This window comes from Schistocerca serialis, chromosome 3 (genome assembly GCF_023864345.2).
Source record: "Schistocerca serialis cubense isolate TAMUIC-IGC-003099 chromosome 3, iqSchSeri2.2, whole genome shotgun sequence".
In the NCBI taxonomy this organism is placed as follows: Eukaryota; Metazoa; Arthropoda; class Insecta; order Orthoptera; family Acrididae; genus Schistocerca; species Schistocerca serialis.
In genome coordinates, this window is record NC_064640.1 from 506,008,898 (window position 1) to 506,080,986 (window position 72,089).

The 72,089-nt window shown below is 44.9% G+C and overlaps 1 protein-coding gene across 1 annotated transcript; it reads right to left on the reverse strand.

Annotated features, from left to right (window-relative positions):
• Positions 1 to 4,564: 4,564 nt before the first annotated feature.
• LOC126470950 (aquaporin AQPAe.a-like) lies at positions 4,565 to 59,783 on the reverse strand. The gene is made up of 6 exons (XM_050099000.1): positions 59,753 to 59,783; positions 58,545 to 58,744; positions 35,650 to 35,793; positions 31,998 to 32,207; positions 13,213 to 13,293; positions 4,565 to 4,699 (listed from the first exon to the last, which is right to left on the reverse strand). Exons 1-6 carry the CDS (start codon positions 59,781 to 59,783, stop codon positions 4,565 to 4,567), a joined length of 801 nt encoding a protein of 266 aa, XP_049954957.1.
• Between the last annotated feature and the right edge of the window lie 12,306 nt (positions 59,784 to 72,089).

Genomic DNA, 72,089 nt, shown 5'->3' on the forward strand with positions numbered 1-72,089 from the left:
TCTGTGGCAAGGAAGGAACGGAAGAATCAACCTTCCTAATGCAAAACGTTATTTGATGATTAATGGGGAACGTATAGTCTTATATAACAAAAACTAAGATGCGAGTTGATAAATTTTGCCAAGGGGTGTAGATTATAATGTTGAGAACTAAGAGGCTATATACCAACTGTAACCTTATTGGTTCAAATGGCTCTGAGCACTATCGGACTCAACTTCTGAGGTCATCAGTCCCCTAGAACTCGAACTACTTAAACCTAACTAACCTTAGGACATTACACACATCCATGCCCGAGGCAGGATTCGAACCTGCGACCGTAGCGGTCGCGCGGTTCCAGACTGTAGCGCCTAGAACCGCTCGGGTACACTGGCCGGCTGTAACCTTATTCCTCGGAAGTAAACATGTTACACCAATCTGCTGATGCAGTTGGGACTCCACCATGATTCACAAGAAAGCTTAAGAATCCTGGTGCTTAAATTAATTACAGTGTGCTGGACTAGCCAACTTATTATGGAAGCCGATACAAGTTTTCCGATAAGCCCACTCCTCTCGACAACATTCCACTCGTTTTGTTAACGCATCCGAGTCTTTTAGGTTCCCAATATTTGTGCATTGGTGTATTCTCCAGCAAGCAGAAATTCGACCAAAAGGACTTTTTCGCTCCCAAAATACCGAGGCCATGATTTTCAGCCCGAACATGTAGTTTTGAATTTTTTGCTAAATGAACTGGTGTTACGCCACTGACAGCTGTCATTTTGTACCTGGCGTGTAATGAGTTACCTACGCTTAGTATCCTGTCACAAGAGAGCTTTCCAATTCACGTCGCACAAAGAACACTCGGACGCTACTTACCCGAGTGTACTTGTGCTGCTCTGCAACTGTTTTTAGGACCTATCTTGCGCGCATTTTGTGGTGTCCGAACGTCTGTCTTAAGAGCCCTGGATGCTTGTGAGTACGTCGCAAATAAATTCGTCCACTATCTATCTGTGGTCGTGACTAACCGTTTCCTTTTTTATACCAATTCGTCTGTCAAAATGGCAAGTCTTCCACTCCTGTTCATCATGAACATTTGGCTGGAACCGTTTAGAAACCTGTTCCTTAAAATTATGCTGGAATTACAATTTCCTGCTCATGTTTTCGTGAAAAAAAAATAGAGAAGAATGCCGATGCACCACAGACAATGACACGTTTTCTTGACGTTACCTTAGAATTTGGTAATCATATGAACCTTCTCAATATTTTGTAGTAAATAAGCGTAACTCATTACTAACCTCATACGTTAATGCTATTATGGACAAAAACAAACCGAACTGTGTTTTCCATTCTCTTTGGTTTATTCTTTGTCAGAATTAGCCGACATGCTTCAGTGTAGAAGTTCTGGATGGTTTCTTTTGGTAGGATGTAGAAATCGCCTTAGGTCGAGCATTTTCTTGTAATTTACATGCACATTGATTGCTTACTCAATACAGTGCTGGAAAGAAAATTTTGTTACAGCCCATATATTTTGTAGATGGGAGTTTATCTTTTAGTTAACTAACTCAATAGCTGCATAACAAAAAAAATGCCACAGTATATGGGGTTTCTGTGTATCATGAGCGGACTGTGCGTTTAGAGTACAAAAAGCTGTAACCCAATTGTCAAAAATGGACATGTGCGGTTTCTCAGTAATCCCATTCATTTGTTCTGCCTACACTAAACTACGCCACTTAAACACACTTCGTTTGTTGGTAACAGCTACGCCATAAACAGACTATTCGCGAAAGAAAGTTCGCTGTTGACCTTTACCATGCAGGGAGCAAATAACAGCACATAGCTCTCTCAGCGGGATTTCTTACCGTCATCTTTCACACAACTGGACGCTACCTTGCTTTTACACACTGTGTTCCTGCAATGTGTACTATGGTCATGGGATCCCTCTACTACGAAGTGTTGCAAGTCCTAGAAACCATAGCCCATAAGCAGGCTTACCAACCGACCGTATGTAATAAATTAAAAATAGTCTAACCTCAACTATGTTTTCGTAAAGCATTATAATTTGACTTATACTATATCAGGGCAGCGTAAGAACTCTGTTGCTTAACTTACCGAACCTGACGCCACGCATTCGCAGACGAATAACAAAATGTTAGTACTCCAGAAGTAATTACTGAAATTTCAGAACTCTATGCACGGAAGACTACTCCCATATTCTGTCAACATAATCAACACAGCATATTACTAAAGGAAGAGAAGTCCACATTTTCATCTATATTCCGCTGAGGGCACTATTGTTCATCGTATCTGAGTCAACTCCTATATAGTTTTGATGAATATAAGGATGGAATTTAAAGGCCTCGCTATCCTTTTTCTAACAAGGTTTGTTTTCCGTGACTGATCGCGCATATGAGGCAAAAAAAAAAAAATGTTAGTCCTAGCACAGTTCATTCGATATCCTATCACGTGCGGAAGTATTTATGTCTCTTCATCTAAGATTTCATCACGTGCTTGATGCTGATTGCAGTAACTTAGCATTAAGGCGGAGGGCTAAAGTTTTTTTAAAAACAGGCTAAAGTTACATACATTTTTCATCTGTAACGGAAAAATTTAAAAGTTTAAATAATAGTTTGAAAGTGACAAGCGCGAGAGGCTAGATGGATTCACATTGCCTTGTTTGGTTAAAAATTGTTTTGCACATGCGTCTTTACAGAAGCCACATTTAAGTCCGTTTGTATACTTGCAGGACGCAACATAACTGTTTAAGCGGATTTATGCTTCTTAAAATCTCATCACATGCGCTATTTGATATGATTTATAAAACCGTTTTTATGAATCACATACTGATAGGTCACTTCCAAAGGTGGCCAGTCTGTTTCTTAAATGAGTAAACTATCTGTATCAGACTGCTATCTGCTCACGGAAAATGACCGTTCCAGATCACTGGGTCTTCCGATACACTAAATCTATTGGTATGTGTTTATCTCAGCACCTGGGAAGACAAATCGTGAGAGCTCGTATACTCTCTTGCACTTTCAGAACTGACTTACTTTACGTTTTCATTAACTTGATGCATTGTTACGTATCTACGAACACTACAGCATTGATAATTTCCAGTTAAAGTTCTTGACTGATTCCTCAAGTTTCGAAGTCGAATTATCCACGTGTGAGGGATTTTTACATTTCGTCTGCGTGAATTAGAACAGGAGTGATTTTCTGAAGGCCATTATAAAGGAATTCTGTGCAGGCACGTTTCGTGCAACAGATTTTTAAGTGCCAAATTTTAACCCGAAGAAAATGGTCTTTACGGAGAAGTCACCAAGGTTCTATACGCGTAGCTCTTCCAAGGATTTCAGGTGATAGATCCTGTTTAATTTTTGTTTTCAAAATTAAGGTAGTAATGAAAGACCTGACTGCAGTATTTTTCTGGAACAGTGAAACAGTTCCAAGCACATTATTTCCCCTTCGCATCCAAACATGCCGTAAGTAGGTAGTTTAGTAGAGCTCCTCTGCTCACGCCAAGTACATCCGAAATGAAATTACCGAATTCCAGGAGTTAAGGCACTAATGTGTCGATTATCTCGGCATCAGTTTTTTTAGATGTAAATTAGGGAGTGTGCCAGTCCATGACAGCATTTATCGCTTATCGATAGCGTTCGTAATAACCACTTTTGTTATCCATGCACGCACCATTCTCTTTTACATCGATGACGTAATGCCCTCAGCTTTAGGCTGTATTCCCCACAAAAGGGAACAAGATACTGTGATACCTAAGTTAAAATGAAGGAGCACGTGTATCGATAGCTGGATGATTGATGCTATCATTCACCTTAATCAAGAAATCGGGATTCGAGTACCGGTCTAAAAGATTTTCGTTTGTCACTATATCCCACACCAATGCCATGGTAAGGTACTTGTGCGCTAATTTATTTAGAGAGTAACTTCAAATGGCCGTTAGTTGTTACTGTATGTTTCTGTAAACGGGGCATCAAAAGAACTTGTCGCAAATTGTTTAGCTTGTCATCTACTTGGGACAATTGTTAGTGTTTTTTTCTAGAATACGCCACTAGTATACTGCGCGAATACCCGATTCCTCCTTCCATTTTCCGAGAACAGAAGAACGTTTTTACGCAAGTGAAAATTTGTCAGTTCATTTCAATGTGTGTTCCGTATCTTGCAGTGATATGACTATTTCGTGTGTCGTGTCCTGTACGAAGATCAATCTTAAACTGTTCAATACGGGCCCAAAGCTTAAGTATCATGTATTGTTAACATGAACTTATTTTAATGATAAGAATAGAGGAACTTCAGAGGCTTGCCAAGTTTATAGGGACTAATCCATTACAACCACTTTGATTATTTACCTTTAATTCTTCAGTAACTTAAGCTATTTGTGTTATACGGGTACTTCTGATTAAAATTCACGTTTAATCTTTTATTGTAAGATTTTTTGAAATAGGTACACAGAGCAGCATAGGCTTTGATTACAATACATTTTACAGAATATGTAAGTTGTAATTTGCAGTAATTTGAGAAAATTACTCTCCCTGTCCGTAGACAGTCTTATTTCAGTACCAGTAGTTACACAGGTATCTATGGTAATAAAGGTTCACGTTCAGTGTTAGCTGTGGTCTCAGCAGGTGCTGCTTCTGTAGTGTTCTTTGTGAACAAGCACCTGGACGTGACGCCAGCTGCAATGCCTCCGACAAGTGGTCCCACCCAGTAGATCTAGAAAAAGTAAAAATCTACAGCAATATTTTAACGAGACTGATGTGGAAACTGTTGCTCAGATGTTTACATTTTGTCAGACACTAATGCTTAGATATTACGAATAAAATTGAAATTTTTAGAATATGCTACATTTGTGCTAATTAATGTAAAACAGCATTTTTCTTTTACAGAGAACGGACAAACTAAACAGACAGCAAATGCACAGCTGGAAGTAAGTCCTCCGTTAGGAGCACGGAGTCCTCTCACCGCCACGTTTGTGGTTTAAATGCTGTGCTTCTTTCACTTTTCGAACGTAGAGAAATGTTTGGGAGACCACTGCAGGTGACTTATTGCATGATACTGATTTAACGACGATACATTCCTTATGGGAATAAGTTCTGTTTCTCCCAAGATATTTCTTGTTTCTGCCTAGGGAACTTCAGCTGTTTACATCTCTATTAGGCATTTTAGATGACGCTGTATTTGAAATTGGTGACTCACTGTAGCGTTCGGGACGTATTTATTCGAAATAAGCTGATATTTATCCGGAGTTCAGTTGTCATTCGACCCTAGGAAACAAACACTTGTCACTAATGTATGGCAAACATTTGAGTGTGAAAAAATGGTATTGTGCCGCTCTTAAGCTACTTTGTGTTTCTGGGTTTAGTAACCACGCCTAGCTACAAGCTTTTTCTGAAAGCAGTGGAGACTTCAGCGTTGTTCGATACAGTTCCCCACAGTCGTTTAATGAACAAAGTAAGAGCATATGGACTATCAGACCAATTGTGTGATTGGATTGAGGAGTTCCTAGATATCAGGACGCAGCATGTCATTCTCAATGGAGAGAAGACTTCCGAAGTAAGAGTGATTTGAGGTGTGCCGCAGGGGAGTGTCATAGGACCGTTGCTATTCACAATATACATAAATGACCTTGTGGATGACATCGGAAGTTCACTGAGGCTTTTTGCGGATGATGCTGTGGTGTATCTAGAGGTTGTAACAATGGAAAATTGTACTGAAATGCAGGAGGATCTGCAGCGAATTGATGCATGGTGCAGGGAATGGCAATTGAATCTCAATGTAGACAAGTGTAATGTGCTGCGAATACACAGAAAGATAGATCCTTTATCATTTAGCTACAAAATAGCAGGTCAGCAACTGGAAGCAGTTAATACCATAAATTATCTGGGAGTACACATTAGGAGTGATTTAAAATGGAATGATCATATAATGTTGATCGTCGGTAAAGCAGATGCCAGACAGATTCATTGGAAGAATCTTAAGGAAATGCAATCCGAAAACAAAGGAAGTAGGTTACAGTACGCTTGTTCGCCCACTGCTTGAATACTGCTCAGCAGTGTGGGATCCGTACCAGATAGGGTTGATAGAAGATATAGAGGAGATCCAACGGAGAGCAGCGCGCTTCGTTACAGGATCATTTAGTAATCGCGAAAGCGTTACGGAGATGATAGATAAACTCCAGTGGAAGACTCAACAAGGAGAGACGCTCAGTAGCTCGGTACGGGCTTTTGTCAAAGTTTCGAGAACATACCTTCACCGAAGAGTCAAGCAGTATATTGCTCCCTCCTACGTATATCTTGCGAAGAGACCATGAGGATAAAATCAGAGAGATTAGAGCCCACACAGAGGCATACCGACAATCCTTCTTTCCACGAACAATACGAGAATGGAATAGAAGGGAGAACCGATAGAGGTACTCAAGGTACCATCCGCCACACACCGTCAGGTGGCTTGCGGAGTATGGATGTAGATGTAGATACAATAAATCTTAACCAGTAGCAAATGGTGCTTTTCTGGCAGCGAGGACAATTTTACTCCATCAGTGTCACTGGATGACACGTTCAGAGACTGCGCTTATGTAACTTAAAATTTTGGAAGACCCTCCAAACAGGAAGCTATTACCTACTTGTTTCGGAGGTCTGAATCACATTCTTAACTGAAAGCAGAAGCAGGAGCTCCGCCTAGGTTCCTAATATTATGATGATGATGATAATTATTATTATTATTAGTGTTTTAGGGCGCACAACAACGAGGTTATCAGCGCCCGTTCCCAAAAGTTCAATTCAGAGCCGAATTGTGAGAGAATTGGTATTGTTCAAATTGCAAGACTGGACACAGCACATCAAAACAGGGAGATAAAACTAAAAATAAAATAGCAGTACAAACAGGTAAAAATAATTAACAGTGGCTGAGTGACCACTTACAAATAATGGGTGACCAAACCACTGGACAGCACGTTAAGACTTCAATCCCAATATTTTGGGAAGAAGGCCAGACATCACACAAAAACGTAAAACTCTAGCTACATTCGCCTCATTATTGGTTGAAAGAGAGGGTAGGTCTGGTGGGAAACAAATCTTCCCTCAAACCCGCATATAAAACACTCAGTTAAAATATGTCGTACCGACAGCTGTGTCCCACATTTCTGACACGTTGATGGCTCCTCACGACATAACAAAACCATGTGGCAAAGGACAATGTCCTATTCAAAGCCGTGTAAGGGCTACTTCCTCAGCGCGTCGTTGTCGGAAGGAGGTGAGCCACAGTCGGACAGAATCCTTCACCGCTCGCAACTTATTATCCCTCACGTCCAGCCACTGAGCCTCCCACCAACGCATGACTTTCCGAGTCACGAAAGACTTAATGGCCTGCAGGGGGACGGAACAGCGAGCAGGAGGTGGGATGGAGCAAGCCTCCTTGGCAGCCGCATCTGCAAGTTCATTTCCAGGAATCCCTATGTGCCCTGGAACCCAGCAGAAAATCACATCCTTACCCTGCCGTTGCAGGAGCAGGAGTGCGTCCTGCACCTCTTGCACCATCCGATCTGCTGGGTACATCTGTTCAAGAGCGTGTAGAGCACTTTGGGAATCGGAGCAGATGATTAATTTCGTGCCACGATGTCGGCGCATATGCTCTAATGCTTGCAGAATGGCAAACAGTTCTGCATAGTAAACTGAGAACTGCTCTGGGAGCCCTATCCGATGGACAGCAGAGCAGCCCATAAAATCCCCCTGTTTAGACCCATCCGTGTAAACAGTAATAAAATCGGAATGGCGTTCTAAAATCTCAGTAAGTTAATTTTAAAAAGGTGGTCCGGGGTACAATACTTCCTGTAAGCAGCCAGATCAAGAAGTAATCTTGGCCTTTGTAGTCGCCAGGGAGATCCCCTACTCCATCCCTGGTGGGGGACCTTAATGCCCTCCAGGTGTACTGACTCGAGACTCTCCTTTGCACGGATGCCAAACGGCTTTGTTGCCGCCGGACGGTGGCGGAAGAGACGTGCCAGTGCCGGCCGGGAAGAAGTGTCTGACGCCAATGAAAGAGGAGTGGACTTGACCCTGTACGCGTGCCGTACCACGAGGAGAAGACGCCGAATGGACAGCGGAGGCTCACCCGCCTCTACACACAGACTAGCAACTGGACTCTTGCGATAAGCCCCCGTTGAAAGCCTAATACCCTCAGGGTGAATCACATCCAACATTTTGAGGTAGGAAGGTCTTGCAGAGCCATAAGCTTGACATCCGTATTCCAGTCGAGGTCGCGCAAAGGCCTTATAAAGTTGGAGCAGACGTGCCCTGTCAGCGCCCCAGGATCTATGACTGACGCATTTAAGGACGTTTAAAACCTTGAAACAGCGGGCTTTTAGATCCTTTAAGTGTGGCAACCATGTGAGCTTCTCGTCAAAAATAAGACCGAGATATTTCACTTTTTCCATAAAGGGGAGAACAGTGTCTCCTAGTTTTAAAACGGAGATTAAAAAGAGAACGGGAACGGTTAAAATCTACACAAACGGTCTTCTCCAAAGAGAATTTAAAGCCCGTGGTCTTAGACCATTCCTCCAATCGCACAAGTGTCAGCTGTAATTGGCGTGTAGCAGCTATGAGGGAGGAAGACGCACAGAAAATGGAGAAATCGTCCACAAACAAGGAGCACTGCACGGGCCGTCGTACTGTGGACGCAATACTATTGATGGCAATTGCGAAAGCTGTCACACTGAGGACACTTCCTTGAGGGACACCGTTCTCCTGCTTAAAACAGTCAGACAGGACATTCCCAACCTTATACTTAAAATACCTGTCCGACAGAAAGGATCTGATGAGTGTGGGTAAACGCCCACGGAAACCCCACTCATAAAGCTGCCGCAAAATGGTATGCCTTCAGGTAGTATCGTACGCCTTCTCCAGGTCGAAGAAAACCCCGATAAGGTGTTTCTTACGTAGGAAAGCATCCTGTATCACTGTTTCGAGTAGGATCAGTTTATCTAGGGTGGAATGATACCTCCTGAACCCACACTGGCAGCGGGTAAGTAAGGATCTGGATCCGAGAACCCACACCAGGCGCCTATTGACCATAGGCTCAAATGTCTTTCCGACGCAGCTCGTGAGTAATGCTACGGTAGCTACTGGGTTCGGTCCGATCCTTCCCTGGTTTTAAAAGGGGAATTAAAATCGATTCTTTCCATGAACTAGGAAAGTCGCCTGTCTTCCAAATTTCATTAAAAAGTTGAAGGAGGACTTCCTTTGACCGCAGATCCAACTGCTGCAGCATGCTATACGATATCAGGTCTGGACCAGGTGCGGTATCCCGAGATACGAACAGTGCAGAGTCCAACTCCCACAAAGAGAAAGACTAGTTGTATTCCTCAGCGTTCTTTGAACGGAAATCAAAACCAGCCCTCTCCTGTGTACCCAGATAGCGCAGAAATTCTGGGTCCTTTGCTAGAATCGGCCGTAATAGTTTGAAAAGATTCTGCCAACGCCCGGGCGATGTCTCTTAGAGATGTTAGGAGACACCCCCGCACACGTATAGCTGCTATTGGCGGTTGAGAGTATCGCCTTGAGATCCTCCTAATGGTTTCCCATACTTTGCTTGAAGATGTGGACCTATTGATGGAGTTCAGGAACTCACGCCAAGACCTCCGTTTACTCTCCCTAACGATTTTTCTCGCCCGCGCCCGTGCTATTCGGAAAGTTGTCAGATGCGCAGCAGTGGGGCACCGACGGAATCTTCTCAAAGCCGCCCGTCTGTCTCTGATGGCGGTACGACAGTCGTCATTCCACCAAGGGACAGGCTGCCTCACAGGTGTTCCCTTTGACTTTGGTATGGATACATCAGCGGCATGGTGCATCACCGCCGTAATGTGATCCACCCAATCCTGGACGCCTTCACACCGTTCAAAAACAGCCAACTGCCGGTAGAGCGTCCAGTTTCCCTTCCGGAACAACCATTTCGGCGGCTGTGCGACACGACCCATTTCAACTGGCAGATGGAGCCAGATAGGATAATGGTCGCTGCCATGAAGGTCGTCGTCGACGACCCACTGAGCAATGTCCGCAAGCACAGGCGAACAAATAGAGAGGTCTATGGCAGAAGACGAACCTGAAGCGGTGCTAAAATGCGTGGCCTGACCTGTGTTCAGCAATATGATGTCGGAAGTCCTGAGCAACTGCTCAATCATCTGGCCTCTGGGGCAGGTTTTGTTGGAACCCCATAATGCATTATGAGCATTAAAGTCTCCTAAAATGAGAAAGGGACGGGGTAGCTGATCAATGAGCCGTGCGAGGGCTTCACTGTCAATGAGCTCAGCGGGTGGTAAATACAAGGAGCACACTGTGACATTAACCTGGGCCAGGATCCGAGCTGCAACTGCTTGTAGCGTTGTGGTTAAGGTCACAGGTGAGAAGTGGAATGTGTCCTTAATGAACACTGCCACCCTACCCTGAGCCCTTTTACCAGTCAGATCGTCTTTCCTGTACATGTGATATCCCGTAAGTACAGGCGTGTCAGTCTCTTTAAAATGTGTCTCTTGCAAAGAGATGCAAAAGGGGTTTTCCTGTACTAACAGCCGCAATTCTGCAAAGCGAGGTCTGACTCCATTGAGATTCCACTGAATTATGGGAGCCATATCAGCGTTTCGGTTTAGATTTCCCCTTGTCTCTGCGCCGCGCTGGTGAGGCACTTGGAGAGCGAGTGGCAGCAGAGAGGCTGTCAGGTTCTGGGGAAGAGGTATCAAAATCCATGACGATTTCCTCCTCATCAGTCAGTGATGCCATGACGACATCCGATGGTGCCTTTGGCAGGTTTGACGTCAAACGCCGTGCCCCTTTCCCTGGTCCCGTTTTCTTTGTGGAAGTCGGGGATGTGGGAAGTGGAGAGGCACTCTTGTTTCTGGAGGGCCTTCGAAGGCTTCACTGTAGCTTTCTCTGCAATAGCGGTTGGTGAAGGTGGAGAAGCCTGAATAGCTAGATCGTTATTGGGAGTGCGCTGGCAGGTACAAACGCAGGTACAGGTATTGGTGGAGGATACTGCTACGCTGGATATGGTCTGCGTCGAAGCGTCTACTTGCGACGCACGGTTGTGCACCAAGGAGGCACAGGATGTGGCAAAGACAGGGGGTTTTGTAGCCCTATAATCTTTTTTGGCTTCCATATAAGGTAGCCTCTGTCACCTTGATCTCCTGAATTTTTCGTTCTTCCGCAAAGACGGGGAAGTCTCTGCTCCAGACGGGATGGCTCCCAGAGCAGTTGATACACAGCACCGGAGATGTGCAGTTGGTCCCAGCTTCATGAGCTGCCTTGCCACATATACCGCAGGTTGGTTCACCCCCACAACGGATTGTCGTATGGCCACATCGCTGACATTTGAAACAGCGCATATGGTTAGGTATATAAGGCCGAACCCTAAGGCGGAGGAAACCAGCCAGAATGTATTCAGGTAAGACAGGCGAATTGAAAGTCACAATGAAGGTGGCAGATTTCTCAATAACTCCATTATTCCTACGTGTCCTTTGTTACAAGTCTACAATCCCCTGTGTTGCCCACTCTTGCTTCAGCTCGTCGACATCGATATCCATTAAATCACGGCAGGTGACAACGCCTTTACTGGAGTTGAGGGAATTGTGCAACTCGACAGTAATATCATACTCGCCTAACTCGGTTGACTTTCGAAGCAGCTCCACTTGCTTTACCCTAGTAGTCTCAACTAACAGGCGTTTGATAGATTTCAGTGTACCTGCGAGTCGTCCTAAACCTTTATGTATGTAGAAAGGAGACACTTTTTCAAATGAGCCCTCCGTCCTCTTTATCACGATGAAAACATTGTCATTTACGACTCCATGAGCCCTGTTACTCTTTTCCATCTGCATATCTGGAGGACTAGCCTCCCTCATGCGCTTGACTGATTGCGAAGTTGGTGAAGGGAAATACGTGGTTGCCATGTGCGTCCCACGAGCAGCTAGGGAACGAAACGTCAGCCCAGACAGAGCCCCGCATGCCTGGGTAAGCCTTATACAACTGAGGTGCGGCAGGTACCTCAGAGGTCGCCCGCTAGCGACTGTTCCACCTCAACAGCCATGCATCTTATCAGCGCGCAGCACACCTTAAGATTGAAGGTATTTTTATAGATGTATGTACCATCCTCGCGATCCAGGCAATCAAGCCAAGATCCCCGGTCCCTGCGACACACAACGTTCCACCGTTGCGCCACACGGTGGTCGCTGAAGCATGCCCAGAGCTTACGGTGTCAGAGGACTGGCGGCGCACACCAGTCTACAGCTCGGGGACCCCGGGTTCGTCCAGCCCGTACCCAGCAAATAAATGCTGAGTCCCCTGAGGGGTCCTAATCCGATCTGAATGGGCTCACAGGGGAGGGGGGAGACATTTCGTTCGGTTGCGCGCTCGCGGTGTGTGTGTGTGTGTGTGTGTGTGTGTGTGTGTGTGTGTGTGTGTGTGTGTGTGTGTGTGTGTGTGTGTGTGTGTTCCTACTAACAGAACCAATTATTAGCGTTTTGTCCACTTCGTGACACTGGACCGAATTGTGGATGTGTCGCGTGGCTCAAGTGGCATACACGAACATAGTTTGCAGTTAATCATGTCACTTTAAGACAGTGAAATGTAATCAATGGAGTCCCAAGATGAAGTTCGTATAAGTTGACGTGTAAAGTGTTAAAGCGCCTTTTTTTATCTGGCAGTCATTATGTATTAACTGGGAGTGGCATCTCTGAAGTTAAACTACGTTAACGTCAGTTCCTTACTGGCTTTATTGCTGCCTGATGACCACGGCTCTACGACTTCAGTGCTGCTGTCTGCGCAGAACCCATGTTTAGAATGTTATGTATTTCATTCATGGCGGTGTATTTGACTAGGTACCTCGAGTGTGTTACATTCGCGGAACAAATGGGATGTTTAACAAAGTATCTGTTTTGATAGATTTAAGGTTACGGTGATCAAAATCCTTGTTTTCACTCACATCACAAAAGCTGAACTAAAGGTATCGGTATTTCCAGCTGGGTAACTCCAAGGTTGAAAACAAGTTAAAGTTTCACTAATTATAAAACCAATACTGCACTAGGTACGGTCAGCAGCATACAACCGTTAATGAAACTTCATATAGCAAAATAAAGCATTGTTTACGATGTGGTTTTAGCACTATTCGCTCTGTCTGGTCAATGTTTTAGTCACTACTAAAAATTCTTATTTGCAAGTGGTAAAGTGGTAAGAGTGAATACGTACCCAGTGATTGTCCCACTGCCACTTCAGCATAGCAGGCGCAAGAGAACGCGCCGGGTTCATGCCTGCGCCAGTGTATTGCATCTGTGAACAGTATTCGTTTACTAAAATATATTGTTAGCATCTTAATACTTGACTGCGTAATACATTTGTTAAGTTTATTTAACTACAAGGTTCGTTCCTGGTGCTGCAGTTACAACAGTAGGAGCTTTGGTACAGCCAGATAAAGTGACAATGACAACTTTTTATTTTCTAGTATGAAGGAGAGAAGTGCTGTTAAAAAGCAGTCTGAATTTGTGTCTCCAGGAAACATTTCGACTGCGTTAACACCTAAAACGCATGCATTTTATGTCCGATGGCGTTTCTCATTTCTCTGGACATATCGAAACCTATATATGGAAGGAAAGCAAATTTTAAGCTAAAGAATAACTTTCAGATTCTTGAAAATAAGAATCGGACTGCATGTCAATTTTAGAGTTATTTCGAGAAATTCATCCATGCATCGCATTTGTTGAAATGCAAACTTTCTAATTTAAGTTTAGCCGATTTTTTAATATTTCTGTATGCCTCGATTACACAGGTTCTTTGTCAGATTTTGATAGATTTTTTTTTGGGGGGGGGGGGGGGGGAAGGAGAGAGAGAGAGAAGTACACGGTGAGGTCATCAGGCCCTTGATTCAAATGTTATACATTGAAGAGAGGTTCCACTAGAAGACAGGTGACACCATAAAACCAGGAAGTTTAAACACACAAGGTATGAAAGGATAGCGCAAATCTAAAAACAGAGAGGTAAAAGAGCTGTCTTTGCCAGGGGGAGTGGTTATGGTCCCAGACCAAGCGAACATAGAGAGCCCCAACCAGAACCACCCCGTCCCTACTCCAGAAGCGACGTAAAATCTCTATGGACGGCTCAAGACTGGACTCCATCCGAAAGGAGCGTAAGGAGGAGCGCCAAATTGCAATAGACTTCTTAATTGTGCGGAGATCATTACTGTGAGCAGTAGTAGAACAGATGTCATTCCACTTTTGGGCAAAGATTTGAAGTAGACCCGCATATTCGCAGCTGGAATCATGACATGGAGTGAGGTTTAAGTATTTTTCTAGCCAAACTGTCAGCCAGTTCATTCTCTGGGATATCCACCCGACTTGGGACTGAGACAACTGAGCATGCAGTACAGGTATCTATAAAGAAAGTCATAGATACACAATAGTGGAGGGCTCTGAATCGATATAGTTCTGTGAACACACGAACTGATCCGGAAAAAAATTGTGTTCTAAGTAAGTGGAAGACGCGAAATGCGCACGGCACATTCCAGTGAGTGGAAATTTAATGCGTCTCACTTCCCTTTCAGGACCTCCAACTAACAATCCCATCCATGGGCAAATAATCATCAGGTGGGAGACGTTCAATGTTTGCAAGGGCATGGTACATTGCATGGTCAGGGAATCGTCTAATGGCGATTGCTTAAGAAACAAGGAGTTGGCTCCATCATGTTTTTAGAAGGGGAATCCCCACTTATTGAAGGAGACAATGGGAGTAGTGCGAAAGGCACCAGTAGCCAGATGCACCCCACAATGGTGTACAGGAGTCTAGTATTTGCGGAGTGGAAGGAACAGATCAGCTGCAATCCTGACTACCACAATCTAGTCTAGGCAAGACCATACCACGGTAAAGATGGAGAAGAGTGACAGTCTGCACCGAGGATGTGTGGTCCAGGAAGCAAGAGCATTAAAAGCTCCTGGATGCTTCTGGTCTTCAGTTGGCGAATATGGGGCGGACTCGCCAGCTCTCAAAAGTAAGGTCCAAGAAATGGGACTGCTACAACATCGAGGAGGTGGTCGCCTCAATAAAGTTTTAGATCATGGAGTTCTGTAGGTAGCAACAAAAATGCGTAACCAACATTTTGGAGGGAGAAAATTAAGCCACGGGAGACGGCCCAGAGGCATGTTAGACGGCGCCTTGAGCCAGCACTCAGCAGATGCTACGAAGTGGAAGCTGCACCATATGCAACAATCATCTGTGTACAATGCTGGTGTAACCACAAGCCTAACAGAGGTTACAAGCCCGTTGATGTGTGACAACTAACAACCCTGGGGATACCGTTTTGAATCTGAGGGGTACTAAGTAAACTGCAAACTAACCTTGAAGAGCCAGTGGGATGAAACTTTGCGGGAGCCCCACTTATGGAGGGTAACTCAAATGTTACAGCACCAAGCCATGTCGTATGCCTTAAGTAGGTGAAAGACCGCAACAAGGTGCCAGCAGTTAGTGTACGCCTGTGATTGCCATTTACAAGCGGAGAATATGGTCAGTTGGAGATCGTCCTTCCTGGAAGGCAACCTGATAGGACAAAAGGCCCAAAGATTCAAGTAGCCAACATGATCTGAAACCAACCATCCTATACTCGTTTAAAGATTAGAGTCCTCAGGTAAATCGGGCGGTAACTTTAAAGATGTTCGGTACTTCCTGAGATTAAGGATAGGGATGACTACTGTCTCACCCCTGTGAAAGGAAACACCTGTGAGCCAAATGCAGTTTAAGACCCTGAGGAGATGTTGCCTCTGAGTAACATTTAAGTGTTTCCTCTGGATGTGTGTAGTATCTGTGCCTGTAGCCTTCTTATGAAGAGGAAGAGCCTGCAATCCCATTCAGTATGGTGCCGATTGAAAGAGGAGGTCTGTGCAACTCGGCGTTTCTGCACGAGAACTTATGGTATAGGAAGACGACGCCGATGCTATCGCAAATTATGTCTTTATTTTCTGAGAGGACCTTTAAGATAAAGGCTTAACAGCCTAAGTTGGCTGTTCAGAAGGCTATGGTGGTTGGACGAAACCTGCTACGAAGAGGCATAGGTCCTCACAGGAAACAGTGTTCCCAGCCTTCCGTTCTGCTCTGCATAAGGTAATTATTAGCCTTAGCATAGCATGGAGATGCTTAAAAAGGAAGGAGGTTGGTATGTGAAGGGTAACGTTTAATCGTTGCAGCACTCTCCGGCTGTCCTGGACAGCCACTGCTACATTATTGGTCCATAACGGTACCGGTCAACGACGAGGGGGACATATGGACAGGGGAACAGTTGTGCCTGCAACATGGATAGTGGCAGAGACTCTTTGCACGACCGCATCAATGCAGTTCGGGAGATGTGCAAGTGCAGAGGATATTTGTAAGTAACAACTGGCTCTACGGAATGCTCAACGTGGGGGGCCTGTCTGCCTGGCGGCAGCAGAGGAACTACCGTATTACCATAAAGTTGTCACTGTCACCGAGATCATGGGATGACCAATGTAGGGAAGCCACGAGAGCAAGGGAGGAGATCGTGAGATGTACCAGAAAGGTACTATGAGCAGCACTGAAATGGACAGGGGCGCCATGAGTTAGATTTCCCTCCTAAGTCTGTAGCAAGTAAGTCAATTGGAAGATCTCTACCCGTTTAAGTTGCGGATTGGGCGGTAGAAGCTTTGATTAGCAAGCAGCCCGACTGCGTCTTAGTGAGCGATACCACCAAATTGGTCCTCTATTCTCCACAGGAAACAATGGCTTTGTGGCGGTGAATATGTACACATCCGTGGTAGTACAGACGAGGTAGTGGGGAAAGTTTCACCTGAAGACAGTGAGCCTTGCTCACCTATGGTGTAGCCAAGGGAAGGGAAGGTTGCCAGATAAAAGGAAGCATTCAATCATCCTTCACTATTGGAAGATATGGCTGTTTGAGGATAGATTTTTGCAGTTTGATACGCTCCAAATCTCTAGTATCCGCTCTGATAACACCCACTCCGATCAGGGATTCTCCAATGGGCAACATCCAGCCACAGTTAGGTCCGGCACAGCAGCCATCGTCCCGAGTTCCAATGCAACAAAATGATAAGCAACCACTACCTGGCGTACATGGGGAAGGAAGAGCTCAGACATTGAAGTGTGATTCCTGCCAGGGGATTCAGCCAGATGGGTAAGTAACAGCCCCACCACACGTACTGGCTGTATGTGCAGTTGACTATCAGGGTCAAAGAAGGGCTATGGTGAGGAAGGGAATGGGGAGATAAATCCATGCAGTTGACCCTAGGGAGGGAGTTCTTCCCCAAATGGCTCACACTAAAATAACAAAATTTTGAAGTGGAGGTCAAACCTCAAGTGGGGACCTAAACGCCATGAAGGATGAAGAAACAGGCAGAACGAAATTTAAAGCAGTAAAGGGAACCAGCTGGATAGCCACGTAGCTATCTCAAAAAACTGGGAGGAGGAGGAGGGGGGGGGGGGAGGAGGGAACAACGGGGAAAGAGCGAGGATAGTTAAGGAGGGAAGGTGAACGAAGAGGAGTCAGGAGGAAGAATGGGCTGCAATAGCTTGGGGCCCTGTGAGCGCTACTCACGAACTCTCAAAAGAAGTGAACTTTCAAGGGGGGCCAGATTTTTATATCTGGAAATTATAAAAATCTTACGAATGATGGCTAAAACTTAACAGTAGGGAATGACCAGAAAGAACATGGGAACTTATCTCGCTCTCAACATAACTTACAGAACTCCGTCATCCATGCCCTGTTTTCCCTAGCGTTTTAGCTTAATGAAGTACACAGCTTTATTGTCGAGGATGCTAGATACCACGACGTAGTTTTAAGTATTATCAGCAAAATGTATTTTGGATGACTATCGTATTTCAGATACGCTTTGTTTTTATGTTGCGTACCTGCAGCATTTCGAAGTAATTAAGTGTGCATGACCTAATTGCAAATACTAATTTAAGTTTCTTTTAACGTTGAGGTAAATTTCTGCTTGAAGTTTATTGTGCTAGGCAATACGTGGCGATAACGTTTTGCCGAACTCCGCTTTTGTTTAATTGCTATGCCACATATGCATTTATGTGTAATCACAATGAGGTTAAACTATTTCCATTTACAGCTGTCACCAATGCGACAATTGAGACCTAGTTTTATCGACATCAACTTATCTTTCTGCTACGTACGATTAAGGTAGTCCGTAAATCGAAACTTAATGTGATATGAGTTAAGTTTACGTTAAGTTGGCTCTAAACAGATTGAAAGTGGATTAATAATAGTACTATGACTGCCCAATTGTTTACGCGACGGCAGGTGTCAGTCGTTTATGATGCTAGCACTATCCGACGTTTACTGAATGCTACGTATTGAGTACTAGGGAGCTAACTCATTGAAAAATTCGTGTTTCATTTCGTTCAGTTATGGGATCATCTATCACGGTATTTGACTAGCTTACTAGATTCTCACTGGAACAGCGCACTTCCAAACCAATTACTGAATGTTGAACGAAGATTTGTTCGCACAGCACAGCTTCGGCACTCTGCCGTTTTTAGTGATAACAGAAGTTATTGGGTACACTGGTTGTGTACACAATATCCAGGCTACGACTGGGCGGCCGGGTAGGCTGCGAATTTAGGGAAAATAGGAATGCGTAATTTACGCCAGAGTAACTTATTGCAAAGGCTACACATGTGCAGAGGAGCAATTTCGGAAAACCTTAGTCTCTACAACATCGATCCAGTGCATGTCGAGGCCTGTAAGAGCTGAGCGTCCTACCAGGTCAGCTGTCTGGTAAACTCGCTGATCTGATTTGATCGGTCGCCTGGAGATCGCCGCAACATTAGAGCCGACACTGCAGCAGCGACACTGGTCTTCTGGAGCGGGATCCCTCTCCGCTGGCCAATCTCTGAGAATGGATTCTAATTACTGAGACTGTTTAAGCACTTACACATCGTACAGCTGAATATTTCTGCTCCTCAATGAAAATTTTGCTGCAGGCATTAGCCATCTTATAGCGTATTGATGTATGTTGTTCGTCCAGCCAGACAGAACGTAACCACAGCTTGGTTTTTGAAATGGTTGAACTGTTCAGCGTATAGTAGCTTCCCTGTCACTCAAGATCGTTGCCTGAGAAATATGGACTGATATTTGTGTTCTAAGCAGTACACGCAGCCCATTTCCAATTTGTTACCACGTACGGGCGAACGCCCAAGAACATCGGTCCAAGCGTTACATTCAGCGACAGGGACCCAGTGAGCCGGAGCGTTGATGTTCTACCGTGACCACGTTGTAATGCAACGAGACTGCCTACATCTCAAAGAAAAAACCTTCATAGCCTTTTTGTCCTGACTAAGCACAATGCGCCTGCACAGTATCAATTCCGTTTAATATTTTGGGCCATTTAAACCGTTTAGAAGAGCATATCCGTAAACTGAAGAAAATTTTGAAGGAAATTTAGATATTCAGCTCAGCACTACATTAATGCTTGAGATACACTTTAAGTGAACGTATTTAGTGTGTGTTCTAATGTCTCAATGGGTAGAAATCTAAGTGTATGGAACTAGTCATTGCACACAACCTGTAGCACAGAACTATTTTTTTATTATTTAACTCCAGAAATGCACCATTTTAGTTCATAGCAAGGTTTCGAGAATGAGGCATCTGTTTTGACAGTACTCATATGAACATTAATTTTATGTAGCACCAAACACGTGACAGTGTCGGTGTTATACAACTCAGTTAACTTCATTTCAGCCATTTCAGTAATATAATCATACTTTGATCAAGTTTAGTGGAAGTGATGGAGAGTAAATGACGTACAATCATGATCAGTAAATTACGTTAATTGAGGTAGACGTTTAGTAAAGGTAATTCATAACCTAAGTTATTTAGATCTTAAGTGATCAGACTCACATTTCAACGTTTACTTCAGAACCCTTTGTCTTCCGATTCTTTTAATGTCTTTTGTACTGGAAAAAGTGAATTTGTTGCCCTGATATCGCATGTACGACAGACTGACCATAAGATTCCCTGGCTAATTAGTGGACCTGCCAGCACTAAGGCTGCTCCAGCAACAGGTGGCCACAGTTAGGAAAAAGGTTGAGAAGCGCGTATCGGATTTGACTCTGAAGCCGCCATAGCCTCCGAACGAAATTGTCAGTCTAATTGTTAGACTTAGTTCAGAGGACCAGAGATGAAGTGTTCGACGACGCCGTTGTTCCAGAAAAATGGTATTCTGTACACTTTCATTGTAACAGGCAGGGTTTGCAGTAGCTATTCCCATGAACGGACACGATTGTAAGCATTAAATTTGAACTGCAGGAACTGATTTTTGTTACGCCATGGATCTTTTGAATACGACGCGAAGGAATGGCGACTCCTATCTACCTGTCCAGTCACTGTTGGGTGTGTATTTTTTTTGTGGTTTTAGGGCGCACAACTTCAATGGTCATTAGCGCCCTGACTACTCTAAGAATGCACCGCGAGGCACAAGTTGACCACAACAACTAAAAGGGAAAACACGATAAAAGACAGACTGACAGGCATAGGATTAAAAAACAGCATCATCAAATGTCCTTAGCGAGGTTTGTCAAATTGATAAAACGAAGAACACGAGCAGCTGCTCGTGGGTCATCCGCTAAAATGGCATCGAAAGTATTTGGCAGGTTAAGATCGAGGCGCAGTGTGTTAAGATCTGGACAGGACATTAAAATGTGTCTAACCGTCAGCAAGTGCCCACATGGGCAGAAAGGCGCCGGCGCAGCCGTCAGCAGATGGCGATGGCTGAACCGGCAGTGTCCAATTCTTAACCGGGCTAAAACGACCTCCTCCCGCCGAGAAGGGCGTGAGGAGGACGTCCAAGCCACGGGAAGAGGTTTTAAGGCTCGAAGCTTGTTGTCGGTAAGTGCAGCCCAATCGGCATGCCACAGCGATAAGATGCGCTGACAAGTGACCCTGCTAAAATCGGACGAAGGGACACAACAAGAAGCTGTCCGAGGCTGGAGGACTGCAGCCTTGGCCGCGGCATCTGCAGCTTCGTTCCCAGGGATACCGACATGGCCAGGAACCCACATAAAGCTAACTGGAGAACCGACGTCCACCAGCTGCTGAAGAGAGCGTTAGATCCAGTGTACGAAAGGGTGAACCGGGTACGGATCACTGAGGCTCTGGATGGCGCTCAGGGAATCTGAGCAGATGACATAAGCAGAATGTCGGTGGCGGCAGATGTAAAGAACAGCCTGGTAGAGGGCAAAGAGCTCAGCTGTGAAGACCGAACAATGGCCATGGAGCCGGTATTGGGAACTTTGTGCCCCGACAATAAAGGAACACCTGACCCCGTCATTGGTCTTAGAGCCATCTGTATAAATGAAAGTCATGTTGATGAACTTCGAACGAAGTTCCAAAAAACGGGAGTGGTAGACCGAACCGGGGGTGACCTCTTTTGGGAGCGAGCTGAGGTCAAGGTGAACGCGGACCTGAGCCTGGAGCCAAGGTGGAGTGCGGCTCTCGCCCACTCGAAAAGTTGCAGGGAGTGAAAAATTAAGGTGTTGAAGGAGGCGACGAAAGCGAACTCCAGGGGGTAGCAGGGCAGAGACATACAACCTGTATTGACGGTCAAGAGAGTCGTCAAAAAAGGAACGATAAAACGGATGGTCGGGCATTGACAGTAGCCGACAGGCATACCGACAAAGCAGTATATCGCGCCGGTAGGTGAGAAGCAATTCGCCAGCGTCAGCATGAAGACTCTCTACGGGACTGGTATAAAATGCTCCGATCGCAAGTCGTAAATCCCGATGTTGTATGGAGTTGAGGCGGCGTAAGATGGATGGCCGTGCAGAGGAGTATACGAAGCTCCCATAATCCAGCTTGGAGCGGACGATCGACCGATATAGACGAAGTAGGACGGTTCGATCCGCTCCCCACGACATACCACTGAGAACACGGAGGACATTTAAAGAACGGGTACAACGGGCGGCCAAATATGACACATGTGGAGACCAGCTAAGTTTCCTGTCAAATGTAAGGCCTAAAAATTTGGTTGTCTCCACGATTGGGAGAGCAACGGGACCGAGTCGTAAGGACGGTGTGAGAAACTCTTTGTAGCGCCAGAAGTTAATACAGACCGTCTTCTCGGCAGAAAAACGGAAGCCATTGGCGACACTCCAGGAGTAAAGACGGTCAAGAGAACGCTGAAGACAGCGCTCCAGGACACGTGTACACTGCGCGCTGCAATAGATGGTAAAATCGTCCACAAAAAGGGAGCCTGATACATCAGCTGGGAGGCAATCCATTATTGGATTGATCGCGATGGCGAAGAGAGCGACGCTCAAAACTGAGCCCTGTGGCACCCCATTCTCCTGGCGAAAGGTGTCGGACAGGACAGAACCCACACGTACCCTGAACTGTCGATCCATTAAAAAGGAATGAATAAAAAGAGGGAGGCGACCGCGAAGGCCCCATGTATGCATGGTGCGGAGAATGCCCGCCCTCCAACAGGTGTCGTAAGCCTTCTCCAAATCCAAGAACACAGCCGCGGTCGGGCGCTTCCGCAAGAAGTTATTCATAATGAAGGTCGATAAGGTAACCAGATGGTCAACAGCAGAGCGGCGCCTACGAAATCCACATTGTACATTGGTAAGCAGGCGTCGAGACTCTAGCAGCCAAACCAATCGAGAGTTAACCATTCGCTCCATCACTTTACAGACACAGCTGGTAAGCGAGATAGGTCGATAACTGGAAGGCAAGTGCTTGTCCTTCCCCGGCTTAGGAATCGGGACAACAATAGACTCGCGCCAGCATGCGGGAACATGTCCCTCAATCCAGATGCGATTGTATGTATGAAGAAGAAAACCTTTACCCGCAGGAGAAAGGTTCTTCAGCATCTGAATATGAATAGAATCTGGCCCTGGAGCGGAGGACCGTGATCGGCCAAGTGCGTTTTCGAGTTCCCGCATGGTGAATGGGGCATTATAACTTTCACAATTCGAGGAGCGGAAGTTAGGTGGCCTAGCCTCCTCTGCCTGTTTTCGGGGGAGGAAGGCAGGGTGGTAATGAGCGGAGCTCGAAACCTCTGCGAAAAAGCGGCCGAAGGCATTGGAGACAGCCTCAGGGGCCACAAGGACGTCATTCGCGACCTTCAAGCCAGAAACTGGTGAGTGGACCTTAGTGCCAGATAGCCAGCGCAGGCTACCCCAGACAACAGAAGGAGTAAAACTGTTGAAGGTGCTTGTGAAAGCAGCCCAGCTGGCTTTCTTGCTTTCTTTGATAATACGACGACACTGAGCACGTAATCGTTTATAATTGATACAATTCGCCACTGTAGGGTGGCGTTTAAATGTGCGTAAAGCACGTCGACGAGCACGTAAAGCGTCTCTACATGCTGCGGTCCACCAGGGGACCGGTACGCGACGTGGAGAAGGAGGGTGAGGGATGGAATATTCAGCAGCAGCGAGAATGACTTCCTTGAGGTGTGCGACCTGACGATCGCAGCTTGTAAAGGTTTGATCCTGAAAGGTCGCCCTGGAAGAGAAGAGCCCCCAGTCTGCCTTGGAGATGGTCCAATTAGAGAAGCACGGAGAGGGGGTATGCTGCAGGAGATGGATAACACACGGGAAGTGGTCGCTCGAATATGTATCAGAAAGTGCATACCACTCAAACCGGCGTGCAAGTTGGGGAGTACATATAGAGAGGTCTAAATGGGAATAGGTGTGAGATGTGTCCGAAAGGAAAGTAGGGGCGCCAGTATTGAGGCAGACAAGATCGAGCTGGTTGAAAAGGTCTGCTAACAAGGAGCCCCTCGGACAGGATGCTGGAGAGCCCCAAAGGGGATGGTGGGCATTGAAGTCTCCAGTTAACAAAAATGGTGCAGGTAGCTGAGCAATAAGTTGCATCACGTCTGCCCTGGTAACGGCAGATGACGATGGAGTGTAAACGGTACAAAAGGAAAGCGTAAAAGTGGGGAGAGTAATGCGGATGGCAACTGCCTGCAGGCCGGTGTGCAACGTGATGGGATCGTAGTAAATATCATCCCGGACCAGCAACATAACCCCTCCATGAGCTGGGATACCTACCACAGGGGGTAGGTCAAAACGCACAGAGCTGTAGTGTGCCAAGGCAATTGGATCGCATGGGCGTAGCTTCGTTTCCTGGAGGGCTACGACGAGCAGACGGTGCAAGCGGAGCAGCAACTTCAAGTCCTCTCGATTGGAGCGAATGCTGCGAATATTCCAGTGAATAAGTGCCATCGTAAGAAAAGGAAGATGAGAGAAGTGGTCACCTCGAAGGCCGCTTAGGGCCTGGCTTCGAGTGAGCACTGCCCCCGCTATCAGTAGGCGGACAGTCATCGTCCATTGGGTCTATAGGGTCATCGGCCATCTCGGGAGGGGGAGCTTCCTCCGCCGGTGAATGGCCAGATGTACGGCTACCAGCGGTGCGGCCAGGCGAAACGGATGACGGCCTGGGGCGGCAACCGCTGGGTGGCGCAGGAGAAGAAATGCGCCGTGGCGGAGAAGGTGAACTGTGCTTCCTATGCGCCTTTTTGGAAGGACGTTTAGTGGAAGTACCGGTCGAAGGCTGGGAGGTCGAGGTACGGAGGAAGTCTGCACGGGATGGTTCCTTCTGGAAGGCCCGTGCATCTGACTTCGATGTCTTCGTCTTAGCAGAAGTGGAGGAAGGGGCTGGTGTCTGTGGGGTGATGGGAGGAAGAGGAGACGTCGACCGCGCGATCTTAGCACTGGCCGAACGGACGACCGTGGTGCTGAAGGTCAGATCGCATGTCTGGGTTGCTACCTCCCGGGTAGTCCGAGGAGAGGCGAGGACAGTACTGTATTTCCCCGCTGGGAGCAGCGTGGGCTTCCTACTAGCCAATAGCTTGCGAGCAGCCGAGGTGGACACTTTCTCTTTGACCCGAATTTCTTGGATACAGCGTTCTTCCTTATAGACAGGACAGTCGCGGGAGGATGCGGCATGGTCACCCTGACAGTTCACACAACGAGGAGACGGAGATGGACAGTCTCCCTCCTGGGCATCCCTGCCACAAGTGACACATTTAGCCGCATTGGAACAAGACTCGAGTGTGATTGAAACGCTGACACTGGTAGCAGCGCGTAGGTGTCGGGACATAGGGGCGAGCAGAAATAACCTCGTAGCCCGCCTTGATGCGCGATGGCAGCTTAACATTATCGTAGGTCAAGGAAAGTGTCCGGGTCGGTACAAGGTCATTGTTGACCTTTTTCATGACCCTATGGACAGCCGTCACGCCCTGCTCAGCGAGGAAAGATTGAAGCTCCTCGTCAGTCAATCCGTCGAGGGAGCTAGTATAGACTACACCACGAGACGAATTCAAAGTTCGGTGGGCCTCCACCCGGACAGGGAACGTGTACAGGAGGGTGGCCCGAAGCAGTTTTTGTGCCTGAAAGGCACTCTCAGTTTCCAGTAATAAGGTGCCGTTACGCAACCTGGTACAAGATTTGACAGATCCAGCTATGGCATCTACGCCCTTCTGAATAACGAAAGGGTTGACAGAGGAAAAATCCTTTCCGTCCTCAGATCGAGAAACTACGAGGAACTGTGGGGCAGGCGGTAGTACTTTTGTCACTGTTGGCTGGTCACGTTTCCGTTTTTGGGTCGAAGTCGAGAGAGATGGAGTAGAATCCATTGCGGAGGAATCCCCCATGATTGCCAGCGTCTCCGATGGCGCGCTCCTTCCTTGTGGGGACCCTCTCAGAGGGCACTCCCGCCTTAGGTGAATGTTTACACCTCAGGTCACACCTCCCGAGAAACAGACGGAGGGACCAATCGGCATGGTCAGAAGGTATCAGCTCAGGCAATCACCCCTCCCCGGGCCTGGCCTTTACCAGGGGGTACGCGCGTGCCTTACATGTCTACCCAGGGCGGGGAATTACGCGTTACCCCGTCACCGGCTACGCGTGCGAACGCGTGGGTCGGCCTTCAGGCACGCACAGGGAGGAAGGAAGAAGAGGAAAAAGAAGAGAGAGAGAGAGGGAGAAAGAGGACAGACTGCCTCAAACGCCGAGGCGGAGACCAGAGAAGGCAAGGAGAAAAAAGGCAATGAGAAGGCAAGGAGAAAAAAGGCAATGAGAAGGCAAGGAGAAAAAAGGCAATGAGAAGGCAAGGAGAAAAAAGGCAATGAGAAGGCAAGGAGAAAAAAAGGCAATGAGAAGGCAAGGAGAAAAAAGGCAATGAGAAGGCAAGGAGAAAAAAGGCAATGAGAAGGCAAGGAGAAAAAAGGCAATGAGAAGGCAAGGAGAAAAAAGGCAATGAGAAGGCAAGGAGAAAAAAGGCAATGAGAAGGCAAGGAGAAAAAAGGCAATGAGAAGGCAAGGAGAAAAAAGGCAATGAGAAGGCAAGGAGAAAAAGGCAATGAGAAGGCAAGGAGAAAAAGGCAATGAGAAGGCAAGGAGAAAAAGGCAATGAGAAGGCAAGGAGAAAAAGGCAATGAGAAGGCAAGGAGAAAAAGGCAATGAGAAGGCAAGGAGAAAAAGGCAATGAGAAGGCAAGGAGAAAAAGGCAATGAGATGGCAAGGAGAAAAAGGCAATGAGAAGGCAAGGAGAAAAAGGCAATGAGAAGGCAAGGAGAAAAAGGCAATGAGAAGGCAAGGAGAAGTCAAGGGAAAGAGTAAGGAAGACAGTGAGGTGGAGAAGAGCAAGGAAAGGAACCAACAAAAAGGAAGAAACGAGAAGTGAAAAACCAAAAAGACCACAATTATAGGTCGTGGAACCGTCCGTCTCCGGACGCAGGCGCTAACTACCCCCGTGAGGGGCATGGACTCCTTTTAGTCGCCTCTTACGACAGGCAGGAATACCGCGGGCCTATTGTAATCCCCGGACCCGCAGGGGAGGGGTGTGTATTTGAAGGTGAGCAACTTTCTCATACAACAAGGTATCCACGTTCAAATTTGAACAGATACCGACTTCAGGAAAGCGATTATCTAAGTGGTTTATGTACCTATAATACAAGTTATTCAAGCAGTCAGAACAGTTAACTCATTTTATATCCCTTGATAAGTCAATTCTCATGCCTTACACAAAATTTGGTAGATAGCTACAAAATTCTGAAGCCACTGCTGCATGAAGAATTAGTGCAAAGTGTTCAACAATTATTTAAAGGTTACTTGTGTAAATCGTTTCAGCGTTGTTCAAATTCTTATTCCAACGAATTTTGTTAACTATTTTCCACACTTGTCAAAAGCAGGACATTCCGGAATTAATGCGAATTCAAAATAGTAAATGATCGGTTTGGCGTAAGTACCGAAAACGATGAATCATATATTCGGAAAATAAATGGTTGGTTGATTAGGGAGGGGCCAAACAATGAGATCCTCATTTCACGATCTAAGATGCCAAAAAGGATGAACAACGAACAGCACTGTCAAGTGGCAGGAATAACAGGCAAACAGAGGTAAAAGGAACGTTAGACGAGAAAGAAGAGGAAAGAACAGGATGGGGTGGGTGGAAATGGGGAGAGCAGGGGTGCCCCAGAAACTCTTCCTGCCACCGACCCGTCCTGACACCCACATCATGATCACCCTACAACGCGGTCAATACCAGGGGAAGACAAGGGAACACCGAACTGCAGACCAGACGAAATGTAGGCAAAGGCGGAGAGTGACTAGTGTGGAGGCAAGAACAAGGCCACCAAAACAAACACCTACGTTATGGGACGCAAATATCGGAAGAAAAAGGATAAAACTGAGGAAAAACAACTTTTGCAAAAAAAAAAAAAACAACAAAAATAAACAGGGGACAATAGAAATGTTCACGGCATTTAGTGTTTTGTTACTTTCAAAATGGAACTTCCATATTGAACACTGCAGGGATGGACTCAACCGTCTATCCCTATTGTTACTTCACTGCAGCCGTCGAGTCATTTGGAAGGTCACTAAGGGATTTATGCTTTAATATTTTCGTGCATCTCTTTCGTGACAAGATTGTTCCGTAACTTCTAGCCTGGAAGAAAATTGTTACAATTTCCAAATATGACCGCTTTTTAACCTCTGACTACTACATGCATCATTCGATTGCTGAAGTATGTTACTGTGAAATGAGATGAAACCGATCAGGTGGTGTCAATCCGATCATTTACCGGTTTTTCCACGTCTGTAACAGCGTAGCATTTTAACGACATTGCAGCTAACCATTACCGTGAATTCTTGCCTAGTCTGTCAAGACAGAACAGTGGCGTGTTGGAGTTCGCGCAACGAGCTAATCGCGTTGTCAGGTGTGCGAGTCTCGTGGTACGCTGGTGTGGTTACCGCAACAGTGCGAAAACTTGTGCTGGCGTCTTACTTCCGACGGAACTGGCAAGGTCCCATATTATTGCTTGCATATGAACGTCAAAACCTTCAGTTTCGGTTTTTATTCATTGCTAATAATGCTTACTATACAGGCCTAATTACAAAATTGCATTTTTTTGAGGTGAATCCTATCATTCTATTATACGAATATTTTCTGGGACCAATACAGAAATTAACTACAAACCAGAATTTCTTCTAAATGCTGTGAAATCTGTCAAATCAGGAAAATTAAGCATCCTGAGATCTTCAGATGCAATACGCAGTTCCATTTATCAAATTTTACATGACTCACTGAACGAAAGGTACGAATACAAAATAGGCGGCCAACCAGCGTGAACCAACATTGAGGAGAAAAGCCTGGTTGAACGATTGTGTTGTGCGAAATGGGGGTTTCCTTTGAGGAATAACTATGTTAGGGCCTTTGTACAGGCGGATCTCAAGCGAGCAGGGAGAATTGAAGAAAGATTTCGGGACAATCTACCTGTGTACGGGTGGGTAACATCTGAAAAAAATTAAGCGAAAATGAAGACGGCAAAGGCAGCAATTACCCGAGGAACATCCATTATTTTAAGAAGCTTGAAGTGATTTTGAGTGGTGCCCCTTCCTGGAACATTATGAACTATGACTAGACAAACTTTGGGACGATCCTGGACAAATGAGAAAGGGAAGCGAGGCACAAGACATCTTTACAGGATAGTTGATAGTTTTTAAGTCAATTATTAGTGTGATGGTAGTAGCAGCTGCTGACGGCTCAGTCCTACCGTTAACAGTTTATAGGGAACTACACCTCTACAATACTTTGAAGGGGCAAAACTGGTGCAGGTTGTGACAGGAATCGAAGTGGTTGGCTTGACCTAACAGTGCTTGAATAATTGTTTGTTGAAATTGTGTTGCCTTCCACCCAGCAATTAGATGGACTTAAAGTAGGTGTGGGTGACAATCTGTCGAGTCGTCATAACGTGATGAAACTGCGCCAAGGACAGGACATTAAATTTGTTCTTTTATTACTTAATTCTGCTCATTTGTTAGCCACTTTATGTGGCCTTTTTAGACCTTCATACCTTGCGTGGAGAAATAAGATGATTGGAAGAGGAGTGGCGCCAAATTCTAAATTTCCAAGGTTGTTTAAAAACCTCGGAGACTATACCTATCACGTCCAAGTCAACTATATCCGAGTCAGGAAAGCAGCAATTTTTCCCTTTATGTCCAGATGCAGTCATTTCAGATTCCAGAAGCAGCCGATAACAATGCACATGGCACCAGCTCATGTGAAGTTCCTTGAGCAGCAGCCTTTGAAATGCAATTTGAACAGGTTCGCTCTAATCAAACAAAAGAAAAGCCACGCAAACTCCAGAGAAAGGAACAATTATCAGCGATTTCAATGAAAATTTTAGTTACAGGGCTGCAAGCAGGGAGTACCTATCCGGAACATGTAATCGTGATCTGGAGTAGCACGAGTCAAAAGAGAATGAGGAAATGGACAAGGAAAGATTGGCACTAATTTAAAGGGAATGTAAAGGGAATGCTTTCACGACAGTAAAATTTCCTACAGAAGAAGGTTCAGGTTTATTGGTAAAATTTAAAGCACTTCTAAAACGACATTTCCGAAAAAAAGGTATGTTTTCGGTGGTAATGTGTCTTTCCACAAGTTTACGATGCAACTGAGGTATAAGGAGTCCAAATTATTGAAGTTATTCCAAAATACAGAAGGCGAGGTAAATTTTGGAAGGTAGAGATGACATCCAACAAAATGTTTTGTCGAATTTTGTGAAAACATGTGTTTTTGTAGCAAAAATGTCAAGTGTAATGTGCCTGTAAAAATTCGTTTAGAAATTTTAAAATTTATTGAAATATAGCAATATACTTTTTTAAAGTAAAGTCTATCAGATTCACTCCACTGGAAGTCAGATTCCGTTCCTGCACACAGAATAGTGGTGATCGGATTCGCCCCAACTGAGGTGAAACTATCAACAATTAAGTTAAAGTAACTGCAATTATGAATTAAAATTGACGTAATACACGAATATTATCAACGTTTGAAATTAACACCGAATTTTTATTCCGATATCTGACCAGTAAATGGACGAAATTTAAAATAAGTGCCGTTTTTGATCAGTTTCACATTTTATGCTACTATGAAGTGTTCCAGCTACACTGTTAGTGAGACCACAGGGCGCAATTTGTGGGGGAAATCTACCCGTTGGCGATAACATAGGAAACGTTCCTTTATTCTTCTGCCTTATCCAGGAACTAATTGACATTTGAGTATTAAGCTATAACTTTTGTTATGGTTTGTTATATTAAGATGTGACATACTATGCATTTTCTTATGTGCGGAACATGCTGGAACTTTTCGTAATTCAGATCCAGCAATTAGTAACTCAGTGCTTCAGTAACGTCTACAGAGCAGACTGTTTCTTACTGCTGCACGTTTGTTAGCTTAACATTGCTAAGTTGACACTGAACCGTGTTCACGGTCGCTGGCAAATTCCACAGCTGAACTACTTTGTAAGTCTTGCATATGCTGCCATTAGCTGTCTGATCTCTACGAATATCAACTCATACTTCTTTTTGGCCGAAGGGATTCTTAGATTTGGAATCAATACTTTATTGCGGGTTTAAGTGAGGCTTTGCCGAATTCCACGGACTCTTCCATATTTGCTATTTTTAATTGGAAAATTTTATTCAGTTGATCTAGGTAATTACAGACTTTTTGCGGAATTGCCTTAACGCTGCTTATCTTACACATGCACGTGATGTAAGTGAAGGATAGATGGCAGCAGCACTTTTTTCATTTGCCGAATTATCTTTACTTTCATCAATATGCCTTCCTGTATTTATAGAATTTTCTCTATTAATTAAGGAGTTAACTGCAGGCTTCTTCGTGATTCTACAGTAACTGCATCAAGTTTGAGATAACCTTAGTAGTCTTATTTGACTAGTACTCAATAACCTGGCTGTAATAGCTAATCGTGGAGACTGTTAGACGAAGTGCATAACTTTATGTCCACACTAAGTCTTCATATTTTGCAGAATGAACGCTCATTGAGAATGCCGAGTTCGGTGGAACTTGGCTAAAGGTAGGACAATTTTCGCTATAAATATAAAAGATTGTGCATTAAGGGAAGTACGAATTGAAGTGAATAGGAACTTATTTGTAAAGTTACAATTCCATCTTTAGTTTTAATACACTCTACTCCAATATTAGTGTATGGATCCAGCCAGAATGTTCCTGCCATTGCAGCTATCGCTGTGTCTTCGGATAAATTAGTCTTACGTCTTCCACGAGACTGAGTATAGCGTCTCCTGCAGAGATTTCACTATCAGTTATTTCCATTGTTTCGCTGAGTTTTTTGCATTCGTTTCTTGTGGAGCTAAAGAGTCATTTCCTAGTTCGAGAGAACTAGTTTAAGTCCAGTAGAATTTCATTTTGCACTCGTTTTATGTAGTGCTTGCTCTGAATAGACACTGGTACTTCGTCCCGATACGGCTGACAAAACCAGAACGGCAACGAACGTTTTGGAACTGTTGACAAATTCTAGTTAAACTCTGCGCAATATGCCCCATTCGTTGAGTGGCGAGAAAATAGTCCTAAAATGAACCTGTATTGACCTTACTGTGTTGCGTTATTAGGGAGCGTCACGCGTGGGTCAATCTTCCCTCTGTTGAAAGTGAGTTAAGCAGGCGCATGCTATTTTACTTACCGCGAATAGGTGGCAGGCCGTTATGGATAGGCCTATGGCGAAGGGAGTACCACTCCTCGCCTCCGCGCTCTCCCCGAAGCAGGCGCCACACACAGTCATAACCAGCACGAAAGTTATTATCGCCTCCACGAAGACTGCCTGCGTCAGCGTAAGGTGTGGGCTCACCGCCGTCAAGCCCAAAGTGGATGCAGACTCTTCAGGTGTCAGCGCCTGAAACATTACGTATACCTTCTGCTAGCGTTTCCGATTACATTGAGGGCTTGATCTCTAGGCTGTTATGTAGGTTATACGCTTAATATTTTCTCTGCACTGAATGCGGCGCGAAGGTAACTAGTACCTTACAGTGCTTGAATATACTCTTCTCCCAGGACAGGGTGTTTTCCCGCTATTACTGAAGAAACGAAATTTGGGTCTGGCAGTAACAATCTGAGAATTATTTCTGATTAAAGGAAGTCGGCATTACAGTTCTTGTCAGAATTGTGTGATAGCGTACCACAAGAGGGTCTTTTGCATTTTTACCTAGCAGGTAAGTTTGGACGGAATGTGCGGGCTCTTCCTATACCTTTTGTGAAGGCAAGTTTCTCTGCGTGTACTTTACGTAACGACCTGTGTACCACCCAGTCGTTACTTTACGGTGTATCGAGGATAGCAGAAACTCACGACCTCCGTTTTTTTACGTTAGATCACTGAAGTGAAACTTTAGTCTTCGCTGCTACAGAATAACTACCTATCGAGTACAGACCATCTCCCTTTGAATATTTTGGGGTACACGTCTAAACATTGCAGGAGGGTATGTAGTTCTGTGTCTGCCAATATTTATGACAGTTATTAGAATACACTTATGCCTCATATTACATCCTATTACGCACTTGACAACAGTGGAATACGCTACTGTAACCGCTACTGGAAAATTAGTCAACTATGTGATATATCCGAGAGTTACTTTTCTTACCATCCTCAAGACCACTGGTGTATTTCACTCAACATGTCTTTAGTAATTTCGCCGACTTCATATTTCGGTGTTTAGAGATTAAATGCGACACAGGAAGGGGACTGCGAAAGCCTTTACCCTTCATTTATCAACACTATTTCTAGCAAGTTTTGGCTTGCAGTTTTTCCGATACCTTATTGCAGGAATGGCATTGTCGTAAACCTTTAGCTGGTGAGTAATATGTTTTAGTAACCAGTTACATTTCACTGAACTCTTCAGATACAGTCGTTTAACTATATATGACGGTAGTGTGTTCCCGAAGGAACAGTTACCGTAGATGACCATGCAGCTTTGCTAGAAATGAAATGATAAATTGACACCCTAGCTGCGAACAGGCGTTAATCTACTTCACTGGGGACCTGTTGAAAATGTGTGCCGCGACCGGAACTCGAACCCTGTATCTCCTGCTTACATGGCAGATGCTATCCGATCTGATCCACCGAGGGCAGAGAGGATAGTGTGCCTGCATGGGCTTTTCCTTTGCACGCTCCCCGTAAGACCCACATTCCCAACATGTCCACACCACTACATTCGTAGTCCGCCTAACAGATGTTTGCCCATGATACCTATTATTCGTGGCAGATTATCAAGTCCCGTATGAGTTCGGGTATAGCGTGTGCGTTCGCACAAGGTGAATGGCCGGGAAGCCGTATTTTAACTATATATGACGGTAGTATCTGTTCCCGTGTTAGAGTTCCGGTTGGGGCACACATTACTACTACTACTACTACTACTACTACTACTACTACTGGCTTTACATTGAGTAGTACATCAGTACATCGTATCAGCGTCCTTTATGGAAGCTTAAAATGATTGTCGACACTGTGCGACGATACTAACACGTAATTTCCACTTTTCCACCTGTTGACATTGGTGGCGAATTACAGGGTGTTTCAAAAATGACCGGTATATTTGAAACGGCAATAAAAACTAAACGAGCAGCGATAGAAATACACCGTTTGTTGCAATATGCTTGGGACAACAGTACATTTTCAGGCAGACAAACTTTCGAAATTACAGTAGTTACAATTTTCAACAACAGATGGCGCTGCAAGTGATGTGAAAGATATAGAAGACAACGCAGTCTGTGGGTGCGCCATTCTGTACGTCGTCTTTCTGCTGTAAGCGTGTGCTGCTCACAACGTGCGAGTGTGCTGTAGACAACATGGTTTATTCCTTAGAACAGAGGATTTTTCTGGTGTTGGAATTCCACCGCCTAGAACACAGTGTTGTTGCAACAAGACGAAGTTTTCAGCGGAGGTTTAATGTAACCAAAGGACCGAAAAGCGATACAATAAAGGATCTGTTTGAAAAATTTCAACGGACTGGGAACGTGACGGATGAACGTGCTGGAAAGGTAGGGCGACCGCGTACGGCAACCACAGAGGGCAACGCGCAGCTAGTGCAGCAGGTGATCCAACAGCGGCCTCGGGTTTCCGTTCGCCGTGTTGCAGCTGCGGTCCAAATGACGCCAACGTCCACGTATCGTCTCATGCGCCAGAGTTTACACCTCTATCCATACAAAATTCAAACGCAGCAACCCCTCAGCGCTGCTACCATTGCTGCACGAGAGACATTCGCTAACGATATAGTGCACAGGATTGATGACGGCGATATGCATGTGGGCAGCATTTGGTTTACTGACGAAGCTTATTTTTACCTGGACGGCTTCGTCAATAAACAGAACTGGCGCATATGGGGAACCGAAAAGCCCCATGTTGCAGTCCCATCGTCCCTGCATCCTCAAAAAGTACTGGTCTGGGCCGCCATTTCTTCCAAAGGAATCATTGGCCCATTTTTCAGATCCGAAACGATTACTGCATCACGCTATCTGGACATTCTTCGTGAATTTGTGGCGGTACAAACTGCCTTAGACGACACTGCGAACACCTCGTGGTTTATGCAAGATGGTGCCCGGCCACATCGCACGGCCGACGTCTTTAATTTCCTGAATGAATATTTCGATGATCGTGTGATTGCTTTGGGCTATCCGAAACATACAGGAGGCGGCGTGGATTGGCCTCCCTATTCGCCAGACATGAACCCCTGTGACTTCTTTCTGTGGGGACACTTGAAAGACCAGGTGTACCGCCAGAATCCAGAAACAATTGAACAGGTGAAGCAGTACATCTCATCTGCATGTGAAGCCATTCCGCCAGACACGTTGTCAAAGGTTTCGGGTAATTTCATTCAGAGATTACGCCATATTATTGCTACGCATGGTGGATATGTGGAAAATATCGTACTATAGAGTTTCCCAGACTGCAGCGCCATCTGTTGTTGAAAATTGTAACTACTGTAATTTCGAAAGTTTGTCTGCCTGAAAATGTACTGTTGTCCCAAGCATATTGCAACAAACTGTGTATTTCTATCGCTGCTCATTTAGTTATTGCCGTTTCAAATATACCGGTCATTTTTGAAACACCCTGTATGTTTACTGCAGTATCTGAAGATGTTAGCCACCGATTCCTGCAATTAATCAGCTGTGGAATACCTCTGATCGAATATTTCCCTCACTGCTGGAATAAAGGTGATATTTGAGGTACGTTGTGGCAATGGTGTTATATTTAACTGGACGCTCGTGCACTGATTGACGCTCTTCATCTGAATACTGCCTAAAAAAAGTTGAGTCTCCAACCGGCAACTCGCATGCATCCTTACCTTTAGGACGAGGGCTGCAGCAACGGCGCCGGCGCACTGGGCCACCACGTATAAGAGGGCTCTCAGCAGGAAGACGTGGCCGGCCGTCAGCAACCCCACTGTCACCGCCGGATTCACGTGCGCGCCGCTGACATGGCCCAGACTCTGAAACAAAGCAGGTCTCACTTGCACACGTTAGCTGGTAATTACTACCTTACTTCAGTGCTGTTTTCGTCAGTATGTGTCCTGGTTCATCTGGTATGAAATATCGATGTTATAGGAAAGCATTGACGTTTTCGCTGCTACAGTCGTGCTCTGTGCATTCCGTGGCGAGTCGTCTGACTTCTGTTCGCAAAATGCTGGTAGCTATACTGTGCAACAGCTTTTCAGCCGATATGAAATACTTAGGTGAGTTAAGGAACTCTTCAATACATATTTCCACATTTTCAATCGGTAAATACAGGGTTATTACAAATGATTGAAGCGATTTCACAGCTCTATAATAACTTTATTATTTGAGATATTTTCACAATGCTTTGCACACACATACAAAAACTCAAGTTTTTTTAGGCATTCACAAATGTTCGATATCTGCCCCTTTAGTGATTCGGCAGACATCAAGCCGATAATCAAGTTCCTCCCACACTCGGCGCAGCATGTCCCAATCAATGAGTTCGAAAGCATTGTTGATGTGAGCTCGCAGTTCTGGCACGTTCCTTGGTAGAGGAGGTTTAAACACTGAATCTTTCACATAACCCCATAGAAAGAAATCGCATGGGGTTAAGTCGGGAGAGCGTGGAGGCCATGACATGAATTGTTGATCATGATCTCCACCACGACCAATCCATCTGTTTTCCAATCTCCTGTTTAAGAAATACTTCTGCTTTAGCTTTTTCCGTAAGATTTTCCAAACCGTCGGCTGTGATACGTTTAGCTCCCTGCTTGCTTTATTCGTCGACTTCCGCGGCTACGCGTGAAACTTGCCCGCACGCGTTCAACCGTTTCTTCGCTCACTGCAGGCCGACCCGTTGATTTCCCCTTAACAGAGGCATCCAGAAGCTTTAAACTGCGCATACCATCGCCGAATGGAGTTAGCAGTTGGTGGATCTTTGTTGAACTTCGTCCTGAAGTGTCATTGCACTGTTATGACTGACTGATGTGAGTGCATTTCAAGCACGACATACGCTTTCTCGGCTCCTGTCGCCATTTTGTCTCACTGCGCTCTCGAGCGCTCTGGCGGCAGAAACCTGAAGTGCGGCTACAGCCGAACAAAACTTTATGAGTTTTTCTATGTATCTGTAGTGTGTCGTGACCATATGTCAATGAAATGGAGCTACAGTGAATTTATGTAATCGCTTCAATCATTGGTAATAGCCCTGTAACTGTAGTTATCCATCATACTACATTGCATACAATTATTTAAACATTGCAAGAATTTTGAAGATTTGGGAAAAATAAAAACGCATTGCCTTAACTTCTGTATGATTTGATTTTAGCTCATTGCAGCTAAAGAAATGTAGCAGAAATATCTAAGTTTTGAATGAAACAGAAGGGTATCATCTTTTAGTATTACTTGGTTTTATATCTGAAGGACGGTCGCACGGCTCGTCCATTCGAGTCCTTGGGCATCGCGAATCTTTTGGTCGCGATCTGTATATCTCCAACGTACCAGAAGATTTTCTGGGAATCTAGCACACAATCAGGGTTTTTTTACGCCAAAAAATATAAATCTTATTCAAAATATGGAATTAACTTGTCTGCAGCAGAGAGAGGTCGACAGCTGAGGATGCGTACAACACACTCCTTTCCTTTCTAGCAGTATCGTGAAAGATTGAACATTTGTTGCTCTTATTCTTTGGTATTTACGTTGAGCAAAGACTTAATCTAAAAGCGAACTTTTGCCTGATTTTTAGCGGTTTTGATGTAACAGCTACTGGTTTAATCGTAACCTTTTAAGTCTACATTGTATCGCTCCCTTGTCCACACGATAACTTTCTCGTTTTGTTAAATGTGATGATACATCTGAGCTATGCGCTCAATAGTACTCGTCACTGCAGCGGTTTCTTCTTAAATCCTTACTGCCTATCAGTTACAGTAGACATTCAAGTGACTGTAATAGAACTTTCACAGCGGAGTGTTTTATTCCCATGTAATTGCGAATTTGTCTTTCAGATCGACTGTAAGCAGATTTCGCTGCCAGTTCCGATATGCCCTGTGTCTAGATGGTCAGTTTGATCTTCGCACCGTGTCAAATGGCTGAGCACTATGGGACGTAACATCTACAGTCATCAGTCCCCTAGAACTTAGAACTACTTGAACCTAACTAACCTAAGGACATCACACAACACCCAGTCATCACGAGGCAGAGAAAATCCCTGACCCCGCCGGGAATCCAACCCTGGAACCCGGTCGCGGGAAGCGAGAACGCAACCGTACGACCACGAGCTGCGGACCGCACCGCGTCCAAACGTCAGACTGTATCGCAACTGAAGAGTAGTGAAATTTAGGAATAAATGGAACCAAAAAAATTTTCCTTCAACATCCTTTCAAGGAAGACTGCTCAGAGCTCATAAGAAGTGATTCCGCATAAAAACAAGTCGTTCAAATATACAGATAAATACAACGTGAAATCCGAAGGGTGGTGGTGGTGGTGGTGGTGGTGGCGGCGGCGGCGGCATTGTGTTGTGAAGTTTAGAACGTTATCTCTGACCGCTTTTACAATATTTCACGTACCAACCCCTTCCCGAAGGAGTTTTGTCCACATGGGTGTTAGTGAGCAATTACGATTTTGTACACTTATGCGCGCGCACACAATGTGAAACTGACGATTTACGTAATTGAAATGAAGCTATCTGACCGGTACGTAGGGATTGGTAGAGGATGTGCCGCATTTCCACCTCTAACCAAACCGATTTAGGGTGAAGACAGGCTCACAGTAAGGAATACCTTCTACCCAGCAGGTAACAGTGAAAAAGTGAGATTGCTGAGAACTTAGCTGGCCTAGATGTAAGCTTTCAGGGCTTTTATTTGCCTAATTGCTGATTTTGTGTGTGACGTCGTCCAAAGCAAAGTATACATAACTACAAGAAGGATGAACGCCCACCATTATTAAGGTAAGAGCAATCGCCGCCTGAACAAGGTGAATGAATTAGCGGCAGCAGATCATACACTGGAATAAGGAACCAACCAATTAGTTTCTGAGAAACTGACCTATCGCCGTAAGATGTACAGACGCCATGAAAAAAACCAGGAGCATATGAAGATATCAGACAAGTTTTTATCGTTAGTGCAAAAGAACAAACACCGCGAACTCTTTCTCACTACAAGCTCCTTAACAGATAGGCCCAACTCCGTTGATGCCTCTGAATGTTTCCAACACTGGAAGCTTTAACGTTAGATACTTTGACTTGACTACGACCCTATACCTACGAAAGAGTAGTGAACATTCCTTGAACTTTCTATAATAAAAGGTGAGGTCGCCTAAGTAAAGAGGGTGGGGCCTTAAGTCACCTGGGCCTCTGCATGCGACACGAATTTTTCCACCCACAGCCGTCGTTTGCATTGCAGACAAGCCCTAAGGAGCACCCACTATTTAATAGTGCTACCTCAAAGAGTTAAGTGTGGCAGAAAAGGAGATACTGCACTCAAGAGCGATTCAAACAGGAAAGGGATGAAAGAGTGAGCTGGTTAAAGAGGAAGGGTTCACCACACGCTGCATGCAGTGGTAGATGGCGCCAAGCCGAGACCAATCCACGTAGCTCAAAGTTAGCGTAAGTCTTACCTGAAAATAGAACCACTTTTGCATAGAAAACCAATTCAGTTCCCAGTGATTCGTTAGTGGCAAAGACTGGGGTGGGGGGCCCCTTTTACGAGAAGCCTGAAAATTATTTTCGTGGTCGGCCACAAACCGATGGCGAACATACTGTACATAGTATCTAGTCTGCACGTCCACGTTCTTGTCTTGCCCACTGGAATAAACGTTTCTGCTCTACTCTGCGGGATCAGAATCTATGATACATGAAAATTGAGTTCTAATTGCTAGACATTTGATAATTGTCATACGTACAACACAGTAATATTTATTAAAAGAGTAATACTATCAAACCGCACTATTAGCAGTTCAGATGTGACCTACACAGTAAGTTCCCAATAAATGGTCTTTCGCCCTCTTCTCATCTGAGTTAATTGCTCGCGACAGAAGTGGGAAATCATATCACCACTTGCCACGTGATTTTGTTACCATTACGGGCGGTACAATTACTTCCGTGAAGTGTAAGGGATCCAGTACTATACAGTTCTCTCGAGTTCACTTCCTATTTTTACCGAAAACATGAGTTTAGTTGTAGTCTAACTGTGACGTCACCCGAGGCAGCGCGTAAGCCGACGTTTGACGCCGACCACGAGGTGGTTGGGTGCAAATTTAAGTGAAGTCTCTGCCTCAGGCAGAATTTATACAGGGTGTTACGAAAAGGTACGGCCAAACTTTCAGGAAACGTTCCTCACAAATAAAGAAAAGATGTTATGTAGACATGTGTCCAGAAACGCTTAATTTCCATGTTAGAGCTCATTTTAGTTTCGTCAGTATGTGCAGTACTTCCTCGATTCACCGCCAGTTGCCCCAATTGAAGGAAGGTATTGACTTCGGTGCTTGTGTTGACATGCGACTCATTGCTCTACAGTACTAGCATCAAGCACATCAGTACATAGCATCAACAGGTTAGTATTCATCACGAACGTGGTTTTGCAGTCAGTGCAATGTTTACAAATGCGGAGTTGGCAGATGCCCATTTGATGTATGGATTAGCAAGGGGCAATAGCCGTGGCGCGGTACGATTGTATCTAGACAAATTTCCAGAACGAAGGTGTCCCGACAGGAGGACGTTCGAAGCAACTGATCGACGTTTTAGGGAGCACGGAACATTCCAGCCTCTGACTCGCGACTGGGGAAGACCTAGAACGACGAGGACACCTGCAATGGACCAGGCAATTCTTCGTGCAGTTTACGATAACGCTGATGTCAGCGTCAGAGAAGTTGCTGCTGTACAAGGTAACGTTGACCACGTCACTGTATGGAGAGTGCTACCGGAGAACCAGTTGTTTTCGTACCATGTACAGCGTGTGCAGGCACTATCAGCAGCTGATTGGCCTCCACTGTTGCACTCCTGCGAATGGTTCATTCAACAATGCGTCAATCCTCATTTCAGTGCAAATGTTCTCTTGACGAATAAGGCCTCATTCCAACGTGATTAAATTGTAAATTTTCACAATCAACATGTGCGGGATGACGAGAATCCGCACGCAATTGTGCAATCACGTCATCACAGATTTTCTGTGAGCGTTTGGGCAGGCATTGTTGGTGATGTCTTGATGGGGCCCCATGTTCTTCCGCCTACGCTCAATGGAGCACGTTATGATTTCATACGGGATGCTCTACCTGCGCTGCTAGAACATGTGCCTTTACAAGTACGACACAACATGTGGTTCATGCACGATGGAGCTCCTGCAAATTTCGGTCGAAGTGTTCGTACGCTTCTCAACAACAGAATCGTTGACCGATGGATTGATAGAGGCGGACCAATTCCATGGCCTCCACGCTCTCCTGACCTCAACCCTCTTGACTCATTTATGGGGGCATTAGAAAGCTCTTGTCTACGCAACTCCGGTACCAAATGTAGAGACTTTTCGTGCTCTTATTGTGGACGGCTGTGATACAATACGCCATTCTCCCTGGCTGCATCAGCCAATCAGGGGTTCCATGCGACGGAGGGTGGATGCATGTATCCTCGCTAACGGAGGACATTTTGAACATTTCCTGTAACGAAGTGTTTGAAATCACGCTGGTACGTTCCGTTGCTGTGTGTTTCCATTCCATGATTAATGTGATTTGAAGAGAAGTAATAAAATGAGCTGTAACATGGGAAGTAAGCGTTTCCGGACACATGTCCCCGTAACTTTGTGTGTGAGGAATGTTTCCTGAAAGTTTGGCCGTACCTTTTTGTAACACCATCCCTGTATATGGGCGCAGCGGATGGCCAAGGGAACACCTGTCATCCGCTCTATGCCCCCAGTGGCAGCCACTAAATAGCCATTTTCTAACGATAACATTTGTGTATAAATTTAGAATTTTCGTGATTTTTTATACGAGTTCAAGTAGGTTCTAGTCACCAAGAAAGTTTTAGGTGGGCTGCATTTCAATGTAGTCTAGAATTTTTAGAACGGAACTGATAGAACATGGCTTCTGAACTACAACTTTGATGTTCATGTCTATACAATGTCTCTGAAAGCCTGAACTTGTTCTATTATTTAATGGGTTTGATCACGTGCTGTAATTAAAACTTTCTAGCATTAACAGAACTGATACTTTACCACAAATAAGGAATTTGTTGCAGATTTAATTCTCAGCAAGTTACTGTAATATAGAGGTAGCTTAATGGGGTCACATCAGGTTTTCATATCAGACAGACTTCATGCAAATTTTTGGCTTTCTAGCGCCACTTAAGAAAGGGTTAATTTAGGAAGAGATCTGATCACCCAGACAATTTAAACAATATACTGACGCGTATTTTGACCAAACTTAGAAAAGCTACTTTAATTTTCAATTTTATTCTTTAATTATGGTGCAATACCTGACGTCTCAGGAAAGTCAGAAGGATAAAAGAGGAAAGGCTAAAAAAACGTGGAAGAGCAGTCTTGTCAATGGTAAAGACAAAATGAGGTAAGTCGGCAAGAGAGCGACCCCAACGCTATGCTAGAGGCAGGAAATATCCCACCTCTGAAGCAGTAGAGGCAAGACCACCTGCGACTTAAAAGCGTTCAACAGCTAGAATGCAGAAATGCGTATGCAGAAAGGAGACTAACCAATCCCAGAAAGTGAAAAACAGACTAAAAGGGGAATAAAAGGGGAAGAAAAATTATCTTGGCCAGAGGGGAATCTCCAGACACATCTTACAGTGGGAGATACCCCAACGCTCACCGCCCTGCCCCAACACCAGAGTGAGATTAAAGACCTTAAAACTGAGAATAAAACTACATTCCTGGAGGAAACTGAGAATGAGTTCGACTGTCCAGGAATCGTCAGCCAGCATTAAAAGTTCAGAAGAGTCTGTACTTAGTACGCAGAGCAAAGTAAGGGACATTCCACCAAAATGTAGGCTACTGACTGGAAGGCTCCACAACCACAAAGGTGGGTGGCTCATTACGCAAAAGAAAACAGTCGTTCAGCCTGGAATGGCCAATGCAGAGACGACAGTGTGGTCGAGTCCTTTCGGGAGAAGCGAAAAGAAGAACGCCACGGGCCTGGTGTCACCTTACTCGCATGAAGTTTATTAGACAGGGAGGTAGCTTCCCAAGAGTTGGCCCATGATTGCGCGAAGTGTGATTTGATGTGAAGCCGTAAATCCGCTGCAGGAGGGGTTACAGAGAATGGGGGTAAGCGGCTGCTCCCCCAGCCAGACGATCAGCATGCTCATTACTTGGGATACCCACATGGCCAGGAACCTAAAGGAAGTCAACGGAACAAGCAGCACGGTGAATATCAGCGAGATGGTCATGGGTGGCAGAGACCAAGAAACGGTGCGAAAAACCACCAGTCAATAGCCAGAAGGCCACTCATCGAGTTTGTATAACAAACCGCGGTTGTGTTTGGACTGTTTAATAAAGGTAAGGGCCTGGGAAACTGTCATCAATTCCGCAGTAAACACCCCACGTTTAGGTGGCAGCAGATGATTTCCCGTGCCAACAGAGGACGTGAAGGCATATCCCACACGGTCAGCAGATTTAGAGCCATCGGTGTAAAAAACAACAGCATCCCGAAACTCCCATAAAATTCGGCGTAAAAGGGAACGGAACACCATAGGGGGGATGGAATCTCTCGGACCTCGGCGGAGATCCGTTAGAATTGAGGATCGAGGAACTAACCGAGGTGGTGGTGGGGGGGGGGGGGGGGAGGAGAGGAGAAAACTGGGGAGACAGGACGAAGAAGGAAGCTGAAAATCACGGCGATCAAGGTGTAGCCCAACTGGTAAACCCGCCCAAGGGCGGGAATCAGGTGGGCGACGTCCATGGTCCGGGAACAGGATAGACTAGGAAGGAAGAGTGGGAGAGGAACGGGCAGCGATTGCATAAGACACCAGAAGCTGGGATCGCTGAACTGAAAGGGAGAGGGGATCCCAAGCTTCAACCAGGGGACTATTAAGAGGGCTAGTACGGAAGGCACCAGTGGCCACACTGCTATGATGGTGGACTGGATCCAGCACATGCAGTGTGGAAGGAGCAGTCTAACCATAAGCTTGACAACCATAGTACAAGTGAGACAAAACAAAAGCACGATAAAGGCGGATAAGGATGGAGCGGTGCCCACCCCAAGAGGTGTGGACAAGGAAGCGAAGAACATTAAGTTTACAGAAACATCCTACCTTCAGAAGTCTGATATAGGCAGCCAAGTGAGCTTGTTGTCGAAAAGAAGACCCAGGAAATGAAACTGCGGGACCACAGGCAATCGTTGTGCATCGAGATAGGGCTCAGGATCAGGGTGGATCGTAGTACGGCGACAGAAGTGAACCACCCGTGATTTTAAAGGAGAGAATTGAAACCCGTGTGGGAGGGTCCATGGAGAGGCACGCCGTTTAGCTCCCTGGAGCTGTCACTCTGCAGAGGCCATCGAAGAGGAACTAACCCAAATGCAGAAATCATCCACATACAGAGCAGGGGCGACCAAAGGACCGACAGAGGCCCCAAGTCCATCGAGAGCAATGACGAAAGGAAGTACACTCAATGCAGAACCCTGTGCGATGCCCGTCTCCTGTGTCTGTGGAGAACTAACAACAGTACCAACCCGAACCCTGAAAGACCGATGGAACAGGAACTCGCGGATAATTTGGAGTGAGGCCCGAAGACTCCACTGATGAAGTGTGAGTAAGATGTGACGGCGCCAAGCCGTGTCATAGGCCTTGCAAAGGTCGAAAGCTACTGCAACCAAATGGCAGTGCTGGGAAAAGCCTGCCACACTGTGGATTCCAAGCGAAGTAAGTGATCGGAGACCGTCCCTCTCTGAAGTCACAATGGTAAAGTGACAATAGATACCAAGATTCGAAGACCCAATTGAGCCAACGGGCTACCATCTGTTCAAGTAACTTGGAAACAACATTTGTCAGACTAATTGGCCGATAGCTGTCAACAAATAAGGGGTTCTTACTGGGAGTAAGGACAGGAACCACGATGCCATCCCTCCACTGAGAAGGAAGTCACCCTGGAGCCAAATACGGTTGGACACCTGGAGAAGACGTTGCCATTGTGGAGCACTGATATTTTGAAGTTATGAATCTAGTCTGGGCCAGGGGCTGTATCATGAGAAGAAAGTGTGGAAAGATATTCCCATTCAGTAGAAGGTCCGTTGTAAAATTCTGACAAGGGGTAAAATGTGGAACAGAAGCTTTGGCCTGCAGTTTCCAGTAAAGGAAAGCAGCAAGATGAGAGGTCGGAGGGTGGACTGCCTATGGCAACCTTGGAGAGAGAAGTGTAGTCCACACCCGTGACATACGGACAGTAGAACCGAGGGAAAAAACAGATCGTTCCCAACACATCCGTTTGCTTTGATTAAATAAGGGGCTTTAGCGCGAAGGCGTTTAAAGGTAGTAAGGTTGGCAACGGATGGTTGCCTTTTAAGGTGTTGCAAACACCGACGGCGATCACAGATGACAATGGCTGTACTACACCATGGGACGAGCCATGGAAGGAAGGCCGAAGGGGCAGGAGAAGCAGCACCAAAAGAATCAGTTCCACACAAAGAGTCAGCCGCAGAAGAACGGCCAGAGTTCTGGACCTGTAGGCATTTCATTTGCGTAGCATCCGCCCTGATACCAACCACTCCGATCAGGGGCTCTCCTCACAGGCGCCACCCAGTCACAGCAAGGGCCGTCTGGCACAGCAGCCATTGCTGGGAGTTCCAATGCTCCAGGGTGACAAGCAACCACTCCTTACATGAGGTCAGAGCTCAGGTATCTGAGGTGTGACCCTTTGTTCAGGGGGCTCAACCAAAAGGGTACACAGCGACCCCACCACATGGGCTGGCTACTGTGCTTTTTCTTGTTAGGGTTTTAGGGCGCAAAACTACTACGGTCATTAGCGCCCGGTCTGTGACTTAGGAAAAGGTAAAAAACGAAAATGGAAACCAGCAGCAATGGGAACGAAACTCAAAAAATTGGAGGAACTAAAAGCAGAAGGAAAGCTTAAAATACCACTACAGAAAGGGGTTGGTTGTCCCCAAAAAGAGCTTCAAATGACTTATCTCACTGGCACTAATAAACTCGTGAACGCGATCGGCTGAGCGCGTGTCATATGCTAAAATGGACGATATATCAGGCGATAGCTGTAGACGGGAGCGTAACGGATTAAAATAGGGGCACTCAATTAAAAGGTGTCTTACCGTCCACAGCTGAGAGCAGTGGAGACAGAGTGGGGGAGGATCGCAGCTTAAAAGATGTCGATGGCTAAAAAGACAGTGCCCTATCCGGAGTCTAGTTGAAATTACCTCCTCCCGACGACGCGTTCGGGAGGAAGAGGTCCTAGCACAGGGAAGAGCTTTCACGTCCCGCAATTTATTATTGGGAAGTGTCGACCAATGTGCGTGCCATAAAAGAGCAACACAACGACAAAACACTCCGTAGATCGGTGAAGGGAATCATGCGAATAGCTGGCTAAAGAAGAGAGACTGCAGCCTTGGCCGCTATATCAGCCACCTCATTTCCACAGGTACCAACGTGTTCTGGGATCCAGAGGAATGCCACAGAGACGCCCCTCAAGTGGAGCAAGTGCAGGCAGTCCTGAATCCGGTGGACCAGACGGTGGACCGGGTAGATAGCTTGGAGACTGAGGAGAGAGCTGAGATAATCTGAACAGAGAACATACTGTATCCGCTGATGGCGACAGATGTATTGGACAGCCCGGAGAACAGCGTAAAGCTCCGCAGTATAAACCGAACACTGGTCGGGAAGCCCAAATCGATTTGGGGTGTCGCCAACAATATAGGCACTCCCTACAGTAAACGATGTTTTTGAGCCATCAGTGTAAATAAATGTGGCTTCCTTCATTTGTGCACATAGAGCACAAAATGCCCGACGATAAACAAGTGAAGGGGGTACCATCCTTGGGAAACTGACAAAGGTTACGAAGCAGGCAGGTCCGGAGCCAAGGCGGTGCTGTACCCCATGTTGTCAAAGTTTTAGGAAAGCGGAAGGAAAGAAAATGGAGCAGTTGATGGAAGCGGACTCCCAGTGGTAGTAGGGAGGAAGGGCGGCCTGCATACCCTAAATCCAATTGGGCGTCGAAAAAAAATGTCAGGAGCCGGATGAGCGGGCATGGAAGACAGATGGCTAGCATAACTACTTAGGACAGCTCCCCGATTCGACAGGGCAGGTTCAGCAGTCTCAGCATAAAGGCTTTCCACAGGGCTGGTGTAAAAAGCTCCGGACACTAAACGTAATCCACGGTGGTGGATAGAGTCGAGACGCCGAAGAATAGACGGCCGAGCAGAGGAGTAGACTATGCTTCCATAGTCCAATTTCGAGCGCACTAAGGCGCGATAGAGGCGGAGAAGGACCACTCGGCCCGCTCCCCACGAGGTACCATTCAGGACACGTAGGGTGTTAAGGGATTGCAGACAGCGAGCCGAAAGATAGGAAACGTGGGAGGACCACCACAGTTTTCTGTCAAACATAAGACCCAAGAATTTAACGACGTCCGAAAACTGAAGTTTGACAGGTCCTAGATGTAGGGAGGGTGGAAGAAACTCCTTACGTCGCCCAAAATTAACACAAACTGTCTTACTGGGAGAAAAACGGAAGCCGGTTTCGATGCTCCAAGAGTGGAAGTGATGGAGACATCCTTGAAGACGGCGTTCAAGAAGTCTGGTCCGTTGACAGCTGTAGTAGATCGCAAAATCGTCCACAAAGAGGGAGCCCGAGACATCATCAGGAAGGAGACAATCCATAATTGGATTTATGGCAATAGCAAACAGTACAACAATCAGCACGGAGCCCTGGGGTACCCCGTTTTCTTGGGAGAAAGTACGGGAGAGAGTAGTGTTCACCCGCACCCTAAATGTGCGCTCTGCCAGAAATTCGCGAAGAAAAAGGGGCAGCCGACCTCGAAAGCCCCAAGAGAACAGTGTGCAGAGGATGTCTGTCCAACAGGTATCGTATGCTCTCTCCAGATCAAAATATATTTCTACCGTTTGGCGTTTCCAGAGAAAATTATTCATGATATAAGTGGAGAGAGCAACAAGATGGTCAACTGCATAACGATGCTTTCGGAATCCGCATTGGGCAGGTGTTAGACTGCGGGATTCCAGCCACCACGCTAAACGGTAATTCACCATACTCTCCAAAACCTTACAGACACTACTCGTTAGAGAAATGGGGCGATAGCTAGAGGGGAGATGTTTGTCCTTTCCAGGTTTCGGAACTGGAACGACGATAGCTTCCCGCCATCGTCTGGGAAAAGTACTGTCGGTCCAAATTCGATTGTAGAGGCGAAGGAGGTAACGCAGACTATGGGTTGATAAATGCTGCAACATGTGGACGTGGATACCATCCGGTCCTGGGGCGGAGGAGCGAGAAGAAGAGAGTGCATGCTGTAGTTCCCGCATGGAGAAAACAGTATTGTAGCTTTCGCGATTTTGAGAGGAGAAAGCAAGATGCCGCACTTCCGCTGCACGTTTCTTCGGGAGAAACGCTGACGGGTAATTTGGAGAGCTCGAAATCTCAGCAAAGTGTTGACCCACCGAGTTAGAAATTGCGACGGGGTCCACTAATGTATCATGCGCGACAGTGAGCCCAGAGACCGGGGAGAGACTAGGCGCGCCTGAGAACCGTCTGAGCCGACTCCAAACTTCAGAGGAGGGAGTGAAGGTGTTAAATGAGCTAATAAAGAATTTCCAGCTTGCCTTCTTGCTATCGCGCATGACACGACGGCATCGCGCACGGAACTGCTTATAGCGGATACAGTTGGCCAAAGTAGGATGGTGTCAAAATGCGAAGAGCACGTCGCCGCTCACGTATTGCGTCACGGCATGCCTCGTTCTACCAAGGAACTGGGGGCGCCAGGGCAATTCGGAGGTGCGAGGTATTGAACGTTCCGAAGCTGTAAGAATAACGTCGGTAATGTGTGTGACCTCATCGTCGACGCTGGGAAAGTGACGGTCATCGAATGTCGCTAGAGACGAAAAAAAAGTGTCCAATCGGCTTGGGCAAACTTCCAGCCTCGCGGGCGCATATTTGGCAGTTGAGGCTGCAGTCTAAGGTCACATGGAAAGTGGTTACTCGAGTGTGTATCATCAAGGGCGAACCATTCGAAGCGCCGAGCTAGCGGTACAGTACCGACCGCAAGGTCCAAATGAGATGAATTTGTCGTGGAGGCAGACAAAATGTAGGGACCCCAGTGTTGAGGCAAACTAGATCCGCTTGGTGGAAGACGTCTAGCAATAGTGAGCCACGTGGACAAGGATGTGGAGATCCCCAAAGTGGGTGGTGGGCATTGAAGTCCCCAACCAGCAAATAGGGGGGTGGAAGCTGACCAAGAAGATGAAGGAGATCAGCTCGTGCCATTGGTGTAGACGATGGAATGTATACAGTACAAAGAGAGAACGTGTATCCAGAAAGGGAAAGACTGATAGAGACAGCTTGGAAGGAAGTGTTGAAGTGGATTGGGTGATAATGGATAGTATAATGGAGGAGAATCATGAGTTCATGTGCTGGAGTGCCTGCAACAGAGTGGAGATCAAATCCGACTGACTGAGAATGGGGGGGGGGGGGGGGGGGAACAGAGCAGTCGTGGGGACGCAGCTTTGTTTCCGGAAGACAGAAGATGACTGGCGAGTAGGATCCTAAGAGGATCGACAATTCATCCCGACTGGTTCCAATGCCGCGATATTTTAATGGATAATGGTAATAGGGCGGACAGAAAATGGAAGAATGTAACCATGGTTGCCCTCAACTCAACGACTGAACAGACCATGCGACCGACAGCGTGGAACGGCATTCAGCCGAAGGCATAAGATCCTGATCCATAGGTTGTTCAGGAGCAGCTCCTGCCACCAGCTATCGGCCGCCAGGAGTGCGCCTCGGCGACACGGAAGACAGCCGAGGGCGGCTACCGCCAGGTTGTGCTGGAGATGAGACACGCCTTGGCGGTGAAGGAGAGGAACTGGGTTTCCTATTAGCCTTCTTGGCAAAAGGATGTTTAGATGAAGGAGGAACCGATAGTTGTGAAGTTGAGGTACGTAAAAAGTCTTCACGAGTATGCTCTGTTTTGGAAGTCTTGGTGTCTGACTTCTGGGCTCGAGATTTAGCAGAACCCGATGAATGGCGAGCCATAGCGTGAGCAGGCTAAAGTGGGGAGGTTTAATGGGCGATCTTCGCGCTGGCCGATCTGACGACCGTGGCACTAAAGGTGAGATCACAAGTCTGCGTGGCCACCTTTGTTGGCCGAGGAGAGGCAAGGAGAGTGCTGTATTTACCTGTGTGAAGCACAGTGGGCTTTCGACTGGCGAATAATTTTCGAGCATTAAAGGTCGACACCTTTTCCTTCACTGTGATTTCCTGAATGAGCTTTTCGTCTTTAAAAATGGGGCAATCTATAGAGGAAGCAGCGTGGTCACCCAGACAATTGATGCAACGAGGGGATGGAGGTGGACAAGCACCCTCATGGGCATCCTTGCCACACGTAACACATTTGGCCGGATTGGAACAGGACCGGCATATATGATTGAACCGCTGACACCGATAGCAACGTGTAGGATTTGGGATGTAAGGGCGAACGGAAATTCTCATAGCCCGCTTTGATTTTCGATGGGAGTTTAACTTTGTCAAATGTCAAGAAGACAGTATGGGTTGGAACGATGTTCGTGTCAATCCTTTTCATTACTTTATGAACAGCCGTTACGCCCTCGACAGACAGGTGGTGGTGAATTTCCTCGCCGGCAATCCGTCGAGGGAGCGTGTATAAACGACCCCACGTGAGGAATTTAAAGTGCGTTGCGCATCCACCCGGACAGGGAAGGTGTGTAGCAGGGAAGTACGCAGTAATTTTTGTGCCTGGAGGGCACTAACTGTTTCTAACAACAAGGTGCCATTTCGTAATCTGGAACAAGACTTTACAGGACCTGCAATTGCATCGACACCTTTCTGAATAATGAAAGGGTTGACCATGGAGAAGTCGTGACCTTCGTCAGACAGAGAAACAACAAGGAACTGGGGCAACGATGGAAGAACTGTCTGTGGCTGAGACTCGAACTTACGCTTGGGAGCAGACATAGAAGATGAGGAAACCATTGCGAAGCATCCCATGATTACCGGCGTCTCCGATGGCGTGCTGCTCCCTTGTGGGGGCCCTCTCTGAGGGCACTCACACCTTAGGTGATTGTTCACACCTCAGGTCACACCTCCCGAGAAACGGACTGAGGGACCAATCGGCACTTTGGGAAGGTATCAGCTCGGGTAATCACACCTCCCTGGGCCTGGCCGTTACCAGGGGGTATGTACATGTCCTACCTGTCTACCCAGGCGGGGAATTACGCGTTACCCCGTCACCAGCTACGCATGGAAATGCGTGGGTCGGCCTTCAGACACGCACAGGGAGGAATAAAGAGGAAGGGAAAAACAAAGAAAGGGAAAGGAAAGAAGAGAGGTCTCAAACGCCACAGTGGAAGAAAGGGTGAAGAGAAGAGGTAAGGAAAAGAAGGACAAAGGAAGGATGAAGACTTGCAAGCAGAGAAAGCGAAGAATTTGTTACATTTTTGAGCGACCGTCTCTGGACGTAGGTACTAAACATACTGCCAGAGCAGGAGAAAGGGAAGGAAAGAGGCGGAGGTGGGGGGAGGGGGGGAGTGAAGATGGGGGATGGGGAAGGACGTGGAAAAGGAAGGTATGCAGCCTGGAAAGGAAGGAGGGCCGCATTAGCTTGGGGTCCCGTGCTTGCTACGCACGTATCCACAAAAGAGTTGTGGATCCCCCTGCGGGGTGGGGGCTACCGTGCTGGCTATGCACCCTACCATCAGTCAACAATGTGAAAGGAAAGGTGGCATGAACAAGGAGGGCACACGTCAGAGACACTAGGTAAGGTGCTCTTCCCCAAATGGCTCACAATACTGAAGAGAAGTTTAGTAATGGAGGCTAAACACCGCAGGGGACCAGGGAATGCCAGAAGGATGTGGTGATTATGCAACTAAACTAAATTGCAATACCAACATAACCAGGAGGATAGCGAGGCCATAATAAGAAAGGACACCAGGAGAGGTATAGGAGAGAGCGAAGGGGAAGGAGCAAGGAGAGGAAAGAAGGGAAAGGGCAAGGAAATTGAGCCCTGGAAAGAAGGAAGGGTGCAATAGCTCGGGGCCCCATGCTCGCCATGTACGTACTCACCAAAGAATCTTGAGCCCCCTGGGGGGCCTTATCAGTGATCATTGATTTAACATCTGCTACCTCTGAGGACACTTTGGGACATTCTAGTAGCTTTTGAGATCCTAGACTCCATCCTGGGAATCTGGAGACCCTACTCGAGACAAGTGGGAGTGGTGGGGCAATTAAGAGCCAGTAATTGAGCTACAGGCCACAGCTTGATTCATTAGCTGGCACTGGGCTGCTTATCAGTGGCGTTCTGGGAGGGAGATGTTCTGTCTACGTGCCGGAAGTATTTCCCCGAAGACACCGATGGAAACTACTGGAGATGGCAGTTTGCCTACTTGTTTATCGAAAGTTTCAGTCAATGGCACCTGAGTTTCCCATAATCCGACATCAACAGGATGGAGGGTTTCCCGTTTTGACATGACTCACTGTACAAGCTGTAATTGGATTTTTCCTGTAGTTTCGTTGTTAAACACTGAGCAAACGAATGATTGTCGAGAATGGTATTCTGTTCAATTTAAATACCAATTTTCAGGAAGACTACTTTCGTGGAGCGATCGGAGTTACCAAATTTTGGATCGTTGTGCAGCAGGATGATTACCTCATTTCATCTGCAGCACCTAATGGGAGATGAGTTTCACGCCAACTGTAGGACCCAACTTTCTTAGAGGAGATTCCCTTTAATGGTTAGAGGACCTGTATTATCTCTGGGACCTTTAAGGCGTGACAAAATGTATTCTTAACTGCTTAAGATTTTAACGAAGCGCGTCGTCTTGAGTACCAAGTCTCAGTGAAAGATCATTCACTTGTCCATTTTTCGAGTCTACTGTGAAGGCAACGATCTTTTATGGTTTTATGCCAGCCAGACGTTCACCTGTTTATCTGTAGATTGCAACTGAATATGATTAACAGTTACCTTTTGCGCTTTTTTTCCTTGAGGAAATTTAATCTTCAATATGTTCCACAGAACTATCGGAGTTTAAGTACTCCGCCCTTAGTTGAAGTACACACTAAGTATCTGATGAATTTTTTCGCTCCTCGATGTTTCATTTTTCTCTCTTCCACGGGAGAGCCAGGGTAGGGAAAGCTGTGAGGTTTTAATTGACCGGTTTGAATAATTAGCGTCTTGAGACGATCCGTACGGCAATTTTTTTATATAAGGCGTTTCATGTGCGGAATGTCCACCCTGTTGTCGCCTATCAAGATGTCGCCCCACGAAGCCGCAGCACCGGTTGTCTGGCATGCGCCCGTTACATCGAGTCCTGATGCCCCAAGGGAGACAGGGGGAGCTACCGGCTCAACCTTAATAGATGACGTCTGCTCCCAGTGGGCTCTACCAAAATACGCGTAGCGACCGTACCATGCCCGATGGGCTACTGCGTTTATTTTGAGCGCATGTGGGACTACGCAATAGTTGTGTGGGGCATTTTGGAGACCATGTGCCTCCGAATGACGGGAAGTAATTACTGTAGCCTTCCCTATTACGTTTATTGGGTTTGGACCAAATAGTACCTATGTACTGAATTTTATAGTGTACCCTGCCATGTCACATCAAAATTTCACAAAACCGTTAGTATTTCACGAAACAAAAATTTAGGCTCCTAGCGGTTCTGTTTGCTGTCTCTATACGTTTGCAACACTGCTAGTTTTGCACTATCTGAATTGTCCGTTCCCGTTTCATTTCACTTTGGTGCAATGCCTTGTTTACAGTCTGCTGCGGAAGTACTCGCAATTTGAGTTCCTTTATGAGCAATAAATACGATCAGAGGCACACCAAGGAATGCGATAGAAGAAAATTCGAAGGTAACTATCAAGTATTTAATACCGAATTGTTACGCCACAATAGGAAGTGGTACATATTAGAAACATGTTATTTAAACGCACATCGCGAAAGGCAAATTCAAGTTATGCCCGACAGGTGGGCGTGAGAAGCAAGGCGGTATGTGTCGAGCGGGTTAGGTCGACGATCTTGTACAGATGAAGGATAGGCAACCAGCAGAAAAACCGAGAAAACCGCAGCAAGCCTGACAAGCGTCCTCGTTTGTTTCTTGCAACATGTCTTACGACCTATCTTTCGGAAGAACACACAGAGGGACAGACGCAGCACTTAACAGCTTGCCAAGTGCAGACAGAATTACGAAGAGATTTTATGATTATGAACTATCGCTCCGTAGCCTCACGCTAAATCTTTTACGTACTCCAGCTCTCATCACGAGCTTATTGGGATCGACGGTATTCACAATAAAAGCGCAATTCCACGATTAGAATACTGTAGTTAATCTGAATCGTCCTTAAAGGAAAGATTTAGATTTTTATGGGAAAGGTGAGTTTTAGTGAATGTGTACGAAAACATTTACCATTGAAGCAAAACTTACTGAAAGGAGTAAGAGGAAGCTTTAAGATAAAATGCAGCAGGATGGAGAGTGTTCGCATCATTTTGTGATGCATAACTGATTGGGAATTTTCCGCATGCATTTCAATATTTGGGCACTCATAAATCATTCCTTGTTTATACCTAAGATCCAACATGACGTGTTCAACTAAATTATACAGAAAAACCTTAAATTTCATGTGCGTAATTTAATAGGCCCAGAATCTCTGCGATCATGTCATACATGCGTGGTAAAAAAAAAAAATCATCGCATATTGGGTTAAGTGTTACCCGACCGAATCATTATGGAATATTTTATTCATTATTTAATGTATATTCATGTACAGAATTGTCCAAAACTCTGGAAAATTTATAAAATTTTCTGAATCAACTAAGTGCGTGAAAGTTTATTTTTACAACACACAGAGCCAAAAAAGAACGCGTGTCAGACATTTGAGTGAGCGCTATCTTTACCAGTGGGTCAGCACTACAGGAAAATATTCTAGATTTTATGTCAAACCCATGAAGGAACAAAAATCACTTTAGCCGAAAAGTAAATGACAACACCAACGAAGGAAAGCAGAGCCTAGGGAAACAGAGCCAATGTCAAAGACTGCCATCCAGAGGAAGTAGGCAGTAAGAACAGTCAAAGACTGCACCAAGAGTAAGCAGGTAGGTTCTGTAACAGCTTAGGGTCTATTGCACGCTACCGAAGTAGCCACGAAAGAGTTGAGACCGCCGAGGAGGCGAGTGGCTGGTTTTGTCGAAGGATCAACCGACTTATGGTAGTTCCCACGTGGCTTTTCCACAGTGCCTCCCATTCAAGCTGGCAGAACGTGAGGCAAATTCAATTAGAGATTCAGAGGCAGTAGCAAACTTTGAATTTTATTAGGACCGGGCACACCAATAAAGCTTAGAGACTTCCACATTAGGTGCACACAGACACTGACTTCAGTTAAAGAAGTTAAAGCCGTACTGACTGGCTAGATTTAACATGTTAGAATGTTTAATTTTACGTACTGTTACTCATGGATGTCTACAAATGTAAAGTACGACCATGTTTGTTAGATACAGGTGCTAGTGTAACATTTAATTGAAAGTAGCACTGGGAGAGTATTTGCACGTGACACCTCATTTTAATGTGTTAGTTTGAAATGACATTTACTACGTGGTTTCCATTTCATGGCATGTTTCATCAAGCTCTTAACATTACTTTCCCCATTCGCTCTAGACAGTGGGTAAGAAACTTTTCTAACATACGCAGATAGATTTATAAAAGCTGTACCCCATTTTCTATTTTTGAAGAAATTTGCATACATTTGGGTGTCCGAGTTGTTAGCGTTACGTGCAACGTAGATTCAGCACCACACAACCTGGAAGGTAATGGGAGTGTAAGAGGAACATATAGCCGTTTGAGATGTATAAACGATTAAACGAACGAGTTTTTTGTAACCAAAGATTCTCAGCAAATGATACTTAACATATCATTGATTGTTTTATTCTCTTAACTGAGGTGTTTAAGTGAGCATCCTATGGAATGGTTTAATGTATTCCAGAGCTCTTCGGAGCATGCGCGATTAACATGTTCCTCTTGTTTACGAGGAATGTTTTTTCCCTCTTATTTGTTGTTTTCCTTCCCGTGTCGTTACAAATGCTTCCAGTGAGTCATTGCTCCACTTACTATCCATCGGGTTCTAGTAAGTAGCGAGTTTTACTGTAACCACCTCAATTTTAAAACCGCAAACGACTACACAGTTATGGGAAGTGTTAGTGAGGCTTAAAGCGTTAGAAATCAGTAAGCTTAATATTTTTCGCATCCGTATTAGAAATTAGTATTTACTGAATTTAACTGTTACAAACCGTTTAATTTGCACCTTCCTGTGGGTGCAATTAACCGTTTAAGAACTGAAGTGTTTTGTACAGCTTCTAGAGTTTATGTACTTTTACTGTGCATCACCTACACTTAAGTCATGTATTAAGAGACCACTAACGTAGCATTCACCCCAGAGTGAGAACATGAAAGCGTAAGGTTGCCGATAGGCTTAATAGCGATTCGACACCACCGAATCCCGTAAGTATACCTGAGTTGCTCTTCTATGAAGGCAGAACGGGCTTGCGATAGCGAGCGCCGGAATGTGTTGGCTAATGGAAACTGATTGACTCGTCGACTTTCCATGTAGACATCCATTTCTGTGACTTACGTATCACTCATCGGAAAAGCATATGGAATTCTAAAGAGACCCGTTACGGATATCTGCAACTACATTAATTTATTTCACTTAGAACGAGACGAGTTGTCAAAGTCTTTAGCTTTCGTTGTGTAAATTTCTACTTCCATAACACCATCGCGCCTCCTGCAATACCGCCCCTCATCTTATGGATTAAGCTTCCCAGTCCTTGGCATTAACGGTAGGGAGGAGCCTTTACTTATTTCCGAAGATCTGGCCAACATATGCCTTTTCGTCCATGCCAGTTGCGTTCTTGTTGCAACGATATGGCGGCAGGTTAAAGCGTGGCCCAGTACGTTCTTAGTTCGTCCAGTACGTAAGTCAATGTTATGTTTCTTTGCACTAGAGCATACAGCTAAGCCTTTATTACGGTGCCTTAGCGTTCTACCGTTTGCAGAATCGTTCCGTCCGATACCCTTGAGCAATGCAGTACTTTTATTTTGTCCGCCAGCACTAGTGATACGCGTTGTCTACGCCAGACTTGCAAGATTTGGCATTGAGTATTGTGCCCACCACTAGCTGTCCACGCCTAACAAACCCATGTTTCGATTCAACACTTGCCCCTATCTGTCGGAAGCACGCCCTCACGCCCTAAGACTCTGCACCTTTGAAGATTTGCCTCATGTTAGGGTGCTCTCAGTTCTCGGCTTAAGATAAATGTAATCCGCTATGCCCAAAAGATATGATCGCTAGAGCATATCACCACGTTCTAGTAATTTTTGTTTCTCATCTCTACACGAATCCCATGGAGTCAAGTAAATTTAATCAACATGTGTTATCCCAAAGCAATTCATCTCACTCAGCACTGGAAATAGTTCACAGCGTGTGAACTATTTTCCTTTTATACAGAACTAATGGAAATCTGTCTTATTATAGTATACGACATTACTGCAGCACAATTTACAGTACGAATTATATTGTGACATAATTTCTTCCCTAGAGTCCCGGACTATTCACCAGGATGAGCTGGCAACGTTCTTAATGCTGTCGAGGCTTTAAACTCATATCGGTTTAAGTGGCAACTTTACTTGCCTGAGCGATAGGTTGTTTATGGTTTTCCATCTCCGTACACTAGCACATTGTGCGTTGTATTAGAATTATTTCTTAGTATTACGAACCTATCATTTAGATGTGGGAGTTTAACTAATGGAGTATCACGTATATTTATTTTAAATTAAGAAAACGTGCGGAGCACAAAGCTGAAAAGTTGAAAATCGAGGCATTAATTAACTGAAAAACTGCGTGTTAGAGGCTCTACTTCTACGGAGTATCTTAGAACCTCGACAACCTTAGACCGAAAGGACACTTAAAACACCATTTTTCCCGCGTAGTACTAATGAAGGTCCACTAAAAATTGTAAGTAGATTTTTTCTATAGTGTCCACGTTTTACCCATGAAATTACACTTAACAATTAAGTCCTGCAAATACGTTTTACGACTCATTTTATACTACGTGAGTATACTTATCCAACACGCTGACCTGCGAGAATTTACGGACTTCGGAAACAAATCAATCTTCCAATAAAGACTGGATTTAACCATTATCCGCTATTTACGTTTACATTGCTATTGACATTTTAAGCACCGAATAGCAACCGAATTTGAGTTTCGATTAACGTATGTTCGTCCAGCGAATTTTGTAATAGTAAACTGTTTTTGGTGCCAACTAGACTTCATGTAATTTATCTGCTCTTTAGACTAACGAAGAGTATTGGTAAAAATGGCTCCTTAAAGGGACAACTAGAATTGGGGCAGTAAGACCGATTTCGGGGGAACGTCGCTAAAGCGGTAACATTGGCATCGTTTTAAGTGGGTAGGAACAATAGTAGGTTCTATTAAGCCCAACTGCACGCCAACATTGCCAGTAGTACTACGTGTCTATAGAAGTTGTTTTACACTACTACGAAATTTGAGACTAACCTGTACAACACACGCAACAGTCAGCCCAAACGCCAGGGCAATTTGAACTGTTGTTGGCTTGTATCCGTCGGACCAAGCCACAGTGGTGGAACCGCACCCGACGAGCACCAATATAAACGTTCCTAAGAGCTCTGCCGCAAACTTTCGCAGTGTAGAACTGCGTTCTTTCACCTCGTGCACTCCTGCTGCTGCTGTTATTCCTGTAAAAAAGTTGAAAGTAAATTTATACTCATTTTACCATTACATGGCTTACTTTACAGTTATTTTGAGCTATTTTCCTAGTCGTATAGCTGAGACTAACAGGAGATGTAATGTAAACTACGTCGTTAACAAGAAAATAGAGAAGACTCATCTATGACCAAAGTAAACCTTTAGCCGTGATTTTAAAATTCCGCAAATATCCCGGGTTAGGTAATTCACGAGAAATTAAGCTGAGTGACCGGACGGATTGTTCAGGTACTTATACGGAGAAGTCATGTTGGTGTTAACCCGTGTCATCTGGCTGAGTACAGTTCAGTCTTCAAACTGCCGCTAACACTGACCCGTTGTCAGTTTGTACTAGGACTCAAGGACCCGTCAGACTCTGGAAACCTTCCTAAATTCGGTTAAAGCTATGTGGATTAAGTGCAGGGGACTTACTGGTGACTTCACAGAAATTTCAGCCAACTTCATCCTAACCGAAATTAGTATTCAACATTGCCCTGTATCACAGTGCTGGTGTGTAGATATTTCACACCACAGCATGTCATCAACTTGCTTAAGAGTTAGGAACATGGAAAGTTCCTACCTACGAATTTATTGTTTGTATCTGTTCACTAGGCGTAGTGAGCTTTATTGACTACCAGATTAAAATTTAACATATGAACGGATGAAACTAGTGATAGAGAGTCACGTGACTTTCGCCATGAAAGTGATGAACATCCACCAGAAATTTTTCTCTATCTTATTCTCCCCCCCCCCCCCCCCCCACTTCCTGCCCTCTCGATAAGGAAGAAGGTAACAGTAACATACGTCGCACAAGTTTCCTCTTAGGAATGTGTTAATATACCTAACATTTTTTTCCACTACGAAACTAATACTAGTGCGGTTACATGTAACTTAACACCGACGTTATAAGATTACTGATAACCGGTATGCTGTGAACGTGTTTCCGCAGATTTGCTTAGTTATTCAGAACACTTTAAACTGAAACCCACGAAGGTTCTTACCGCACACCGATTCAGCTTCAAATGCAGGCATCACGGCCGGTCCCGATCACATACGAAGAAAGTAATCTCTTCGAGTCTAGTTTTCCCTATTATCAGTGAACACTTAAAATTAAACTGAAAATACTATCTGCGCGCTAGGCAACCACACTGCAAAAACTACGATAATGTTCCACAAAGAAGTTAATGCTAGTCATGGATGTTCTGGCTGACGTAGCCATGCAGATAGCTACGAAGACTTACTACAAACATCAGTGCACCGATAAAGCAAAACTTTAAATAAAACGCTAAAACACTCAACACGAAATACGAATACCATGTGCAACCCACTACAAGGAAGAGTAGCCTCACTACAAGTCACCAAGAAAAGTAAAACCTATAAACCGTTAGCTGGCGTATGAAATCCATAGTGGAACAAACAAACAATAGCACACAGAGATTTCCTCAGAAACATCACGTAACAACCAGCAAGAACACGAAAATAGATATTTAGCTCTCCATATTCAAACTCACTTTTTGTACTACAACATTCTTCTACAAACGGGGAGCACGGCATATTGAATTACAACAGTAAGCACGGTCCAACCAATACCACTGCTCTACACCGACTACCCAAGCGATATGCTCCCGGCACTATTAGTATCGCGCAAGAGTAAACACCAGCACGGCAAAGACAACCCACACCGTGCCAAGGGTCACCATGTGGACCTCTCAACCTATAGCTCGACTAACTCCATTAAATATATAACTTGCTCTTCACAAATACTCACTCAGCAAAGCTTTTTTATTGAAGAATACATAACATACAATTATATTAACGTGTATTGTTTGAGCTTTGATTGAACTCTATAGAAAATAAAAGTAAGTTCTCAAATCCTCCAGTCGCTAGCGATCGTGTTCAAAAATGGCTCTGAGCACTATGGGACTTAACTTCTGAGGTCATCAGTCCCCTAGAACTTAGAACTACTTAAAGCTAACTAACCTAATGACATCACACACATCGCCGGCCGGAGTGGCCGTGCGGTTCTAGGCGCTACAATCTGGAGCCGAGCGACCGCTACGGTCGCAGGTTCGAATCCTGCCTCGGGCATGGATGTGTGTGGTGTCCTTAGGTTAGTTAGGTTTAATTAGTTCTAAGTTCTTGGCGACTGATGACCTCAGAAGTTAAGTCGCATAGTGCTCAGAGCCATTTGAACCATTTTGAACATCACACACATCCACGCCCGAGGCAGGATTCGAACCTGCGACCGTAGCGGTCGCGCGGTTGCAGACTGTAGCGCCTAGAACCGCTCGTCCACTCCGGCCGGCGATCATGTTCACCTCGGGATGCAAACCATAAAGTTAATTAATTTTTTGGTTTAGATCTGCATTGGTGGTTTTAGTTCTGACAGGCCGGAACTAATAACGACGTACATGCGAAGGTCATCCTTGTCAGTAACAAATAAATTCCGACTGCTTTGTAATCTGCCGAATGGTGGTTCTAAGTTAACGTCCGAGCAATCGTCACCGCGAATAGAGCCCTGAGGACGTCCTTTCGTAATAAGTTTGGTAACTGTAGCTGTGGGACTTGACAGCGTCACATATCGCTCTTCCCAATAATCCAGTAGGCGGTTGTGTAAAATTCTCAGGCAGCCCGTTTTCCTTAATCTTTTAAAGAATGAAGTGTACCATAAGCTGTCAAATGTCCCAGATATGTCTATCACCATACCTATTACATATTTTGTATCTGTAGCGTAAACTAATTTTTTCGCCTCCTTAATGCCATCCCCAGTACGTGTACCCTTCGTGAATCCATATTGCGCGTTAGTTAATCCCGTTAGAATCCTGTGACATTTTAATCTATTGGTTAGTGCTTTTCCAAAATCTTACATAGTAGATATAGTAGGTAAATCGACCGGTATGATTTGGGAATTAGGGGATATCTATCTTCTCCTTTTTTTATAATGACTGCTTCTGTCATTTTCCAACATTTTGAAAAGCGCCCCTGGATAATGGATTCATTAATTAGTGTGCTCATGTAAGGAACTACATAAGGACTTAATGATGGTATTATCTCACCTGGTATGCCGTCGGGACATCGAGGTCCTTTCACTTTCATATCACATATGATTTCTGCGATCTCTATATGACTACCAGCGTGTACGGCAGCTGTGTTGCTATAGGGCTCTTCAAGCTCCGCTTATTACACTTCGTTCACTCATCTTTAGTATCAATTGTCCGTTTTAGCGCCACTTTCTTAATTTTTGTATGGGGTATGAAATTGTGCCGTCTGCAGACAGCCTCAGTAAACTAGAAATATTATCCTCCGGGAATTTATGTAGATTGTGAATAGTAACTATCGCATAAAACGTTCTCAAGATACATGTGACTCTTCTTTGGCTTCTGCCGATATCCCTCCATTAATAACTTATTGGTTTCCGTTAATTGGGAAGGCTTTGGACTCATCACACGCCTGTCCTGTTATTCTGTAAGGACAACGATGCTAAGTTGTTTCGAATGCTGTATGAAAGTCAGGAAATACGGCAGTGACCTGGTTTCCGTTACCTGCAGCCACCTGGGAGGCTGAGTTCCCCTTCATTGGAGATTAGAGATACATCGTCTGTTCCAAGACGGAACGTTTTCGGTATCCTAAAAAGACATGACGTGTGGGCCAAATGTAAGCTTCATAATTGTTCAGCTGATTCAAGTCAGGACAGGTCTACTGCGTTCCATCTGAAAGGCTGAAACAACCTTCACCTTTTTCTGAAACTCTAATTTTTTCCGTCAACCCACATTACTACAAGAGGAGCCACGCCCATCGCTTTCCTTTATTGAACGTCATTAATTGTGTTCGTAGTCTTTGCTAGCTTATTTCTATATCTATCATTTTCCCAACAGTGCAACAGTTAAACTTAGAAACTATGATGTGGTCATCTTAGGAGAAACTATTTCTGAAGATATAAATTAGGTTTGCGGTACGCATATCTCACAGGAATTAGAAATTTGTCCATAATCTTACGCTGTACTGATAACTATGATTTGTACTTTAACTTTTATAATTTTTCTAATATATATATATATATATATATATATATATATATATATATATATATATATATACATCGTAAGGTTTTAAGCGGATGTTTCAGGCATTTAAACCTGAATAATTTTCTTGATTCGTCAAAATATGTGCCCAAAACGAATATTATATCACAGCTTCAAGTCAATTAAGATGAACATACATGTCTGTTTTCGTAAGATACACGAAGTGCAATAAGTTACATTTACAGTTGTGAGCTGCCCACGAAACATTATGTATCTTTTTTCTCTTCACATTTTGCCTGTAGTATCTTGATGAATAAGGAACGTATCTAACGCATAGAGCGAGGTGGTTAAGTATTGGATTCGTAATCGGGTAGAATACGACCTTCCAGATTCGCGTTCTCGAGGATTTTCCAAAATTGCTTGACTCAGATGCTGGTATGGTTTCATTAAAAGGGATTTCCTACCCCATCCTCCAAAATCTGAGCTTGTGTCCCGTCTCGAATACTCTTGTCGTTGAGGGGACGTAAAACTAAAATCTTACTTCCTTTATTAATACGTAAGATAGGTATAAGTTTGAATGATAATACAAATACCTTTATTTTATTACATAAGTTTTCTGCCATTAAGGCCTTAATTATAGCAATAAAAATGCTTTTACATTATTTTCTGTAATATTGTGTTTGCTTTTCTCTTGGCCAGGACTACTGTTGCAACTGTTCTTTGGTCCGAAGTATATTCGACGTCAAAATTGAAATTTCATATTGCAGCCAAAGGTACCTGAAATTGGTGTCATTTAAAACTAATTTAGTAATTCATTATGCACGTATTAATATTCAGTTCCGGTGCTATCTTGATCAACAACAATTTGAAAAAACGACTGATTTTGCATAGGACAAAAACGTGTCATGATTTTTTTGGTATCCCGGCAGGCAACATTTTGCTATGAGTTCATTCGCCGCTTCTCGCACGGTTATCGTTACGATTGGTATGGTTTGTTCAGCAGTTTTTTTTTGTCAGCCTGTATTCGGTTATATTTGAATTTGTCATTCAGTACTCGCCAGTATATACTAAGCTATGATAATTTTATCACAGGAAAAAATAAAGAAAACTTGCGAAATAAATGAGAAATAAATCACATTAGAAGTGCAATAATCCTGAAGAACGTTAGTTCCGTTTTGTTTGAGCTTTTGGTAGTACATTCTTCAGTGCGAGTAATTACCTGTTCCATCGTAAGTCGCAAGAGGATTTTCGCGAATAAGGAAAAAACAAGCTTTGCAGTCTTCCAGACCACCAACAATGTTAATTTGTTAGCTACTTCTAACTCTTGGTCATCATTTATCTCTCGTTTGTCGTTTTTTCTGAACCACACATCTCTTACAGCTTGGTCCTGCATTATTTATTAAGTTGTATACGCATCTCCTCGAAAGAAAGAGAGCTTCGCAGAAGCTATTGATAGAAAAAATAATTAACTGATCAGAATTACACTTAGCAAAGATGGCGCCATGCTTAATCCACTGAACCTGCGTTCGGAAGGAGCTCTGATCAGACCCACGTTTGGCCAACCAGGGTTAGGTTTCCCGCGGTTTTTCTATATTTTAAGACGAATGCCAGTATGGTACCATTGAGAACGTCTTGACTGGTTTCGTGGCCCATCACTATTCTCTCTCACACTGTGCCTCTTCTCTAGGGTCGTCGTCGTTGACAGGATGTTAAACAACGATTTTCCTTTTTTAAGTTAAGTGAACTTGCTGATAGACCTCGCTTATAGTTCAGTTAGTTTCTGTGGAATCTTCCATCAAATAAAAGTATGTCACGTAGAATTGAAAAGAAAGGTAAATATTTTCAGAGTACTTTTATTTGTAGAAGGTAAGTAAAATTTGCCTTTTTTTCGAGATGTTGTTTCAGTAATGTGAACACAGTATTGAAGAACATTTTTTGCTACAGTTTTACACATGTTTGACAGCAAATACATCAGATATGTTAAACGTATTTAAAAATGAGTAAAGGGGCCTACCAAACCACACCCTTTATTGATTTTTACAGATGGCTACAGAAATTCAGAAATTAACCCACACCATGCGAATGATATAGTGAATCACATTCATTCTCTAGTATTCTGGTACCACCTGTGCATGTTAAACGACCATAGATCACTTATGTCGCCAGACGTATTGTACTAATTACTTCGAGAATTGGTTCACAAAGTTAGGATAATAATTTACCACACAGCTTTAAATTAGGAACCGTAGTAGCATTTCCTATTATCACAAAAACAAAGAATATTAAGTTCAAAGCCAGTCGTACATGTCTGGTACCCTTAGTTATTTCTAACCAGAATTGACTCCATTAGCTGTATATAACTTTTGCATAACTGCAGGACGGAGAAGTAATTATTGATTAATCTATAAAAGCAGTTTATACATGTTGTTGTTCATGCTAGCGAGCAAGGAATGTAGCTACATCTTCACATTTTGGCATTTTCTTCGTAGGAAAGTATCAAAGCAGAAATCCAGTTAACTGCATACCAATATGTCACATCGTATATCGAGGGACTTTCGATGACATCATCAGTATCAGTGATGTTGACGTATCTGATGTCAACCGTAATGCATTAATTCAATTCCATAAAAGGTCGATTTATCCAGGAGAGATTGTGATTCACACAGTCAAATGTGTTACATACTTCACAGAAAATACCAACTGTCGCTATTTTGTTATTTAGTGCTTGTAAAACTGATGAACGCACTAGTAAATAGCATTCTCGGCTAATGTAAATTGAAGGTGGAAGGACAGAAAGGAAAGGAAAGGGACTACTGATGTCAGCTGCATTGGGACTTTACGCGGAATCAGAGGCGACAAGTAAAAGTGTGTGCGGAATTCGAACCCGGGATCTCCTGCTTATTAGGAAGTTGCGTTAACCGCTGCGCCACCCGGACACAGTGTTTATCGCAACTGCTCAGAGTATGTGGGCATGTCTCTCGGCCGACCAAGATACTCACCTGGCGCCATCTGTCTGCAGTCCCTCTCCATTTCCTACATGCTCGCTGCTTTGAGATTCCCACAGGAGGTCAGCCGTAATTGTGCATCCACAATGAAAGTGATGGATTCGTCGCCCATCGAGCGAATCAATTATACGAATGCGTGGTGTCTGTTCTCTCGGACATGAAAGTGATGGAGTCGTTGCCCATCGAGGCGAATCAGTCATATGAATGTGTCTGTTCTTTCTAACATGACACCGCTCATTCATATAACTGATATTCCTCGATGGGCAACGGATCCAGAACTTTCAGTGCAGATTCACAATTACGTCTGACCTCCTGCTGGAATGTCAAAGTAGAGGACGTGGACAGGGACTACAGATAGGTGGCGCTAGGTGGGAAAATGGGTAGATAGAGAGGCGTGCCAAGATAGTTCGTGTAATTGCGGTAAACCCTGTGTTTCGATGGCGCAGTGGTTAACGCAACTGTCAAGTCGACAGCAGATCATAGGTTCGAATCACAGTCCAGCACATACTTTCACTCGCCACTGATTCCACGTAAATTTCCGATGCAACTGACATTAGTAGTCCCTTCGCTTTCCGTTTCTTTCTCCCCATCTCCACCCTCCATTTACATGTCATTGCAGCCGCGGATTTTGCGTGTTGACTGTCCTTTCAGACACGTACGAAAGAACGTATTCCACGCAGTTATGTAATTCTCAGCTGAGCTAGTTTTCTGTAATTGTGATTTACTAAGCATTTATAGTTGCTCAGGTGATGTACTATTCTAGAATACATGAACTTCTGAAAACTGATGTTTGTAGCGAAATGGGCGAGCAATTATTGACATCTCTCGTACCACCTTTTTTGTAGAGAGGTGTGGCAATGGTATATTTCAATCTCTCTGGGAAAATGGCCTGAGTTAGTGATGCATGATGTATTTCAGATAATATAAGGCTTATTACATGGGCACACATCTTTAACACTGTTGGAGAAACCATCAAATACAAACAAATTTTTATTTTTGAAAGAATATATAATTTTCTTAATTCCAGAAAGAGAAGTGGGTGAGACATCCATATGACTGAATTTTATGTAAGTTATTTGTTCAACGTACTGTTTTACACTCCTGGAAATTGAAATAAGAACACCGTGAATTCATTGTCCCAGGAAGGGGAAACTTTATTGACACATTCCTGGGGTCAGATACATCACATGATCACACTGACAGAACCACAGGCACATAGACACAGGCAATAGAGCATGCACAATGTCGGCACTAGTACAGTGTATATCCACCTTTCGCAGCAATGCAGGCTGCTATTCTCCCATGGAGACGATCGTAGAGATGCTGGATGTAGTCCTGTGGAACGGCTTGCCATGCCATTTCCACCTGGCGCCTCAGTTGGACCAGCGTTCGTGCTGGACGTGCAGACCGCGTGAGACGACGCTTCATCCAGTCCCAAACATGCTCAATGGGGGACAGATCCGGAGATCTTGCTGGCCAGGGTAGTTGACTTACACCTTCTAGAGCACGTTGGGTGGCACGGGATACATGCGGACGTGCATTGTCCTGTTGGAACAGCAAGTTCCCTTGCCGGTCTTGGAATGGTAGAACGATGGGTTCGATGACGGTTTGGATGTACCGTGCACTATTCAGTGTCCCCTCGACGATCACCAGTGGTGTACGGCCAGTGTAGGAGATCGCTCCCCACACCATGATGCCGGGTGTTGGCCCTGTGTGCCTCGGTCGTATGCAGTCCTGATTGTGGCGCTCACCTGCACGGCGCCAAACACGCATACGACCATCATTGGCACCAAGGCAGAAGCGACTCTCATCGCTGAAGACGACACGTCTCCATTCGTCCCTCCATTCACGCCTGTCGCGACACCACTGGAGGCGGGCTGCACGATGTTGGGGCGTGAGCGGAAGACGGCCTAACGGTGTGCGGGACCGTAGCCCAGCTTCATGGAGACGGTTGCGAATGGTCCTCGCCGATACCCCAGGAGCAACAGTGTCCCTAATTTGCTGGAAAGTGGCGGTGCGGTCCCCTACGGCACTGCGTAGGATCCTACGGTCTTGGCGTGCATCCGTGCGTCGCTGCGGTCCGGTCCCAGGTCGACGGGCACGTGCACCTTCCGCCGACCACTGGCGACAACATCGATGTACTGTGGAGACCTCACGCCCCACGTGTTGAGCAATTCGGCGGTACGTCCACCCGGCCTCCCGCATTCCCACTATACGCCCTCGCTCAAAGTCCGTCAACTGTACATACGGTTCACGTCCACGCTGTCGCGGCATGCTACCAGTGTTAAAGACTGCGATTGAGCTCCGTATGCCACGGCAAACTGGCTGACACTGACGGCGGCGGTGCACAAATGCTGCGCAGCTAGCGCCATTCGACGGCCAACACCGCTGTTCCTGGTGTGTCCGCTGTGCCGTGCGTGTGATCATTGCTTGTACAGCCCTCTCGCAGTGTCCGGAGCAAGTATGGTGGGTCTGACACACCGGTGTCAATGTGTTCTTTTTTCCATTTCAAGGAGTGTATTTCCCTTGATCTGTTTGTCCTTATAGTGTCTACTACAGTTAATAAATGATTGTTTATTGTATTTACCATCTGTCACTGATTATTTAGAGCCCTTCCACTGAATTCAACAGTGAACTTATCTTGTTCTACGATCTGTTGTTTTGTCTTTCGTTTCACTACATGCCATATAGACTTAAGTCTGTTGTCAGCATTACTGATTTCTGAAATAATGTGGATGTTTCTTGATTTTTTAAAACTTTTGTAAATTTTGATTACTTTTTTGTAGTGTGCAATTACTGCAGGATCTCTACTTGTTTTTGCAAACATATATTTTCTTCTCCTTTCACAATACTCTACTGATCAAATGTTTTTTGCATGATTGTTTAATGGCCTTTCTGATTAGCTGACGTGGAAAGCTGTTCTCAAACAGTGATATGAATTTATCATGAAATAGATTAAAATTTATGTTAGCGTCTGTTTCATTATAAATTTCATCCCCGGTATGATTTTGTAGACTATTTGTAAAAATATTTGTTCTGGAATCATTAATTATTGTGGTTTCCACTGAGCAGTAGCTGTGCTGTAGGGCACTATCTCATTTATCCTATCGTTGCATCACTATCAGAGATAGCATTTGTTACTGAGTGTACAGCTATTTCCTTGTTTTGAGCTTCATCAAAGAAAATGTTATTAGTTAGGGTTCTACTGTCTTTATCCAGCTGGTTGGAAAGTTAATTATTGAGATCAAATTATAGGATCATAGTAAGGTTTCCAGTCATTTACCCTATCTGTATTAACTGCTTTCTGCTGTCTGACAGATAGCATAGTAGGGAATCGATTTGTTGTTGTTGTGGTCTTCAGTCCTGAGACTGGTTTGATGCAGCTCTCCATGCTACTCTATTCTGTGCAAGCTTCTTCATCTCTCAGTATCTACTGCACCCTACATCCTTCTGAATCTGCTTGGTGTATTCATCTCTTGGTCTCCCTCTACGATTTTTACCCTCCACGCTGCCCTCCAATACTAAATTGGTGATCCCTTGATGCCTCAGAACATGTCCTACCAACCGATCCCTTCTTCTAGTCAAGTTGTGCCACACACTTCTCTCCTCCTCATTAGTTATGTGATCTACCCATCTAATCTTCAGCATTCTTCTGTAGGACCGCATTTCGAAAGCTTCTATTCTCTTCTTGTCTAAACTATTTATTGTCCATGTTTCACTTCCATACATGGCTACACTCCATACAAATACTTTCAGAAACGACTTCCTGACACTTAAATCTATACTCGATGTTAACAAATTTCTCTTCTTCAGAAACTCTTTCCTTGCCATTGCCAGCCTACACCTTACATACTCTCCACTTCTACCATCATCAGTTATTTTGCTCCCCAAATAGCAAAACTCCTTCACTACTTTAAGTGTCTCATTTCCTAATCTAATACCCTCAGCATCACCCGACTTGATTAGATTACATTCCATTATCCTCATTTTGCTTTTGTTGAAGTTAATCTTATATCCTCCTTTCAAGACACTATCCATTCCATTCAACTGCTCTTCCAAGTCCTTTGCTGTCTCTGACAGAATTACAATGTCACCGGCGAACCTCAAAGTTTTTATTTCTTCTCCATGGATTTTAATACCTACTCCGAATTTTTCTTTTGTTTCCTTCACTGCTTGCTCAATATACAGATTTAATAACATTGGGGAGAGGCTACAACCCTGTCTCACTCCCTTCCCAACCACTGCTTCCCTTTCATGCCCCACAACTCTCAAAACTGCCATTTGGTTTCTATAGAAATTGTAAATAGCCTTTCGCTTCCTATATTTTACCCCTGCCCACTTAAGAATTTGAAAGAGAGTGTTCCAGTCAACATTGTTAAAAGCTTTCTCTAAGTCTACAAATGCTAGAAACGTAGTTTTGCCTTTCCTTAATCTAGCTTCTAAGATAAGTCGTAGGGTCAGTATTGCCTCACGTGTTCCAATATTTCTACGAAATCCAAACTGATCTTCCCCTAGGTCGGCTTCTACTAGTTTTTCCATTCGTCTGTAAAGAATTCGCGTTAGTATTTTGCAGCCGTGACTTATTAAACTGATAGTTTGGTAATTTTCACATCTGTCAACACCTGCTTTCTTTGGGATTGGAAATATTATATTCTTCTTGAAGTCTGAGGGTATTTCGCCTGTCTCATACATCTAGGGAATCGATATTCTGTTACAATTAAAAGTGAACTGCTGCATCACTATAAAATGTACTTGCCTCATTGTTTCTAAACTTCCGTTCTGTATCAATATATGTAACGTCTCCCTTTCCCTTGTTAGCCGAGATCGTTAATGCGCTGCTTCTTGGTAGGCACGCCGGCCCCAGATCGAATCCGCCCGACGGATTAACGATGAAGGCCGGTGTGCTGGCCAGCCTGGATGTGGTTTTTAGGGGGTTTTCCACATCCCCCTGGGTGAATACCCGGCTGGTGCCCACGTCCCGCCTCAGTTACCCGCCTCGCAGACATTTGGAACATGTTTGCAGTATTTCATAGTTTACACTAGACGCAGACAGCTGGGGTACACTTATTCCATCCCGGGGGGGTATGGGGTGGCGGTAGGAAGGGCATCTGGCCACTCATTAAAACTAACCATGCCAAATCCGATCTTAACCATGCCGACCCTACGCAAAATGCGGGACAAAGGCACTATCAAAAGCAGCAAAAGAAGTCTCCCTTTCCCTTGTTAGTTCTACAAGAGTAACGTGGTAGAGTGTAATCTTCCTTGAAGGTAGCTCTCGAAATGAAAACCATCCGCTGTAGACAATAGCCAAAATATATGACTGCAAACTCTTAAAAACTATAGCTAAACTCATAGTATTTAACGGAAAAGAAGTTATATGATGATAAAAATGCTCAGATGGCACTTGTCAAGAGCAGAATATCAAACTTGGATTACCTGTGCAGCTACATCACATATAATTGCCTTCTATATGTCGAGAGAAAGTAAGTTTGTCACAGATGTGCGGCACAATCAGAAGAACACAGTCTAACATCTATCACACGGAAACACAGATGAAAGTATATAAGGCAATGGCAGTCATATCTCTCCTGTACGGTAGGAAAGTATGCATCCCAAAGTTGAACTCCACGAACCTAATGCAAGCCACAGAAATAATGTATCTGAGAGGAATGCAGTAGAGTGAATTGTAACGGCAATGAAGAGATCAGAAGATTACTACAAAAAATAGAAGAACACGGGCAAAAATGGCTCAACAATGTTCTTAGAAAGAGCAGTGATCGCCTACCAGTGCAGACCACTCAATGCCGACCGATGGTCACAGGATGTCTGAGAGGTCGAAGGAGATGTGAACTAATGGATCGGAAAAAGCCCTCAGGCTTAGACTGTGAAGCACAGTATGATAATGATGATGATGACTTTAGCTGATACTAAACCTTTCTAATGCATTAAACCTGTGTGTCAGATATGTAGGTTGAGACGGAACATCACATTTTCTGGAAAAAAATTGATAAACTGAGTTGACTCAGTACACTTTTCCCACAGAAGTGGACATTTCAATACAGATTTGAAAAGAAAGTGAAACTTTCATGGCGAGCCCCGAACACTTTTAACATCCAGTACTTCCTAACAATATTCCTGAAAATGTTAGGTTTCGTAAGTTATTGTACATTCTCATTCCTCTCCTGCTTGGACCTTGCGAGATGGCACAGAGATAAGACACTAGACTCGAATTCAAGAGAGCTGCTGTTCAAATCATCTTCCGGCCATCAAGATTTATGTTTCTCTTCCTTTTCCTATTTCGCCTGAGGAAA

Bases quoted from the DNA above. Each gene is read 5' to 3' on its own strand.
- LOC126470950 (XM_050099000.1), bottom strand. From the start codon at position 59,783: ATGCCTGCATTTGAAGCTGAATCGGTGTGCG. The intron at 35,794-58,544 runs GTTAGTCTCAAA...GCTTTGTTTCAG, and splicing joins CTGTTGCGTGTGTTGTACAG to AGTCTGGGCCATGTCAGCGG. The intron at 32,208-35,649 runs GTAAGGATGCAT...GTAATGTTTCAG, and splicing joins CTGCAGCCCTCGTCCTAAAG to GCGCTGACACCTGAAGAGTC.